This window comes from Octopus sinensis, linkage group LG1 (assembly GCF_006345805.1).
Source record: "Octopus sinensis linkage group LG1, ASM634580v1, whole genome shotgun sequence".
Lineage (NCBI taxonomy): Eukaryota > Metazoa > Mollusca > Cephalopoda > Octopoda > Octopodidae > Octopus > Octopus sinensis.
The window spans coordinates 194,511,110-194,583,198 of NC_042997.1; the positions used below are offsets into that span (position 1 = coordinate 194,511,110).

At 39.8% G+C, this 72,089-nt stretch overlaps 2 protein-coding genes and 1 non-coding gene across 3 annotated transcripts; 1 reads left to right on the plus strand and 2 right to left on the minus strand.

The window, feature by feature from the left end:
• The first annotated feature begins 1,108 nt into the window (after positions 1 to 1,108).
• Positions 1,109 to 56,616, plus strand: LOC115217658 (coiled-coil domain-containing protein 85C-A-like). The gene is given in 9 exon segments (XM_029787411.2): positions 1,109 to 1,273; positions 32,413 to 32,660; positions 32,663 to 32,853; positions 34,099 to 34,291; positions 37,431 to 37,516; positions 40,044 to 40,124; positions 43,867 to 44,130; positions 46,115 to 46,216; positions 56,024 to 56,616. Coding segments are annotated over 8 exon segments (1,500 nt in total). The 5' UTR covers positions 1,109 to 1,273; positions 32,413 to 32,482; the 3' UTR covers positions 56,429 to 56,616.
• LOC115231390 lies at positions 5,683 to 6,411 on the minus strand. The gene has a single exon (XM_029801450.1). It carries the CDS (start codon positions 6,409 to 6,411, stop codon positions 5,683 to 5,685), a length of 729 nt encoding a protein of 242 aa, XP_029657310.1.
• A 14,435-nt stretch (positions 56,617 to 71,051) lies between the features above and the next one.
• Positions 71,052 to 71,156, minus strand: LOC115220436. Its single transcript, XR_003882532.1, has one exon. It is a non-coding gene; the product is annotated as a U6 spliceosomal RNA (small nuclear RNA).
• Between the last annotated feature and the right edge of the window lie 933 nt (positions 71,157 to 72,089).

Below are 72,089 nucleotides of genomic sequence, written 5' to 3' on the forward strand. Positions count from 1 at the left end.
CTCCCCCTCTCTCTCATACACATACTCCCACACACACACACACACACATACATACACACACATACACACGCATACCTGTGTGAATTCAGAATCAAGCTGAAAGAAAACTAAGGTCCTGTATGTTTGTTTCCAGTGACAAATGTACACAATGTAGTTATAAATATTATATTTGTAATATCCGACGACATAGTAGGAAAAAAAATCCAGCTATCAATCAGACAGTAAAGATTTTATTCTCATTCCCAGTATTATAAAGAAACAAAAGCTCTGTCCCTCCTCCTGCCACTACACCCACTCACCGTCCATTCTATTATCTTTCTAGCTTTCCTCCCCTTCGTCAACCCCCCTTCTAGCCATTCTATCATTTCAGGTCCACGCCCTCTCTTACCTCTCTTCTTCTTTTCCCTCTTTCTTTCTCTTTTATTCTGAGTGCTCTCCCTTCCCCTACCTTTTCCTTCCTTTCCTCATTTCTTTCTCTAGTTTCCTTATCTTTCTCTCCTCCCCTCTGCACCCTCTCTCACTTTGTCTATATCTTTCTTACCCTCCCCCACTTCCTCTATTTGTCTCCTCCTTTTCTCACCTCTCTCCTACTCCCTCATCTTCTCTAGTCTTTCTTCTCCATTCTTTTCTCTCTCCCTTCTTTTCCCCTCACTCTCTCTCTCTCTCTTATCTTAACTTTCTCTTACTCTCTATATTTCACTCTTGTACTCTTTTCTCCCCCTCCTGTCCCTTCCCTTCATCTTATCTCTCTCTATCTCTGCCTTACTTTTTTCATACTCCCTCCTACTTTGTGTTATACTCTAGCTCTCTTCCTCTTTCTTTCTCCTCCCTGTCTTTTCTCTCACTTTCTCTCCTTATTTCTCTTATACTTTCGCTGTCTTTCTCCTCCTCCTCCTCCTATGTTAACTCCACGCTTTCTCTCTTTCCCTAGCTGTCTCTCTGTCTTCTTTCGTTCTCCCTCACACACAACTCTCTCTTTATCTTACCTTTCTCCAACTCACTTTCACTCTCTCTCTCTTTCCATTTCATTCTCCCCCCCCCGTTGTTTTCCCCTCCTTCTCTTACTTTCCTCCCACTCCGTCTAACTTTCCATCTCCCCCCTATCCCCCTCTATATAATCATATATGAAGTCACTTGTTGACTGTGGCAAGCCTCTCTGCTCTTTTGTCACCACTGATTGTATTTCCTCATTTTCTGTCCTTCTCGTAAACATACCTGGAGAGAAATGGTGTACAAACTTAAGTTGGGATAGAGGAAACCTTTCTCACCGAAGGTAAGATGGTATATTTTGTTTCTATGGTATCTCTGGACATAAAAAAACTGGTGATTTTACAATCCAAACCTACAACTATCGGACATAAAAGAGAATATTGGAGACAGAAACTCTCTCGTAAATCTTGTTATCTTGTTGCTAAGATATAACTATTACTTCCTTGATAGAATATACGGGTTTTTAAATTGTTTTAGTTATACGGACTTGGTAGTTTCAAGTACTTGATAAATGTTGTATAGAGTTTATTCTTTCGAAGTTGGTGATTCATTCTGTCTCAGTCTAAAGTTTTTTTTTTTGCTGTGTGATATCAACCTTTCCTCTGCTCGAAGGATCGCATGTAAATGAGAGATATTGTGTGTATCAACAGGATGAAACCACCTGCTTCGAACGACATACATACATGTATACATATATCCGTCGTATATACACATATCTGTCGTATATTGTCCAGGTGCACTTCGGCTTTAATTCTAATTCACTCTCATAGACTCCGCATATTTTTACACACATACACAACAACACTATATTCACGTACAAACACCTCAGTCTATAGTTTACTTTTGGTTAAGCCTAAGTTATTAAGCTAATTGCAATTGTACATATCTATCTATCTGTCTGTCTGTCTGTCTATCTGTCTGTCTCTCTATCTATCTATTTGTCTGTCTCTCTATCTATTTATCTATCTGTCTATCTATCTATCTATCTATCTATATATCTATCTATCTATCTGTCTGTCTGTCTCTCTGTATGTCTATCTGTCTGTCTGTCTCTCTGTATGTCTATCTGTCTGTCTGTCTCTCTGTATGTCTATCTATCTGTCTGTCTGTCTCTCTGTATGTCTATCTATCTGTCTGTCTGTCTCTCTGTATGTCTATCTATCTGTCTCTCTGTATGTCTATCTATCTATCTATTTATCTATCTATCTATCTATCTGTCTGTCTCTCTATCTGTCTCTCTATCTGTCTCTCTATCTATCTATCTGTCTCTCTCTCTCTCTCTCTCTCTGTATATATATATATATATATATATATATATAATATATATATATGTGTGTGTGTGTGTGTGTGTGTGTGTGTGTGTGTGCGCTTTTATGTATAGATATAATAATTTTACATTAATCTCAGGGGTTGCTCTATATTTCTGTAGAGTACAAGTTTGTTTTTGAACAATATTGTTGACAATTACTTGGAAGTTTCGATCAGTTAAGCCATCGTCGGAATAAAAATATATAGTGGCTTCCAGTTACGCTAGTTTCGAGATTTCTGAATAATATGTGTGTTATAGCATATCAAAAATCGACACCACTTACTCTATATATTTTTGCCCTGGGCTGAATGGACTTTTCACAACCGTCTCAGAGTTCTCTATCAGATAATCCTTGCACTATATACATTACAATAATAAATATATGTGTGTATGGCAGGGGTTTTGGTAAATTTTCTGAAAATTTACCAGGTTTTTCACATCAAAAATATCCTGCAGAATTGAATACACTATAATATAGAAGTGTGTATGTGTTTGTTTGTTATTATCAGCCCCAAGTCAGACCTGATCCAGCATTCATGATCAAAAGCCTTACAGCCGTGGCCAGCTTATCCTTTTCCTTGTATACAAGAATCCCATGACAACATTTTTCTAGTGTCCCTGTTTAAGCTAGTGTGAGTGTCATTTTGAGGGAGGGAGGAGATTTGGCTGTTGTTTCTAACAGCTCGAACGACCACGTAGAAGCACTCTGATACTGTTCTACATTAAGATGGTAATTTTCGGGACTGTCTCTATATTTTGTATATTATATAATGTATATATTGTGTAATATATTATATAGTGTATATATTAACCTAATTGTTGATATGTAGATATAAAAATATTGTAATTATAGAATAAGTATTATGGTTGAGAAAATTCATAGATCGTAAAAATACTCACTACCGACTAGATGTTTAACTGCTATGATAGATTATTGTTAATAATATATATTAATCATTAGTTAATTAATGATTAACTCTTAGTCCCACATGTTAGTTTTAATTGGGTATACCTACACAATTGGGTAAATTTACCCACAATTGTGCCCCTATATCCCGTAACTTAAAGAAAAATGGGTAAATGAATATTTTTTTAAATGAAATTTTCTACAAATAGGCACAAGTATGTGTAGTTGAGAGGCTTGTTTCCTAACCATGTGGTGTTGGATTCGGTCCCTCTGGGTGGCACATTGGGCAAGTGTCTTTTACTATAAACCTTGTGAGTGGATTTGGTGGTTGGAAACTGAAAGAAGCCCGTCGCGTGTGTCTGTGTGTGTGTTACGTTCGTCTATTGATGTTTGTTTGTTTATGTCCCCATGATTTAGCAAGTTCGACAAAAGAAACCTGTAGAATAAGTATGTTTTTTTTTTAAAATAATTACTGGGGTCGACCTGTTGGACTAAACCCGTCACGGTGGTGCCCCAGCATGGACGCAATCCAGTGGTTGAAACCAGTAAGAGAAACGATAAAGATAAGTACATTTCTGGGAAAGACTATTCTCTCTCTCTCTCTCTCTCTCTCTCGCTCACTCACTCACTCACTCGCTCGCTCACTCACTCACTCACTCACACACACACACACACACACAAAATGCATAAGCATAAGCGATTCGGTAGTTTTGATAGACTTTCTCCGAAAGATCGCCCTAGTCCCCTTCTCGAAATTGTTTACCTTGTGCCAAAATTTGAAACCAATAATTATTGATACCTTACAAAGCTCAGGTGAAGCCCACAAAATGAGGTTCTCTCACATTTAGGACGGTGCTGCTGCATACGCGAACCTTCCCCCAATTTCTTAATTTTTCACCTTTTTTCCATAACCCTAACGTTGGTGTAGATTTGGATTATATTGGAATTTGTAGTGAACATTTTCTCCCGCTGTGAGTTTCAGATGATTCCCACACTTGGAAAGTTTCTTTTGAGGACTATTCCATTCTTTCTCCTCCAGAATTAGTTAAATGAATGTATTTTGATAAAATGAAATATTCTAAAGGTAATGGCATAATTTGAAGAAAATAATTAGAGGTTGACTAATTGGAGTGACTATTTTGGTCCGCTAGAGGTCTTGGAATTTATATTCATATAATAAATCCTTAAAGGGAAAGGATGAAATAATCCTCAAAAGTGATTTCTTTTTCAACATAATTCTTTCTATTAAAGGCACAATTATTATTGCATCTTTTGTCTTGGGTGGGTCATTACGCCAAAGTAAACACAAAAACTAAGTATTGTTGCATTTGTTATTCAGTATAAACAAACACTTGTTTAATCCTTAGTAATCTCTGATCTAGCCGTATTGTCAAAGGTCTTCCAGCCAAAACCATCTTGTCTTCCTTTTTTATATATATCGCGATATATTGTCCCTTATATAAAGCCACCCATATGTGTGCTGTGTCATTTCTTTACTTCTTCTGCTGCTACAATAAACAGTCTTTGCTCTTCAGAATAGACATTCCCGTCTCACTACTGCTTTCACCTTTCATCACTCTTGTAGTCCGCACCACTCGTTTTCCAGGTCGATTCTGTGGAAACCCGCCTCTGTTCCTGTAGGCGATGGCTTGCTAAGATCCAGGTGAAACCGTTAGTAGCCATAAATTCCACCGGTTTAGGTGAGCCTGCAAGTAGAAAATAAACCCTCCATAACTGGGGTTTCATTTGAAGAAGATTTAGCTACTGTTTCTAACATATCGAACGACCAGATAGGTCCCCCCCATTGGCTAAACCTCGATCGAGCTTAACCTATGATCAAAAGCGTTCCGGCTGTGTACATTCATTATTACTCATCTATATCTACAATATCTGGTTCTATTGTTAAAGATAAAAGGTAAAAATTATGCAAGTGTTGAGTAATTGCGTGGGGCAGAGACATAAGGCCAGCAGTTTTGAGGGAAGGGGGTTTTCATCGATTGAATCGACCGCAATACTTAAGACTGGTTGTTTATTTTGTCAACCGGGAGGGATAACCGGAAATACATATTGAACAGTGACAGTGGTGAGTAATATTGTTGTATTGCTTCACTTATTGAAAACTAGCAGGCGTACCCGGCGTTAGTTCGAAAAGGCTTTGAAACTAATAAAGCAATTAACACCTACTTCCTCCTTTAAACACCTTTCACGCTTTATGGCGAGACCAACACCTGAGTAATTCATAAAAGGAACCGCATGTGTAATATATGACGACAACAATCAAGTGAAAAAATAAAGCAACAAAGATTATAACAGCAATAACGTAGGACTGAAATATGGCGCCAGTTCGGCAAATTTACAAAGCTTCCTTATGAACAATATTTTTAGTTTTCCCCTGGGGGATGAAGGCATGTAGACTTCCTACAACCTACTCTTAAGCAGCCAGCGTCCAGTTGACCGTGTGAAAAGCATGGTTTGGCTAAGTAAAGTCCAGCGACTGCCCCTGGGACTTATTAATGGACATGGTGTAACTGAGTCTAATCGGAAACTGCACTCTGCGGAATGTGAATGGTAAGTCAGCAGCCGAAGGCACAAGGGGAATTCGCGGTGGGAAGACGTCTTGACCACAGACGGTCATAATCGTTGCTTCAATGACATTGGGAAGTAATTTTGTAATAAGGCGTGTACCGTTGCTCGACATCGGTGGATTTAGATTCCTTATCAGCATAACAGGGCTACCTACTTTAGGAGTAAGAATATGTGGAGGTACATCTGAAGGCTCCAAGGAATTCAAAAATTCAGTGAGGTAATCAACTACCTCATCCTGATTGGGAATGGTGTCTACTGACTTATAGACTGTCACGTCCCCAGGCAAACGCAGTAAGAGGCTGTTGTTGATTGCACTGACTGCAACGTTCTTAGGAGCCAAAATGGCTCTTTGGCAAAGCCAATTTAGATCTCCGTTGTGGACCTCTAGGCCTGGGAAGACCTGGTCCTGAAGACTATGGATAGTACTGGCTATTGTGCAAATGTTACTTATGTCAACGTCTTCATTTCCGTCTTCTGGGACTTCACCATTGCCAAGAAGCAGAATGTCCCTTGCGAAATCTTCTGATAATGGATCCTCATGGAGGCGCGCTCTCATGTTGGTTTCTAACTTTAAAGTAACAACATGACCCCATAGAGATGAAGACTTAAAACTCGCCATTACTTCATCCGCCCTTGTGCCTTTCGGAATCACTGGCAAGGTTTATCTAAAGTCCCCAGATAGCAAGACAGTGACACCCTACCAATCGGTTTGTGGATTTCATTTTTGTCTCACAAAGTTCTATCTAATGCCTCAAGGGGACCCTTGTGAGCCATTGTGCATTCATCCCAAACAATCAGGTGGAATTGTGCGAGTAATTGCCCGTTGTCCGACATCTTTGAAATGTTGCAAACAGGCGTCGATGAACTTGCGATGTTATGGGGAAGCTGAAACGTAGAGTCCTACCACCAGGGAGCAGAGTAGCAGCTATGCCCGAAGTTTCCACGGCTATTGTGATGCACTTTTGTAGCCTTACTTTTGCAAGAATGAGTCAGTTATGAACGTTTTGCCTGTCCCTCCAGGAGCGTTAAGGAAGAAAACACCACTTTAACGACCCTGGACTTGCTGAACGATAGTGTCGTATACGTGCTTCTGGTCAGGTAGCAGGAGTGCCTCATTGATCTGTACATACGCGGATAGTTCAGTAATGTCGTAAGATGTTTCCCGAACAATCTCGGAAGGAAGATTATTTAAGGTAGGCCTTGCAGCGGGGCGAAGCCCGTTAGTGGTCATTACGTCACCATCTAAAGCTAAAATCTTGTTTTTTATCTCAATCAGCGCTAGGTTGTATATTGTATCGGTGAAACCTATGTTTAAAGTAGGGAATCGAAGCTGAGCGGCTCGTCTAAAGTCCTCGGACAGTTCATTCCTAAACTGAAGCCACAAAGAATACTGTGTGCTGCACAATTGTGCAGTATAACAGCAAAAAGTGTTCTAAGACTTCCAGGCGATTTGGATACACAAGCTTCTGATAAGCAAGCGTGCCACTGACTGTCATCTTCAAGAAGCCTGCGCTGTTGACATGCCTCCTTGTATGTGGCAAAAACGTTTTCATCCACAGTTCTTAAAACCTGAAAGCAAGTTGGGCCTGTTACTTCGTGTAGAAGACGGAGCACTGTCTGATTTGGGTGCACTGTATATATTTCTTTATTGCCCACAAGGGGCTAAACATAGAGGGGACAAACAAGGACAAAAGGATTAAGTCGATTACATCGACCCCAGTAACTGGTACTTTATTTATCGACCCCGAAAGGATGAAAGGCAAAGTCGACCTCGGAAAAATTTGAACTCAGAACGTAACGGCAGACGAAATACCGCTAAGCATTTCGCCCGGCGTGTTAACGTTTCTGCTATCTCGCCGCCCTTGGGTGCACTATATAAACGCGCCCAAGGCAATCATCGAACTTAAAGTCTTCCTGCTCTTCAACAGTTTTACCTGTCTTCCTTCTCCTCCACGTCTTGTTCCAGGTGTAGTAGGATGGAACTTGTGGGTAAAGGAGTGTCCGTGCAAAAGGATCAACCTGACAAAGTTTAAAAAACACAGTAAGCATAGTATCTGATGGAGCCTGTGCTACCTGGGCAGCAGTGGCTTCATTGAAATACACTCTTTGGCCGTTTTCCAGATGGACAGGAAGCTGAACAACGGCAGGATACCTTTCGTGTATTGAAAAACCGGAAATGTGCCAAAACGCTTCATTGCTGCTTATGTACCGTGCAGTCTGGTATTGCGTTACTTCATCTTGTTGGTTGAAGCCTTGGAGGCCAAACATGGTGGCACCGGATCCTTTGTTAACGTATTTGCAGACATATTTGATTGACTTGATGGAATTGCGAAATTCAACGTTGACATGCGCTTTAAATGTCTTTCAAAGAAGCGGACAGTAAGGTACTATCCATCTACTGTCAACTTCGAATTTCTCTCTGGTTAAGGTTAAACCTCCGTCGCATGGCTTCCTACGCCTATACAGTGGGTACCCGTCTTGAGCAGTTTGAGTCTGGGGCACGAATTTTTGGAGATAATTCTTAGAGCATACACCATTTATCAAGCAATCTTACCTTGTGTAGGCAGGCCCACAAGGGCCATGGACCTACGCTTATACAGTGGGTACCCGTCTTGAGCACTTCGAGTCTAGACACGAATTTTGGGGGATAATTCTTAGAGCATACACCATTTATCAAGCAATCTTTCCTTGTGTAGACAGGCCCACAAGAGCCATGGACCATATTAGAGTTCACTATCAGCGCCTGGGTCAGGTATTTCAGCGAAAATTAGCCTGTATATATCATTTGCATTTATTTTCTGATTTGACCATAGAAGTGTGTGTACGTGAGGCATGCACCTCTTTTGTCACTCAACTGTGAACATGAAGCTTTTAACATGGCCAAATATTTGGTCATTGGTGAGGAGGTCCTTGAATTCAAGTAGTATAAGTCTAAAAACTCTCGCAATGACATCAGGCCTATCATGGTCTTGTTAACCGGACAGAAGACTCACTTCTTGTATTTCATTCCACCTGGCATTACAAGTGAAGGTAATGAAAAGGTCGGACCCACCGTAGTGCCGAACGTAAATCCTGGCGTCTTGCGTACGTTCGTGCATATATCGAGGACTACCTGTAAAGGAAGACGGAAGTATGCACAATTGGCCTATCCTTCCAGGAGCAACATCGTTATTGATGCTATCTCTGAGATGGATGTACTTTTCAGCCCGTGGCTTAGCCTGATTGAACCATATGTATTGTAAGCGGTGAGACTCAATCTTAATGCATGGGAGTCATAGTTACTCCCGCCGTTCACCCGCGCCCAAATGTTATTCCTCCCGCCGTTTACCCGAACATTTTTTTCGAAATCAATTTATACTTAAAACCTCTCCAGACACATAAGCAATGTGCGTGTGAAGTTTAAGAAAAATCGGTTGAGCCGTTTTGGCACAAAACGAGGACATACCGATACACACATACATTTTCAGTTTTAATATGTAAGATATGAAAAATCTGTTGTTTCGCTTCCTTTTAAGGAAGAAAATGTAATTTCAAATAAAATGACTTATATGCCACTTGAACTGAAAACCTCGAGAAAACGTTCATAGACATATATCTTGGAAAATCTCGAAAGAGTTTCTTTAAAATTTGAAAAGTTTCTTTTCTTTGAAGAATGAAGACAACACACGTTTGTACTTTTATACTTTTACTGGCGAAGATAATTTAATTTGAAAACAATTGTTAGACAGTAAAAAGTTTGGTACCACATTATTTTCATTATTTTGAGTATCCTGCAAAGAGCTTATTATCCGATACGTGCTCCCTGTGAGACGGTAGTTGTGTGCTTGAGGAAGATTTGAGTGCTATTTCTTATTTCTTTACTGCCCACAAGTTGCTACACACAGAGGGGACAAAAAAGGACAGACAAACGGATTAAGTCGATTATATCGACCCCAGTGCGTAACTGGTACTTATTTAATCGACCCCGAAAGGATGAAAGGCAAAGTCGACCTCGGCGGAATTTGAACTCAGAACGTAGCAACAGACGAAATAGCGCTAAGCATTTCGCCGGCGTGCTAACGATTCTGCCAGCTCACCGCCTTTCTTTCTCTCTTTCTCCTTTTCTTTTTTCTTTTTCTTTTTTTTGTGCTATTTCTAAAAGCCGAATGACTCTTATGGAGACTTTTTTTCTTCACTTTTTGAGTGGTTGGGGGCGGTGAGTTATTATTGTTAGAAGTAAAGCGGCAGGAACAGTAAAATAGCCGTACCAAACCGTTTTTATTTTGTTTTGTCTATTAACGTTTTGAGCTTTGTCCCTTCCCCCCCGGGACTATTTCTAACTTTCATTCACTCATTGAGATTTTATCAAGTAGTTTCCATTAAAACAAAAAAAAAATTTAATTTCGTCGGTATTTTCTGATGCCACAGCGAAATTAGTTTGAAGTCTTTGGAAATAAAATATAAAGTAGAAAATACGGATTGTTGTGACGCGTGGTTATTGGAAAAGAAAATAATTCGGCAAGACTTCCTCTTGTACTCCTCCCCCCAAACACCCCTTTTTTTATTTAATTTTTTTTCTACACAAACCCCGATTTTCGGCTACGGAGAATATGAATCTGCAAAAAAAAAAAAAACAATTGGCAAAAATCGGCATTTTGAAATTACCTCTCTCCTCCCCCCTAAATTCTTCATTTTAAACATTTTTCAGAATTTTATTTCTTTTTCAAAATATGCGGAAAAATATGGAGATTATGATTCTGGAAAAAATTTCCAAAAATTTTTCTGGTTAGGGTTTTAGGGCTAGGCGCGAAACACTTTTTGCGCACTAGAAGGCATTAAATATTATCAGGAATATGTTTTATATCCGATGGATGGGCTTCATATGTGAGCCTCGACAATTTCTATTGCTCAGGAAGTTACCAACCATTAACCCAATTTTGTTAATCCAAACAGCATCCATAGACAGATTATTATAGAAGGTTGATTGATGTTCGCCAAGGAAACTTAGGCATGAAATAAATTCACAAATCGTGTAAAATTATTCACGAATCTCATTTCGATGCATCAATGACTAATTTTCCCAGAAATGTGATTGTTTTATACAAAATATAGATGTTTTCGATCTAGTTTGGATTCTTTGCCATCAAATTTGAACTTTTTGCCATCAAATTTGAACTTTTTGCCATCAAATTTGAATTTTTTGCCATCAAACTTGAATGCCTTGCCGTCAAGTTTGAATTCTTTGCCATCAAATTTGATTGCAAAGAATTCAAACTAGATCGAAAACATTTATATAAGTACGGTTTTCAAGTTACATTCGTTAAGTCAGTGTCATCATTTCCGGTTCGTATCGCAATTTACTTTTTTACGACGGTTAACTACATATTAACCAAGAATTCGCCCCCTCCCCATCATTGGCCTGATAATCCCGAAAGGATGTAAAAGCAAAGTTGAAATCAGTAAGCGTTTGATTCTGTCAATTCGCCGTAAATTTTCAAAATCTTAATCTAGCTCTGACACCAAATTTATATACTCGAGTGGATTCATTCAGTTTCCCTCCAATACATATTTGTGTCTTCTCACCATTATATGACATTTATTAAACGCTGTGTAAACAATCGATATGCGATATTTGCCGCTACTTCTCAACACGACTTACCTCGATTGATGAAATGGAAAGATATTATTATTTAGCCCTCGGTTAACCCTGATCCAGCAGACCTATGAATGGAGGCGTTCTGGCTATGACCATCTGTCTTTTTGTGTATATCTCGAGCTACATTGTTCAATGTCTCCTTTTAAAGACAAAAGAAAGTGATTTGAGAGAAGTCCAGCTACTATTTCTAGCAGATCGATCGACCACATATCTACCTCCCTCTTTCACTTCTAGATGGGTGATGAGGGTGATGCTGTATGAGACAACCGGTGCGTGACTGCTCGATCTGCTAAAAATAGCAACCATGTCTCCTTCAAATTGTACCTTGCCGTGTAGACAGTGAAAGGAACACTGGATTAGGTTGTCCGAGGTACACTTAAGTCTAAAGAAAAAATGACGGATTGGTCACGGCCAAGATATCCTTAATCATAAGTCTGTTCCATCAAGGTCATTTAGAATCTAAAACACTAACAGCAATAACTGATTTCTGTATCAGTTTCTGGTTCAGATGTTTGTACTCCAAACTTATGACCAAAAGTACTTAAGATCAGTCATAACGATTTCAATTTAGGATAGCAGTACACTGTATATGATTCAGGCAGGAACTGCACTGATAAACCTTTCTACAAGGCCTGAAATTATGGGGGAGCGGGGCCTAGTCGATTAGATCACCCTCAATGCTCGACTGGTACTTATTTTATCGAGCCTGAAAGGATGAAAGGTGAATTCGTCATCGGCGGCATTTCAACTCGGACGTAAAGCCGTCTTTGGCGGCTAACGTCCAGCGTGCTAACGATTCCACCCGCTCACCGCTTTAATAACTAGATTAATAATAATAATTCGTTTCTTAATTTTGGAAGAATACCAGAAATTTTTGAAGGGAAGGGAATAGTCGATATCATTTACCCCAGTACTTGATTCTTGAGATGAAAGGTCAAGTTTATCAGGTTGAAATTCGAACTCCGAACACAAAAGCATGTACTTATCTTGTCTGAGACTAACGATTCTGTCAGTCTTCTGAATAATTGTCTCTGACTTTAGCAAAGGGCCAACAATTTTGAGAGAACGGGTTTAATCGATACCTCGACCACATAGTCTGGTACTTCATTTTATCGACCCCCAAAGGGATGAAAGGCAAAGCTGATCTCGGGTGGATTTGAACCTGGAACTGATACATGACATTTGAGCCAGAACTGATGCATGACATTTTCAACTCGCCGCTCTGGTGGAATCCCTAATAACAATACTGTTTATTCGTGTTTAGAGACTGCTGTTTATTCCCTCCTAAGTTCGCATTTTGATTAAAGACTTTCTAGTCTGGGCTTACAATATCTCGTATAATCTCTGTTGTTAAAAAGAAGGTAAATATGGGTTACTGAATATTTGACTGCTGTTTCTAGTAGATTGATAATGGATCGCATGTTTACGTTGTCATCTTGGTATTTCTTTCTTTCTTTTTTTTGTAAAAAAAATGATGTTAAATTATTCACAACCGAATTCCATTGGACGTAACTTCTAACTTGTCAAGTGTGACGATGTTTATCTCTACTAAATGTGTGTTCAGTATTTCAATGAACATTGAAATATAATACTTGTAGTTAGTTGATGTGTGAAGGCGCGTGGCTCAGTGGTTAGAGCGTCGAGCTTACGATCGTGAGGTTGTGAGCTCGAATCCCGGACCGGGCTGCGTGTTGTGTTCTTAAGCAAGACACTTTATTTCACGTTGCTCCAGTTCACTCAGCTGTAGAAATGAGTTGCGACGTCACAGGTGCCAAACTGTATCGGCCTTTGCCTTTCCCTTGGACAACATGGGCGACTGCTGGTCTTCCATAAAAAACAACCTTGCCCAGACTTGTGCCTTAGAGGGTAACTCTCTAGGTGCAAACCCATGGTCAGTGCCTGACCGAAGGAGGTCACCAGTTAGTTGATGTACTAATACCTTTCAAAAGGCGTTGCTTGCTTCTATCGTGCGATTTTCCTTTGATACATTGTAAAATAACTTTCTAACGGATAGGCATTATAAAATAATATTTTATGTAATTATATTTTCATTAACCAAAATGATTTCACGTCAAGCATTGTTTTCCTACGCTTAAATACAATATTTGAACAATTAAGCAGAAAATGTTAATATTTTTTCGTAAAATATCGAATAAGAAGCATAAGAAGACAATCGTTCAGTAAAAGTCTATGGTGTCATGAGTGTGTGACTTTCTTTCATCTGCTAGACAAAGCTGTACGGTCGCACCCGCACTCAATCATGTATGATGTCGTGTACTAATACCGAAATATTACCCATGGGGATTTTCTTTTTAGAATAATTTTAAAGGGGTTTTGTTTTGGCCTATAGTTGTTCAAAGTGGTGAATTTTAATTGAAAAGCAAAAAAAACTTATTAAAATACTTCTATACCTTGGGCAAGTGTCTTCTACTATAGACTCGGGCCGACCAAATCCTTGTGAGTGGATTTGGTAGACGGAAACTGAAAGAAGCCCGTCGTATATATATATATATATATGTGTGTGTGTGTGTGTGTGTGTGTATGTTTGTGTGTCTGTGTTTGCTCCCCAAAATCGCTTGACAACCGATGCGGGTGTGTTTACGTCCACGTAACTTAGCGGCTCGACAAGAGAAACCGATAGAATAAGTACTAGGCTTACAAAGAATAAGTCCTGGGGTCGATTTGCTCGACTAAAGGCGGTGCTCCAGCATTTCCGCAGTCAAATGACTGAAACAAATAAAAGCATAAAAAAAAGAATAAAAAAGCAAAAAGTGCTTCAAATGTTGAAAATTGTATTTTTAAAAAAATACAAATTTAATTACCTAAAAAATGTTCCAGATATGTCTGTTATTTTATTGCGCTTAACTAGGGCGGCGTATTAAAAAGTTAGGATACAATAAGTTGTTTAACCCCAGTTCCTTCCTCATAAAGCAACTAGCGTTTAAAGCCAACTCAACTATAGCTATCCCGTCTTTGTGTATCTAGAAACACATTGTTTAACGTGTCCTTCACTTACATATTAAGACAGAGGTGTATAATTTTGAGGAAGATTTTGATTGAAGCATTTTAGAGCAACCACACACAATGTCACGATTGTAATAGGAGTGGTGTTGAATACAACTGGTGTTGCTTCAGTAAGGAGTGGTCTAGCTTTCTTTTGAATATGAATAGCTGTGTGCCTACACAATGTAAAAAAGAAGTTTATATAGCGAGTTGATACTGCAACGAAGGTTCAGTTCTCAGGTGAAGCATTTTTTCACTTGATCATTGTACAAGATATTTCCGAATGTTTTATTTCGTGTTTGAAATCATTATTTTGACTAATAGGGGAGGCACGTGGTTAGGGTTGGTGGACAGAGGTTGGACAGAACGTGAGATTGTGGTTTCGGTTCCTGGACTGGGCGACACGTCGTGTTCTTCTGCAAACATTTCATTCCACGTTGCTCCAGTCCACTCAGCTGGCAAAAATGAGTAAAGGAAAGACTTCTGCCCGTTTCCCGGTGGTTTTTTTGGTGGGGACGGGTGGAAGTCTTGCCTGAGTAAATCCTGCGATGGACCGGCGTCCCGTCCGAGGCGGGGGTGCAATATATACGCCATGGAAACCAGGAAATTGGCCCTTATGAGTCTATAATATCCAAGAGTGAACTTTACTCTCTACTCAGGGAAGATCGGGTGCTTCAGACTCGATCATAAACCAATTTCCAGCGATAAGGAGACAACGAAACTGGAAGTAAATAAAAGCGGTGCTCCAGCATGGCAGAAGTCCTACAACTGAAACCACTAAAAGAATAAAAGAAATAATTGCAAGTGAGAGGTATCAGATGTTAAATACCCGAGTTTGCAAAACGGGGCTTGAGATCTTTGTGGTTTTCGTCACTGCTTGTCGAAATCTTTAAAAAAAATAAAGGTCTTAATGTGTCTTGATTGACGCTGAATCCGAATTTGTTATTAATTTATTCCAGTAAAATTTTGCGAAAATGTTACAGGTATTCAGAGTTTTTTCAGAAAACGGCGCGTTCGCTGCCTCTTTCGTCATCGGTGGGGTGGGGCTAGGGGGCATCGACATGTCATCACATGTAACTAGCTACGGTTAACAGTGAAAAACATTAAAACATTCGCGACCTTCCAACCAAGTCTCTATTCGGAGGGACACAGACACATAGCAAGCAGCTTCTCCAATAATATTTCCCTCGCATTTTTTCATCGTCACTGTTCTAAAAATCTTTATATCGTTCTAGAATCGAATTCCTTCTTGCTATGAACACAATTATATAACACGTGGTGGTTACACTCCTTGTGCGCATGTGCAGCATCTTTGGTTACTATGGAAACGGAGTTCTTAGCAATCAGCTATGGAACGCGTGGTGATTCTTTGCTTTGGTTATTATGGAAACAGTTCTTCGCCACGGTGATGTGTAAAATACTCGCTTCTGATTGGCTAAAATACTCGGATTTTAAAGGCTAATAACTTTTTGATTAGGGATTTATAGGGAGAAGGAACTTCGTTTTCATAATTAGTATACAAAACTTAATCCATATACCAAATTTTAAAACAATTGGAACAAAATTCTAGGCAGTGACGAAAACCACAAAGATCCTAGGGCTTGCTCACGAGTTGTTCCTAAATAGTCTGTGATCGAGATTACTGTTAGAAAAGTTTTACAAAGTATTGGATCTTTTCTGTTTTGCACATCAAATCCTATTGTTTTTAAAAATTTCTTTTCCAGATTCAATTAATTTTCATGTTAATTACGAAAATCTTAATCATTTTTCAGGGAGGTATAAAAAACTAACGAAGTTACAAACTTGAAAGACAGGAATTTAAGGGGGAAAGATATTGGTTGGTTGTTCTCGTGCTCGTACAATAAATACACCTAAAATCAATATTCGGTAACTTAATATTAAGTATTCTCGCCAAATCTTTAAGAAATATATTACGTCATATTACGACATGAGGGTTCTGAAATTGTTGCTCAACAATCTTGTGCAGGTGGTTTGTTTAGGCGCAGGAGTGGCTGTGTGGTAAGTAGCTCGCTTACCAACCACATGGTTCCGGGTTCAGTCCCACCGCGTGGCACCTTGAGCAAGTGTCTTCTACTATAGCCTCGGGCCGACCAAAGCCTTGTAAGCGGATTTGGTAGACGGAAACTGAAAGAAGCCCGTCGTATACATGTGTGTATATATATATATATATATGCAAGTGTGTGTATATGTTTGTGTGTCTGAGCTTGCCCCCCCCCCCCACATCGCTTAACAACCGATGCTGGTGTGTTTACGTCTCCTTAACTTAGCGGTTCGGCAAAAGAGACCGATAGAATAAGTACTAGGTTTACAAAGAATAAGTTCTGGGATCGATTTTCTCAACTAAAGGCGGTGCTCCAGCATGGCCGCAGTCAAATGACTGAACCGAGTAAAAGAGTGATAAAATGTTTGTTTGCTTTGTATATGATGAGCTCACTTCCTCTATCAAATCGGGATCACCTGTGTAGGGCGAACGGTATGCCACGTGTCGGATGTTGAATGTCGAAGCGACCAGATCGATAGTGCTTTGTGAGGGGATTAGGTTAAACAGAAATTGTGGAAACTTGTTTAGAGAACAGGTTGAATTCTTGGGTGTATCAACGCCACATTCTGACCATTGTGTGCATTTACTTGAATACAGTTTTGCAATCATCATTCAGATCCTGTCTGAGAATATATTTCTTTACTGCCTACAAGGGGCTAAACATAGAGGGGACAAACAAGGACAGACAAAGGGATTAAGTCCGATTACATCGACCCCAGTGCGAAACTGGTACTTTATTTATCGACCCCGAAATTTGAACTCGGAACGTAACGACAGACGAAATACCGCTAAGCATTTCGCCCGGCGCGCTAACGTTTCTGCCAGCCCGCCGTTTTGTCCTGTCTAAGAATAATTTAACCCTTTTCATTCTTAGAAACACCAAAAAGAAGTTATAAGCATTGTCTTTTCTCCTCTTTACTAAGTCGTGTAAAAAGAAAATTAATGTAGCTATAAGCGCAGGCATGGCTGTGTGGTAAGAAGTAAGCTTCCCAACCACGTTATTTCAGGTGGTTCAGTCCCACCGCGCGGTACCTTGGGCAAATGTCTTCTACTATAGCTTCGGGCCGACTAAAACCTTGTGAGTGGATTTGATAGACGGAAACTGAAAGAAACCCATGTGGGCGCGTGTTTATCCCCCCCAACCCCTCCTAACCCCCCCCCCCCCCAATTTTTGTATATTCGGAATCTACATGATATAACACATATTTGTATACAATTTCATTTTAAAAAGATCCATTTTTCTGAGTTATGATCATCCAAAGTCGGGGGTGAGGTAGAAATCTGTAGTTATTCCTTTGAATCAAACACGAAAGAGACTTCACTTCAAGCAAATTTTTTCAACAATTTCTTCAAAAAAAGTTTCAGTATAAGCTTTCGGAAAGTATGCTCAAAAAGAAGCAAAAAATATTCTGTGAATCTTCTCACCTGCAAATTTTTACTTGCCTTTTTGCTGAATTCACAAACTGGCTGGTGGGAATAAAATGACCTGTTAATTTTCATTTTTGTTCATATATATATACGTGTGTGTGTGTATGTGCACGTTACAAGTACCATAAATCTATCTGTCTCCTCCTCTCTCTCTTCCTTCACTGACGCTACTCCATTTCAACCTATTTCACACCATTCAATACTCTTAGACACACCCACACACATAAGTTTGTCTCCAGTTTATTTCTTCATAGGGAATTAAGATGGCATTGTTTTCAGTACTGACCAGTTCTATACTACATACACGCACACCACACACACACACGCGTTTGCAATTACCTACATGTTTTCACATACAACTAAATCGAAGAAAATAATCTATTCCCTCCTTAGTGACATCAGATCTTATGAACAAGATCCAAAATTTCATGAAATTGTCCACAGAAGAGATGTAAAGATTTTTTTTTAATATCTCATTCTCGAATCGCCCCCTTTCTCTATTGGCATACTAAACATTGTGTACAATAGGTATAAAAATTCAGCATAACCCTACGCATGCCTCGCCAAAATATTACCATGCCCCACGTTGGAAATAACGGGTACACACCATACGTTAGAAACAGCAAATAAAACTTCCCAATTCACATCCTACTTTTCTTTTAAAAATATAATGTAATCCTCTCGAGAAAGATTAAAGAAAACAATTGCTTCGGCTGGGATCCTTTGATCTCGGCTCTCTCTTATCAGAGCTGACCTTGTGCTCGCTCCATCGTCATACATTTTCAGCTCTTCTTGATTTTCAAAGAGGCGATTTGGTTGAGTCGTTATAGTCGTTAAATGAAATGCCATGGCGATATTTGTTACACCGTTCTGCTTCCTGAGTTCAAATCCTGCTGACTTAAGCTTATCTATATATTTATTTATTGTCGCTCATCTTTTCATGCCCGAAGGCAATGACTTAATTGATAGAATTGTTAGTGTTGCCGTACTGCGTGTTTTGCAGTACTTATTCCGAATGTTTTAAGCTCTGAGTTCAAATTCTACATCAATTTGTTGCTTAGGTCATCTGGAAAATTCGTCCATATTGCTATTTTACCTGCAGCTCACCTTAAATAGATCTGGTTCCTCCATTCAATACAGCATCTCGAAAGAGTCCAGAAGCTGGCTACCCGCATGGTTCATGGTCTCAAAAATTTGTCCTATGAAGAAAGGCTGAGGACGCTCGACCTTTATTCTCTTGAAAAACGCCGCCGCCGTGGTGATCTCATTCTCGCCCACAACATCATAAGCGGAAAGTGTAACCTCTCGAAAGAGCTGTTCTTCACTCCTGCTCCAGAGCGTCGGCTGCGGGGTCATTCCGAAAAGCTCTACCTGCGACGATTTCATCTCAATCGAAGGAGAGGAGCTTTCTCCGTCCGGTTTGCGGATCCGTGGAACAAGCTGCCAGACGAGATGGTGAAGATGCCGACGACCGCTTTGTTCAAAGCCTCCCTGGACCTCAAGTGGCCTGAACTCTTTACATGAACACCACCCTGTACTTAACTCCATGTCCCCCTACATGGCCTTGCTATTTGCTTTTGAGCCAAATTAACTAACTAACTAACTATATCTGACTGAGAAATCAATTGACTCTAACAATCATACCAGTTTGTCTGATTGATAAATACACATTATTTTCTTTGTGCCTACGTATTGATTCATATATATATATATATATGCATTTCTGAACCTGTTTAGTAACAAATGACCAACATTTGTATATGTGTGGATGAACGAAATTATTTGTGTCTTTTATTAAATATGTTCAAACCTCACCTACTTACATTTTTATACAAGCTCCAATGTTTTCACTTTTACAACTACTACTTTGCTTTTTGACTAACAAACAGGAAATTGTTTGTGTTGTATACATTTGTGCTTTCTTTATTTCTTAAGAACTGAACATGTTGGCGTGTATAACATGTTTATATATATAGATGAATGAATGTGTGTGTGTATATATATAGATGAATGAAAGTGCATATATATGTGTATATATATATATATATAGATGAATGAAAGTGCATATATATGTGTATATATATATATATAGATGAATGAAAGTGCATGCATATGTGTATATATATATATAGATGAATGAAAGTGCATGTATATGTATATATATATATAGATGAATGAAAGTGCATGTATATGTATATATATATATATAGATGAATGAATGAAAGTGTATGTATATGTGCATATATACATGTATACACACATATATTCATTCATAAGCTGTTTGTAGTAATTGCACGAGTTTAACCTCTCTCTCTTCTTGCAAATTAACATTTAACCTTACACATAAGGATGCAATACTTCTAATTCTAAAGTCGACCTCGTTCTGAGATCAAATTCCGCCGAGGTCGACTTTGCCTTTCATTCTTTCGGGGTCGATGAATTAAGTAGCAGTTGTGTACGGGGGTCGATATAATCGACTGACCTCCATCCCCCAAAATTTCGGGCCTTTTGCCTAGAGTAGAAAAGAAAAGAATACTTCTAATTCATTCCCTCTCCAATTTTTTGTCTCTCTATCACACACACATATACGTACAACAGTAGTATATACACACACTTATACGTACGTCAATAGTACACGTACACACATGTACGTACATCAATAGTATACACACACGTATACGTACAACAGTAGTACACACATACACACGTATACGTACAACAGTAGTACACACATACACACGTATACGTACATCAATAGTACACACATATACGTACGTCTATAGTATACATACACACACGTATACATACAACAATAGTATACACACACACGTATACGTACAACAATAGTATACACACACACACGTATATGTACGACAGTAGTATACACACACACGTATACGTACGACAGTAGTATATACACACACACACACACGTATACGTACGACAGTAGTATACACACACTTATACGTACGTCAATAGTATACACATACACACATCCGTACATCAATAGTACGTACTTACACACACATACACACAACGTACGTACACACACATACACACAACGTACGTACGCCCAATGGTACACGCTCGCAATATCAACAACGACAGTAACCACATCCTGTTTTAAGATTATTTTCTCTTGAAGGATTTCCAAACTTAAGACATGGCTTTTAACTTCAGATTAGGGTCAGCTGGATGTTAGTAGAGCGGCGGAAAGACAACAGGTATTTATTTGTCTTGTGTCAGGTTACTCTGGTACATTGGCTCCTGTCGTTAGGGCGATGTTTATCAAATTGACACCTCTTGTATTTACTTTGCTAGAAATAGCAACCTAATCTCCTTCAAACCCATTCCCATTATCTTAAACTAAGGACGATATTAATGATAGTCGATGTAAATGTTGATCAATTGGTTGATTTTCTCCATTGATGCTTTACATGGTAAAAAATATGGGAAGCGTAAGAGAGATATTTAGTTAACGTAAGAGGTGCCACATGAATGCACACACTAGCCCTCCTGTGTGGCCCTTCTGTCCGGCATTCGCCATTATAGATCGGTAGCCACTACACACATTTTCTTCTCTCTCCTTGTTTCTTTCTGTAGAAGAGCGTAGGCTCGAAACGTAAAAGACTTTTTCAATCCCCGAGCGTTTAATACATCTGTTTGTTTTCTACACCACATGTCTTCGTCTTTTTTCTTTTGTGAATTCTCTCCCTGTATGTCTTCCTTTCTCCTATGTTTCCGACGAAGAGCTCCGCTCGAAACGTTAAACCCTCCTTCTTTCCTGAGCGTCCAATAATACTATATTTGTTCCACGTCCTCGTGTTGTTGTGTTTTTTGTGCTTTCTTGTTTGGATTAACTAATATATATATATAGTTCAGATTTGTACAAAAAAACAGTTGAGGGAATAAACAAGGTACCTGTATTCATTTGACGCTTCGGAAAAATGGAAGTGTCTTTGACGTTTCGGGCCTAAGCTTTTCTACAGAAAGACATGAGAGAAAAAACGTGTCTGGATTCACGGTTGCTCGTGTGTGATATATATATATCCTCTATATATCACGACCAGTAAAACACTAAGTATAGCAGTGACGAAACCACTGTACTAGAAGCAGATTGTCAATAATGGAACATTATAATTTTGGTTGGAATGTATTTGATCAAAGGTTTCCTCTGTTAAAGTTGATTTGGGTTAAACTACCATTCCCCAACCGGTTTTTTCCCCCACGTACCTGGTGGTGGTTGCGCGCATAACAAAGCACAATAAAGTGCATAATATATAATTGAATTATTACATATGTAATTATATCAGCATTATGTACATATACGAGTGGGTGCTGGCTTTGGGTAAAAGAAAATACAGGGGAACAAGTTAATTATAATTTGGATCTTTTCACTTTGACCGGCAGATTTTAAAAAATAATTTTTTGTAATTAATCACTTTTAAACTTCGTATACTGGTAGAATGTGTCACATAAAACATTTTTTACTCTTGGCGTTCTTGAGAAAATTCTGTAGTTTGTAAGCTATTTGTTGTTAAATTTCTCGTATTTCGGCAATTTCAACAAATCAATGACGTCTATTGAGGTGAATACAATTACTGCTGTTGTTTGGCTACATGTTTTACTTTCATATTTAATTGCTTGAAAACGTGATCAAATTATCATAGGACTGGCGGGGAAATTATCTTTATGAAAGAAATTTCATTTGAAGTATTTTCGCTTTATAATTTTAATGCAAATATCCAATATTAAATTCATTTAAGTTTTACAATAATTACAGCGAACAACATCGCCGGACATTTGCAACTAGCCATTTAAAATAAGTTTTTCTTTTACGTCGAATTTTTCTCGAAATCCAAAGATAATCCAATAAACCAGCCTCAACACTACGATATACACACACAATTATTTGTCGATTTTGTTAAGTTATGAAATAACTGAATATTTTTGATAACATTCTATGACCAAGCAGGGTGGGGTGGTAGAAAACTTTTATTTCTATAATTACTCCTTTACTTGTTTCAGTCATTTGACTGCGGCCATGCTGGAGCACCGCCTTTAGTCGAGCAAATCGACCCCAGGACTTATTCTTTGTAAGCCTAGTACTTATTCCATCGGTCGCTTTTGCCGAACCTCTAAGTTACGGGGACGTAAACACACCAGCTATGTTGGGAGAACAAACACAGACACGCAAACACACAGACACACACACACATATATATATATATATTAATAAATGAAATAAAATATATGCATATATATAAACATATATGTACGTACCTACCTCTACATGTACATATACACGCATATATGAGTACAGGACACCAAAGGGACGTCGAACAGAAAGAGAAACGAAAACATAGACACAAACCAAAGGAACAGGACATTTTTTTTAAAAACAACAAAAAATGGAGTACAGGACAATTAACACAACGAAAAAAACCCTTCTTCAGTCGCTAAGGTTTCATCTACGTTTCGAAGGATAAAAGCGAGACGTATCTTCGACAAGAAACTTTCCTTCCTGCGAAAAGCAAACCAATTAAAATTATATATATATATATTATATATATATATATATATATATATTATATATATATATAATGTGTGTGTGTGGAGGCCCAGTGGTTAGGGCAGCGGACTCGCGGTCGCAGGATCGCGGTTTCGATCCCAGACCGGGCGTTGTGAGTGTTTATTGCTGTACTCTTTCACACCACTCTTTCTTCTGTTGGCCTGCTCGCTTAGCCAGCGGGGTGGCGTCGTTCGATGTGTGTAACAACATCTGATAACGTGATATATATATACAACGGGCTTCTTTCAGTTTCCGTCTACCAAATTCACTCACAGGAACCATGTGGTTAAGCAAGCTGCTTACCACACAGCCACACCTGCACCTAATCCATAACTAAATTTAAACATTTTTTCGTTGTAATTTTAAATTTTAAATATTAATTTCGTTAAAAGGTACAATCCCCCCCCCCTCATAACTCAAGTTTTCCACCATGTAATGAAAGTGCAAAAAACATTTTATTTTAGTAGTTTTAAAGAAAATATTACGCTATTTCAACCTGTACAGTTGAACATTGGTTTCTATGTACCTCGAGTACGTACAGTGTGTTGAGTTTCGTTTTATTATTGCCCTAGTGCGTCAGTTTCGTTTTATATTGCCTTGGTGTATTTTAATAGATCTATGGTTGAGAGATTGAGCGTTAAACGACAGGTGTGACCCAATGATTCATGCTTGCAGAATGCACACGCCTTCGCCCGACAACTACGTCTTATTTGACATGCAACTGTGGCTAATTGTATGTGGTGCAGTGTTTGCAGTCCAGGCACATTGTATTGTCTTCATTCTTCACTCTTTCGGTAAACACCTCGTTTCGATGCAGATCGTCCCAGAGCGGTTCCGGTGTGCGTACTCGCGCATCCGCGCTAGCTAGTCGTGACTAGTCGATTCTACAACGACTACCTAGCAAAGTAGATAAAACACAAAATAAATAATTTTTTTATACAAAGTAAATAATTTTTTTTAAAACAAAGTAAATAAAACACAAAGTAAATAATTTTTTAGGCGTAGGAGTGGCTGTGTGGTAAGTAGCTTGTTAACCAACCACATGGTTCCGGGTTCAGTCCCACTGCCGTGACACCTTGGGCAAGTGTCTTCTACTATAGCCTCGGGCCGACCAAAGCCTTGTGAGTGGATTTGGTAGACGGAAACTGGAAGAAGCCCGTCGTATATATGTGTGTATATGTTTGTGTGTCTGTGTTTGTCCCCCCACCATTGCTAGACAACCGATGCTGGTGTGTTTACGTCCCCGTAACTTAGCGGTTCAGCAAAAGACACCGATAGAATAAGTACTAGGCTTACAAAGAATAAGTCTTGGGGTCGATTTACTCGACTAGAAGGCGGTGCTCCAGCATGGCCGCAGTCAAATGACAGAAACAAATAAAAGAGTAAAGTAAATAAAATACAAAAACACAAAATAAGGATCGACTAGTCACGACTAGCTAGCGCGGATGCGCCAGTACGCGAACCGGGACCACTCTTCTTAAGTAGTACCGGTTTATTTGTTATCAAAGACGTTCCAGTTAAAACTTTTCTTGTCTTTTTAACAATGAAGAGAGTACTCCGTGTCTGGAATGCAAATACTGCACGTCATGCAATTAACCATTGCATTCAGTTAAAATATCTGAAAGAAAAAAAAACAAGTCTAGTTGGCTTCGCGTGTCGTTGATCTCTCAATACACTGGAACAACACAAAACCAAAACACTATATGTATGTGTGGTACATACACGCTTATGCTCGGCTGAATTAAGCCGTGTAACGAAGTAACACAATACATATAGGAGGAAAAAAGCAAACATTGAAAAAATATTTAATAAACCTTTTCTACCATGTGAGTTTTACATTGAACGAAAACCTGATAAGCTGGCAGAATCGTTAGCACGCCGGGCGAAAACCGTAGGCGTATTTCGTCTGCCTTTACGTTCTGAGTTCAAATTCCGCCGAGGTCGACTTTGCCTTTCATCCTTTCGGGGTCGATAAATTAAGTACCAGTTACGCACTGGGTCGATATAATCGACTTAATCCGTTTGTCTGTCGTTGTTTGTCCTCTCTCTGTTTAGCCCCTTGTGGGTAGTAAAGAAATACATATATATTCTTACAACAAATTTTAACAATGCTATTTTAAATTAAAGAGAGAGCTAATTTGAGGCGCAAAATCACAATTATCAGTTAAAGTCAGTTATTTCACATTTATGAAAATAAAAGAAAAGATTGTTTTCCTACTCCATGATAGAGTAACGTTGTTTAAGTTTTCGAAAATGTTCAGTTAGTGTATAATTTGCATAACAATCAAATTAATATTGATCTGTAGATCACACCTGTCGTTTAACGGTCTACTTTCGCGCCAAACTATGTATCGATAAATACACTAGAACAATACAAAACTATAAACCAAAGACTGTACACCTCCGATATACAATAGAGAGAGCTTTATGCAACGAAATAATGTAAGAAAAAAGAAAACACTTTTCATAAGCTTTTTCCGTAATTAATTTTCATTATATTTTCAGGCAATCTTTCGTTGACAAGTTTACTGCTTCTAATGAAAGAATGCCTATTTTCAGAAGTTGAAAATCTAATAATAACATTTTTATAGCAGATTTTAATAAAACTAATGCTAGACAAAAAAAATACTGCCAACTTGAAATGAGATAAATTTGGTATTTTTCTAATATGAAGCAATTGTCCTTTTAAGTTAGTTTACCGTATTTGGTAGGACATAAATAAGGACACACTGTTTACAAAACAATATCTCGAAAAATCGCCCTGGGACCTATAAGCAAAGTTGTCAGATCTTTTCGGTTTGAACAGCAGTTTTTTCTAGCGGTGTCATGTGAAATTGTCACCCATGATTATGACCCTAGTATCGATCTATTGCATTTCAATCTGTTTTAGGGTTAGGGGTGAGGGGAAGGGCATCTTTTTTTTCTTCAGAAATGTAAATAAACCCAATCTGTTTCTTAAACGAGGGACATATTCATATGGCACAGAATGTTTTCACCTCAATAGACGTCATTGATTGGTTGAAATTGCAGAAATTGAAGAAAAAACAACAACAAATATCTTACAAACCATAGAATTTTTTCAATAAAGCCAAGAGAAAAAGATGTTTTATAAACACATTCTACCAGTATACGAAGTTTAAAAGTGTTTAGTTACGTGGAAATTATGTTAAAAACTGCCGTTCAAACCGAAAAGATCCATTATATTTTCAGGCAATCTTTCGTTGACAAGTTTACTGCTTCTAATGAAAGAATGCCTATTTTCAGAAGTTGAAAATCTAATAATAACATTTTTATAGCAGATTTTAATAAAACTAATGCTAGACAAAAAAATATTGCCAACTTGAAATGAGATAAATTTCCGTATTTTTCTAATATGAAGCAATTGTCCTTTTAAGTTTGTTTACCGTATTTGGTAGGACATAAGGACGCTCTGTTTACAAAACAATATTTCGAAAAATCACTCTGGGACCTATATGCGAAGTTGTCCCTTCCATAAGATTTAATGCACCGAAATCTTTTCCTTTTGACTATGCACTGCTGAAATAGGGAAGCGCCTGTGCATATTTTGTCATCATTTCACAATTACGGAAATAAAAATTTGATTCCCGCAACGAGTAATAATGACGTTTTAAATTTTTGAAAACATTCAGATGTTTAATGTTTTGTTATATAAAACATAAACAGAAGTGCAGTTTATTGGATTATCTTTGAGTTACGGTTCAGTTCAGTCCGTTATCACTGACAATTTGTGTATGAGACGCATGTCTGCCAAGCTTGTGTCAAAAGCAAACTTCTTAACTGCTCATCATCATCATCATCATCATCATCGTTTAACGTCCGCTTTCCATGCTAGCATGGGTTGGACGGTTCAACTGGGGTCTGGGAAGCCCGAAGGCTGCACCAGACCCAGCTCAAAATTCGTTTACTCCATAAATGAACAGCAAAAGATATGTGAGGTGTGAAAGATGAAACAAGAGGAGATTAAGTCCAACCAAGTAAGCTATGGTAGGATTTGAACAAGGCGTAGGTGTGGTGATGTAGTTACAGGTTCAGTCCCACTGCATAGTACCTTCATGAATATTCTATGAAATTGTCTCAAAAGAAAAAGGGTCTTAATTTTGTAGTCACTTTTTAATGCTAGCCATGAACATAATATAAAATGGTTGGTTATGTTAGCTATATTTGCAAAACAAAAAAAATTTTGATTTTAAGGTTTTCACAATATCATGAAAACAATCACACATTTATCTAATTTCACCAAACTAAGTTATGTAAAAATAACTTCGGTACTAGTATCGTAGATTGGTCCCGGTTTACGCACACGCGCAAGCGACTTCGGTACTTCCGTGTTTTACTAAAATATGTTACTACTACCCCAAGCATTTTCACAGCATTCATTTTACTATCTTTATTATATTTTTCATTTACCTAAGCGATCACTATTTCATTTTCCCACAATAACAGCTCTTAAACCTAACAAGGCTTTCTATGAGCCTAGCAATTTCGTTGAATTTAGGCTTAACATATTGAAACTAATCCTGCTTTGATAGGACAGGCACTAATAAGTTTTCTGATTTCATATGTGTTATAATTGAATCACAGACTTCATCTTTATTAATCACACTTGCAAAATTTGCAGTGAGCCAAACTAGTATTTCTTTCAGCAGCAACTAAACCAGTTATAGTAAATTATTTTAAACAAGAACCATGTGGTTGGGAAGCAAACTTCTTAACCGCTCACCTTCTCAAAATTCGTTTACTCCATAAATGAACAACAAAAGATATGTGAGGTGTGGAAGATGAAACAAGAGGAGATTAAGTCCAACCAAGTAGGTGAGCTGGCAGAAACGTTAGCATCTGTCATTACGTTGTGAGTTCAAATTCCGCCGATGTCGACTTTGCCTTTCATCCTTTCGGGGTCGATTAAATAAGTACCAGTTACGCACTGGGGTCGATATAATTGACTTAATCTGTTTGTCCCATCTGTGTTTAGCCCCTTGTGGGTAGTAAAGAAATAGGTATTTCGTCTGCCCCTACATTCTGAGTTCAAATTCCGCCAGGGTCGACTTTGCCTTTCATCCTTTCGGGGTCAATAAATTAAGTACCAGTTACGCACTGGGGTCGATGTAATCGACTTAATCCGTTTGTCTGTCCCCTCTGTTTAGCCCCTTGTGGGCAATAAAGAAATAAGTTGGCTATGGCAGGATTTGAACCCAGAATGCAAAGGATTAGAACAAGGCGTATGTGTGATGCTGTTCCAGGTTCAGGTATAGGTGTGGTGATGTGGTTACAGGTTCAGTCCCACTGCATGGTACCTTGGGTGTTTCTCGCTATAGCCCTAAGCTGACCAAAGCATTGTGAGTGGATTTGGTTGACTAAAACTGTAAGAAGCCTCGTCTATGTATGTACATGGTCTGATCAAGAAGTATCTGGAATGTTGCCATAGTAATGACGCTAAAGCATGCAGAGTGAAGTTGCTTGGCAAAGTTTGACATATTGTGCATGCACAGCAGAGTTCAAAGTTTTAACGTTTTAGCTCACTTCTGCTGTTTACAGCAGTGCTTGGAAGGAAGGTGTGTAGTGTGTGATAATTGCATTGACCATGACAGAGAAAGTTATGACAATACCTGCTCAGAGGCCTACGCAAAGTTGCAGAAAGTGTATGGAGAGGAGTATATGAGCCACAGACAAGTGTACGAGTGGTTCAGACTTTTCTAAGATGGCTGAAAAATGTCGATATTGACAAACGTTCTGGGAGACCTGCAACCAGCAGAACTGAGAAAAACATCGCAGATGTGCATGCAGCTGTGAGAGAAAATCGTCGAATTACCATCCATGAGTTATCAGAGATTTGTGCAGATTAGTTACAGTTCAGTTTAGTCCATTATCACTGAAGATTTGGGTATAAGATGCATGTCTGCCAAAACTTTTCAGCTGACCAAAAAGACACTCAAACTTCAGTTGCACAAAATCTTGATTGTGTCGAGAATGATGAAAACTTTGCTTAGGCCTCTGAGCAGGTATTGCCAAGCTTTTGGCAAAATTTGATGCAGATTCTCTGCTCAACTTCCTCTGTCTTGGTCAATGCAACAATCACACGCTACACACCTTCCTTCCAAGCACTGCTGTAAACAGCAGAAGTGAGCTACAACATTGAAATTTACTGCACATGCACAGCAGAGTTCAAGGTCAATCTGTGCTAAGCGGCATCACTTTGCGTGCTTTAGCTTCGTTACTATGACAACGGTCCGGATACTTATTGATCAGACCATATATGTGTTTATCCCTCACCCCCACTTGACCACCAATGTTGCTTTATGTCTCCATAACTTAATGGTTCATCAAAAGAGACCAATATAATCAGTACCAGGTTTTAAAAAGAAAATAAGTCCTGGGGTTGATCCATTCAACCAAAGCAATGCCCCAGCATGGCTGCAGTCAAATGACTGAAAAAATATAAAAACAAGTAAATACTGCTAGGCATTCAGTTTGGTGTTCTTCCAAGCAATCTACCACCCTGTCATGGTTCCTTTTTAAACTGTGCCTTTAGAATGAAAGGTACACTTGACCCTACTGGAAATTAGCTAAATTGGCAACCCCGAGGCTACAATTACTTGAAGCAGGAATTTAACTTAAAAATGCTCAAGTCAATCAATGTTCATATACTTAGTATTGTGAATCAAGAATTTTTAATTAAAAGTACACCAATGGAAAGAAGAAATAAGTCATTAGCCTGTATTGTCTTCCCTGTTCTTTTCACTAGAATTAAGCTAATGATTTTTCCTCTCTCTTTTAATGAAAGTATGTTGACACTTCTACTTAATCTGTCATTTTCTGATTTTACAAGACTAATAATTCCTTTATTACCTCCACCTTAGCAGAGGCAGAGGTATTGTTTTCAGTCATGTTTGTTTGTTTGACTGTGGACAAGATATCTCAAGAACTGCTGGATGGATTCAGATGAAACTTTCAGGGATGTTTGGCCTCATGACTGGCACAAACTGATTAGATTTTGGGATCGATCTGGTACTGGACAAGGATTCTGGATTATTTTTCCTGTTTTTTTTTTCACTTAATTTTTGACAGCGGTCGGGTTAATTTTTAGCATTCTTGTTTGTGAGAGCAGTCGAGTTAATTTCAGATATTCTCATTATAAAAATCATCTCTGGCTAATCGTTGAGGATGTTGGTGTATCCTTGGCGGAGGTTTGTGCTCTCTGAGTGCTCATTTATCTTTGTTGTTATTTGTCAAACATTTCTCCTGTGTTCCCTAAATGTGAGCCGCATTGACCCCTAAACCATCATGTTAATTATGTGAATTTATTATAGAACTATGTGAATTTATTATAGAACTATGAAAGCACATGACTCAATGGCGAGCTGGCAGAATCGTTAGCACGCCGGGCGAAATGCTTAGCAGCATTTCATCTGCCTTTATGTTCTGAGTTCAAATTCCACCGAGGTCGACTTTACCTTTCATCCTTTCGGGGTCGATTAAATAAGTACCAGTTACACACTAGGGTTGTTGTAATCGACTTAATCCATTTGTCTGTCCTTGTTTGTCCCCTCTGTGTTTAGCCCCCTGTAGGTAAAGAAATAGGTTAAGTGTCGGGCTCACAATCATGAGGTGGCAAGTTTGATTCCCAGACTGGGCTGTGTCATGTTCTCGAGCAAGACACTTTATTTCACGTTGCTCCAGTTCACTCAGTTATAGAAATGAGTTGCGACATCACTGATACCAAGCTGTGTTGGTCTTTGCCTTTCCCTCGGATAACATCAGTGGCATGAAAGGGGATGCTGGTCATCCATAAACAGCCTTGCCTGGACTTGTGCCTCAGAGGGGAACTTTCAAGGTGCATCCAGTAGTCATTCATGACCAAAGGGGTCTTCTTCATTCATTATAGAATTAGCTTTGACTGGGACATAAACCTCATGGTTTATTTAACCAGTAGTAATAGTTTACTTCTGTAAGGTTTTATAAAGTAGAATGAAAAGCTTTATTTTAAGGGTATTTAGGTGGTTAATTCAGAGAATTCTATAAGAAAGAAAATGTTTTATATTTTGGAACAAAAGAATATAAATTTGAGAAAAGTTAAGTGAAAGGAAAGTTGTGGGGGTAAAAATAAAAAGTAGGAATGGTCAATTGAATTAAGGAATCACCTAAAGCAGTTTTGCTGTTGACATTTTTGAGATGATACTGAAGGATATTAAAGTGAAATTAATTTGGGTCTTTATTACTATTAGCATTAAATTATCCAATCAATAAATGTTCTGCTGTTATCCTTACAATCTCTTTTACTTGTTTGTCATTTTGACTGTGGCCATGCTGGAGCACCGCCTTTAGTCAAGCAAATCGATCCCAGGACTTATTCTCTGTAAGCCTAGTACTTATTCTATCGGCCTCTTTTGCCGAACTGCTAAATTACGGGGACATAAACACACCACCATTGGTTGTCAAGCGATGTTGGGACACACACACACGGCAGGCTTCTTTCAGTTTCTGTTTACCAAATTCACTCACAAGGCTTTGGTCGGTCCGAGGCTATAGTAGAAGACACTTGCTCAAGGTGCCATGCAGTGGGACTGAACCCGGAACCATGTGGTTGGTAAGCAAGCTACTTACCACACAGCCACTCCTGCACCTATCCTTTATAATTTTGGTACAAGGCCAGCAATTTTAAGGAGAGAAGTTTTTCACATTGACTCCAGTGCTTAACTATTACTTTATTTTATTAATCCTAAAAGATAAAAAGGCAAATTTAACTTCAGAATATAAAAACAGAAGTCATTTGGACTGACATTTAAATAATTCTACCAACTTGCTGCCTTTTTAAAATTCTTTTAAATGACAACATAAAAATTAACAATTAAATCTTTGATTAATTCTTGTTTTCATCTGTTTCTAATATCTCTTTATTTAGGAATATATATATATATGGCTATGTCTAGCTGTTCCATACTGACCAATGAAATGAATTTGACCCACCAACGATGACCTCAAACCTAATACCGAAAAGTAGGATTGCCGAAGGAGATCCTCGTCACAAGAGCCATGAAGAAGTATTACACATGGTACAGCAGCTGCAATCAGAGAACAAAAACTTGATGTTCAACCATGATACCATGGTAAAGGACATCAACCGACGACTACAGGTGCACTTGATGGAGATCCAGGTCTGAGGAATGTCAACCAAAAACTGCAGGATGACAATCAAGAGCTGCGAGACCTGTGCTGCTTCTTGGACGATGAGCGCCAAAGTGGCAAGAAGTTGGCTAAAGACTGGCAGAAGTTTGGTCGGTATACGGCCAGTGTGATGCAGACGGAGGTGACGAACTACCATGAAAAATTACGAGAACTCGAGGTAGGTTTGAGCCTTGAATTTCCTTGTGTTTAACCCTAGGTCATTTCTAATAAGTTGATCTTTGGAAAGAAAGTATTCATCAACATCATCGTTGTCATCATTTAATGTGTTTTCCATACTGGCATGAGTTGGATGGTTTGATGGGCAGCTGGTAAGCTGAATGACTCCACCAGGCCCCAGTCAACTGTTTCGGCATGGTTTCTGCTACTGGATGCCCTTGCATGGTGCTGGCACAAATGCTTTTTACATGATGCCGACACAGGTGCTTATATACTCTTTTACTTGTTTCAGTCATTTGACTGCAGCCATGCTGGAGCACCGCCTTTAATCGAGCATCTCAACACAGGGACTTATTCTTTTGTAAGCCCAGTACTTATTCTATCGGTCTCTTTTGCCGAACCGCTAAGTAACGGGGACATAAACACACCAGCATCGGTCGTCAAGCAATGCTAGGGGGACAAACACAAACACATACATATATATACATACATATATATGACAGGCTTCTTTCAGTTTCCGTCTATCAAATCCACTCACAAGGCATTGGTCGGCCCGGGGCTATAGTAGAAGACACTTGCCCAAGATGCCACGCAGTGGGACTGAACCCGGAACCATGTTGTTGGTTAGCAAGCTACTTACCACACAGCCACTCCTGCGCCTATATAATGTAATCTTTTTCTTTCTCTTTTACTTGTTTGTCATTTGACTGTGGCCGTGCTGGAGCACCGCCTTTAGTCGAGCAAATCAACCCCAGGACTTATTCTTTGTAAGCCTAGTACTTAATCTATCGGTCTCTTTTGCCGAACTGCTAAGTTACAGGGACGTAGACACACCAGCATCAGTTGTCAAGCGATGTTGGGGGGACAAACACAGACACAAACATACACACATATATAAATGACAGGCTTCTTTCAGTTTCCGTCTACCAAATCCACTCACAAGGCTTTGGTCAGCCCAGGGCTATAGTAGAAGACACTTGCCCAAGGTGCCATGCAGTGGGACTGAACCCGGAATCATGTGGCTGATGAAGGCTGGAGGGTGTATCAACCAAAACGTTGTGTTAACAACAAACAAGATGAGGACAAATATTCGTCGAATGTAAATGATGTAACTAAATCAAATCCCATTTCTTCTATTTTTTAAGTCTCAAATGTAAAGCTTGAGTATTCAGTCCTCGATTTTTCTTCTTTTTTTTTTATAATTTTGATTTCTGTTCTTTTTTTATTATTTGTGTTATCTTTCAAGGTGAAACAAGAAGAACTGATTAAAGATAACTTGGAAATGCAAGAATTGTGTCTTTACATGGGCCGAGAACATTTGTTTGACAACGACAGAGATGACGGAGATGGCAGCAGTAATGGGACAACAGGAGGCAATGAGAAAATTGAAGAAGTCAACCAAACTCAGACTCCATCCGGTGACCAGTCAGGACAAAACTGTAAGTTTACATCAATGGAATTTTATAGAAATATATAAAATTCGTGAATGAAAATCTTTGTCCAAAACATCATATTTCTTTATGTAAAAGCAATATTACGTAACTTTGGTATTTTCAAGCAAGCAAAGGAGCATCTTTGCAGTTTCCTGGTCTTTTACTTGTTTCAGTCATTTGACTGTGGCCATGCTGGAGCACCCCACCTTTAGTCGAGCAAATCAACCCCAGGACTTACTCTTTGTAAGCCTAGTACTTATTCTATCTGTGTCTTTTGCCGAACCGCTAAGTTACGGGGACGTAAACACACCAGCATCGGTTGTCAAGCGATGTTGGGAGGAGGACACATACACACACATATATATATATTATATACTTATATATATTATACATACATATATACGACGGGCTTCTTTCAGTTTCCGTCTACCAAATCCACTCACAAGGCTTTGGTCGGCCCTAGGCTATAGTAGAAGACACTTGCCCAAGGTGCCATGCAGTGGGACTGAACCCAGAATCATGTTTCCTAGTCTTCTATCTTTTACTTGTTTCAGTCATTAGAATGTGGCCATGCTGGGGCACTGCCTTGAAGAATCTTAGTCCAGCAAATTGACCCCAGAATTTTTTTTTCAAGCCAGGTACTTATCCTATCAGTCTCTTTTGCTGAACCCCTAAGCTACAGGGATGTAAAAAACACACCAACACCAGTTGTCAAGTAGTGGTGAGACACTCATTTATATACATGACAGGCTTCTTTCAGTTTCCATCTACCAAATCCACTCACAAAGCTTTGGCCGACCCAAGGCTATTGTGGAAGACACTTGCCCAAAGTGTCAAACAGTGTGACTGAACCCAGAACCATGTGGTTGGGAAGCAAGTTTCTTCCCACATAGCCATGCCTGCACCTATTAGAAATAACAACCAAATCCTCCTCAAGTTACACCCTGTCATCATAAAAAATTCAATGATATGAACAATGTAATCATAGATGTAGAAACAACAAATAGAGTGGTCATGGCTGGAAACTTTTGATCATGGGTCAACTCAATCTGGGTTGATCTAGAGCTAAATACTTGACCTTGCTCATCTCCTTGAATTCTGGAGGCTGGATTTTATTAATGTTAGACACCCAGCCATAGAAACCATACCAAAGCAGGCATTGGAGCTCAGTTCAGTCTTTGGACCTATCTGATCTTGTCAAACCACCCAACCCATGCCGGCATGCCATTGAACATTTTGGCATGGTTTTTGAATAGTTTGACCAGGGCTGGTAAGCTGAGGGACTGCACCAGCCTCCAGTCTGATTTGGCATGGTTTCTGCAGCTGGATGCCCAGACACATATTCGTAAGTAAGGATTTAGTGTCACACAAAGCTGTTTATGTTACAAAGAGATATTTTAATAGATTCTCTTTACTCTCTCTCTTTTATTTGTTCCAGTCATTTGACTGTGGCCATGCTGGAGTAGCGCCCTTAGTCAAGCAAATCAACCCCAGGACTTATTCTTTGGAAGCCCAGTACTTATGCTATCAGTCTCTTTTGCCGAACCGCTAAGTTACGGGGACGTAAACACACCAGCATCGGTTGTCAAGCAATGTTGGGGGGACAAACACAGACATAGAAACATATACATACATACACACACACACACACATATATATATATATATATATATATATATATACGACGGGCTTCTTTCAGTTTCCGTATACCAAATTCACTCAAGGCTTTGGTCAGCCTGAGGCTATAGTAGAAGACACTTGCCCAAGGTGCCACGCAGTGAGACTGAACCCGGAACCATGTGGTTGGTAAGCAAGCTACTTACTACATGCCACTACAAGGCACCTAGGAGCATTTTTCTTTTTTTTTTTGTATGGTTTTGTAGACCCACCTCCCTTCTTAGTCTTGATGAAATAACTTACATTCAAAGGCATTCCAGCTGTGACCATCCTATCTTTTTTAAAAACTTTTTCTAGACAGATAAATAGGATTATATAATTCAGCATACCTGTGAAAAACAAATATAGATTCAAGCCATGATAAACAGACAAAATGCAAAGTAAATAGAAACCGGTTGTTTTATTCTCTAGAAAACATAAAATACAAATATATTTTCAAGTTGCCACTTGTAAATGATTTGCGACAAATGAGAGTGGAAGAAAATTTAAATAAATATAAAAAGATTTTCATTTCATCATTCAGAAAAGGTAAGCTGTGTTCACCAAAATCTCTGCACAAGATCAAGTACAGTTAAGTGTTTTTCTACTAGGAGTATTTATCATGTATACTAGCTGATCACATGCCATCAATAACAACAGCAAATTGTAGTATTTTATATATAAATAAGGTACATAATAATCACACATATAGCCTGGGCTTCAGAGGTCCACAGCTCTTCAATATCCTCCTGAAGGACCTGAGAGACCTGCATGGGGTGGATGTAGGTGTCTTCAAAATAAAGCTGGACCTCTTCCTGTCATGTGTCCCAGATGAACCAACTTCGCAGCAGGAGGTGCAGATGAAGGCAGCTGCATCAAACTCTCTCCTGCACCAAACGTCAATTGCTAAAAAGCATTCGTGAAGTAAAATCATGTAGCAACACCAAATGGCGGTGCCCCAGCATGGCCACAGCTCGTGAGCTGGAACTAGATAAAATAAAACAAAAAAAAAATACAAACATTCACATACTTCCCTTGTACATGCACACACTGATTTTTTTTTCACCCCTTCCTTCCTTATTCGTTTATCACCCCCTTCCTTTCTCTCATTGCCATTACTTTCTCTCACTCTCAGTCAGAGCAATTACTCTCACTACTATTCCTTCACTGAATTACTATTTTCTCTCCTCCTCCGCATCTGGCTTGATTCTGGACAAATATATAAAAGCACTACACTCTCATTATTATATTAAGAGATATCTGAGTGAATGCACTCTCGCTCACGCTTACTATAAAACTCAGAAATTCACACAGAGAAAAAGATGGTCTCTTTCTCCTTTTTTATCTTTTACTTATTTCGGTGGCCATGCTGATTTCCGAAGAGATTTTTAAAAAAATTTATTCAAAACAATGTAATACAGACATAATGTTTCATAAATATTCACTTAAATATTGCATTAGAAATAATCTTTTGTTTTTATTTCTTCAGCCATTCCTGATCAGACATTAAATTATATAAAACATTTAGAGGAACTTGTTCGGAAACTCAAAGAAGAAAGAAATAATTTGTCTCTGGTAAGTTTTATCATTGGAGAATCTTGACGGTTTGTTTCCTTGCTTTGTTTTGAAACTTTCCCTGGTTATTTTGTTATACTACATCTGGACTGCTTTTTCCGTCGAGAATCCTAAACAGTGGTTCAGAGTGGATTAGGCATCCTGTGTTCATTTGTAATAATGAGTACTTTAAGAATCAATCACAGTTTTAAATTAAAGATGAAATCTAAATTACAAATTCAGATTTTATTTTGATTTTTTTAAAATTAAGATTCTTTTACATTATTTATAATGCACGGATAGATGTCCTCATCTTGTTTCTTGTTATCACAGAGGTTCAGCGCCAAAGCGTGATAACAACAAACAAGATGAAGACACCTACCCATCAATTATAAATAATGTACATAATTCTTCATCTCAAAAATATAGAATAGTTAAATTCTTTTTATCAACTCAAATCTGATTTGCATTTTCAGATATTTTTCAGTTCATAAAAGCATTGGAGTTTCAACTACAAAAAAAAACAAAAAAACAACAAAAAAAAAAAACAGTTGAATCTAATTCCTAACCATCAAAATTCATTATTTCTCCAATCAGATGCATATATCAATTATATATTCTTTCTTAATTAACTTAATGACCATACTTGATGGCATAACAGATGCATGGGTATATTAAACACATCCTAATTTCAGCAATGCATATTCAGGAAAAGTATTTAGTGCTTATGGGCAGCCCAACTTTGCATATAAGGCCCAAGGTTTTTATTTCCTTAAACTTGTTTCTTTACAAAAAAAAAATGCCTCTTATATGCCATCAAAATGGTACCATTTCCATAAATCAATTACAAGAAAAGCACTTCGAACATCTTCATGACACAATTGTAATACTTTCTTTTGTTATTTCTTCATTTCAAGATGTAAGTTCAGATATACCACTGCCATTTCTTGTTGCCTCCTGTAGACATCAGCTCAACTATTCACACTAAGCCACAATTACACACTGCTCTAGCTTTCTTAACTCTTTCGATACCAACCCGGCTGAAACCTCCTCTGGCTCTGTTGTACAAATGTCTTGCTTTCATAAGTTTTGAATTAAAATCTTCCACCAAACCTCAGTCGCAACTGATGTTCCTAACACCAGCTTAAGGATAACTAAGTTATTTTACTAAATTCTTTGCTATATTTAAAAATTAATTGAAAGAAACACAGAGCATCTCAAAATGAATATGGTAACAGAAGGGTTAAGGCACTTTCCTGTGGTTAAATGCCCTTGTTGACTTGTTTTCCATGTCTTCACACATCTAATTTATGAGTTGCCAAACTTATTTATGCAAGGCATAAACAAACACTACTGCTACCCAAATGGTGTCAATAAGAAGTGTAGACATACACACGTGTTGGTGTATATGATAATGTATACATCTCTCTCTCTTTGGCCAGGTAACCATGCACCTCCTCTAGAGCAAAAGACCTGTTTCTGTCTCTCTTATTTCTTTATTGCCCACAAGGTGCTAAACATAGAGGGGACAAACAAGGACAAAGGGATTAAGTCAATTAGATTGACCCCAGTGCGTAAGTGGTACTTAATTTATCAAACAAGGACAGACAAAGGGATTAAGTCGATTAGATTGACCCCAGTGTGTAACTAGTACTTCATTTATCAACCCCAAAAGGATGAAAGGCAAAGTCGACCTCGGTGGAATTTTAACTCAGAATGTAACGGCAGACAAAATACCGCTAAGCATTTCGCCCAGCGTGCTAACATTTCTGCCAGCTCGCAGCCTTTCCTGTTTCTGTCTCTCTGTCACACTCTAAACCTTTCATCATCTGATATAAGATCACCTCCTCCAATGACCCTCTCCCCTCTCAAAAGTTCTTTGTCTTGCAAGCCACTTGGTGACCCTGCAAATGCTGGTGCCATATAAAAAGTACTGTTCCCTCTGCGGGGTGGCTGGTGTTAGGAAAAGCATCCAGCTGTAAAAATCCTGCCAAAACAGATACAAAAGTCTGGTGCAGTCTTCTGCCTGGCCAGCTCCTGACAAACCGTCCAACCCATGCCAGCATGAAAAGCAGACATTAAACGATGATGATGAGGGTGTGTGTGCGCTTGCTATTGGTAACACATAATCCAATAACCCTGTCACACATGGTTGGGTTGTCAGTGATTAAACTGGAAACGACACCAGGTTTGCTTGGTAAGAGAGTGATATTTGGGCCCCCTGCAAGATGAAAAACAAAAGGTAAAGGAACTCATGAGACTGATCAGTCATCCTAGTGAGGTCTGCTGTCCATCAGTCAAAAGGTGCGGTGGCATTTGGAAGAGCATCCTGCTTAGAAAATATGCTAAAGCAGACATTGGTGTACGGTGCAGTCCTGTGGCTCGCCAACCCGTCGAATCATCCTACCCCTGCCAGAATAAAAGGCAGGCATTAAATGATAAGGATAGTCATAATTCATAATGTAAAATTTTATTTTTGAGTCCAGAATTATGTTAAATGATTTTTGTGAAATTATGTAATATGTTTGTTTTTGTATCTCATTTCCAGCAACTTGAACAACAAACAAATGATGCCAACAGTAATTATCCCAACACCTTCAGGCCACCTGGACCAGTTCGGGCTCAGATGGTAGGATAACTTTTTAACATAATTTGTTAGCCCTAATTTCAGATCAACACTTAGCAATAAGCAGTTACTACTGGTTTGTCTTCTCTTCCTTGAGCAAGGTACATAACTCTATTTGGTACAGTTATGCTGTAGTAAATATTTAAAGTAGAGCATAAAAATTTGATTAGAAATACTAAAAATACAGTGAAGGCAGGCAAAATATGGGAGACAAGCACATACGTTTCAGAAAACTATGGTTTGCGAAAATTAAATTCAAGCACTTGAATTTCAGTTTATGCTATTTTGCAAATATATTTAATACCTGGGGTCGCGAAAAATCTTGTGATGAATGAAAAGGGTTTAACCTTTTTGAATTAAAATCTACCACCAAACCTTAATTACAATTTATGTTCCTAACATAATGATAACTAAGTTACTAAATTCTTTGTTATATTTAAAGTAATTGAAAGAAACATAGAGCATCTCAAAATAAATACAGTAAGGAAAGGGTTAAAGAGTGCTGCTGTCATCATCATCATCGTTTAGCGTCCACTGTCCATGCTGGCATGGGTTGGATGGTGCAACTGGGGTCTGGGAAGCCAGAAGGCTGCACCAGGCCCAGTCTGATCTGGCAATGTTTCTACAGCTGGATGCCCTTCCTAACGCCAACCACTCCGTGAGTGTAGTGGGTGCTTTTTACGTGCCACCCACACAGGTGCCAGACGGAGCTGGCAAACGGCCACGGACGGATGGTGCTTTTTACGTGCCACGCAAGGCTGGCAACGGCCACGATCGGATGGCGCTTTTTATGTGCCACCGGCACGGGGGCCAGGCGAGGCTGGCAACAGCCACGAACAGATGGTGCTTTTTACGTGCCACGATCGGATGGTTCGCTTACTTGTCACCGGCTGTATACAAATCAATTGTGCAAGTTGGTTCAGCAAGAGATTGCAGTGCCCTCCTCTGTTGTTTTTAGTAGGAGAGTCTACTACCATAGATGCAGCATGCCAAATGGTTGAGTTCACTTCACAATCTTGTAGTCTTGGGATCAAACCCAGTGTGTGGTGACTTGGGGGAGTCAACTTGAGACTTGTGAGTGAAATTGAGGAGATTGCACCTGTATGAAAGCCTGTCATGTGAAATGCATCTGTAACTTTCAAAGGTTCGACCTTGCACATACTGTGCATTGCTGATTCTGATTAAAGATTTCATAAAGAGTACAAGTGTCTGTGGAATACTCAGCCACTTGAAAGCTAATTCAGTGAGCTTGTTGTTCAGTTGACTGAACTAGTGAGTTCGTGTGGCACAGTGGTTAGACTATTTGGCTCAGAATCATAAGGTCATGAGTTCAATATCCAATGGTACATTGTGTCCATGAGCAAGGCACTTCATTTCATGTTACTCGAATCCACTCAGCTGACAAAAACGAGTTGTGCCTGTCATTCAAAGGGCCATTCTTATTTCTTTGTTGCCCACAAAGGACTTTTTACCGCTAAGCATTTCACCCAGCATGCTAACATTCTTATCACATTCTGTGTCACGTTGAATCTCCCTGAGAACTACATTAACCCTTTCGTTACCAAACCGCCCAAAGCCGCCCGAAAAAAATTTTGGTTAATGTGACCAAAGCCACCCGAATTTACCTATTCATATTTAAATGAGAATATCAGAGCAAATCTCTTTAGTACATTCATGAAAACACGTATTATACTTCGTAAACAGTTCAACTACAGTTTTGTACAATAATCGAAGTGTAATTTTAATTCCGTGAATTTTGGGAGATTTTTTCCGAAATTTGTTCCTATTGTGTTTTCAAAATTTGTAATTCTGACAAAAAATGGATACGAATTTCATTATATCAAGCAGCGAGTCAGAATTCGAAGGATTTTCTACTGAAGACCTTCATAAATCTAACTCTATGACTGAAAAAAAAAAGCATGTGGTATTTGATAATGAATCTGATGTTTCATTTTCCGAAAGTGAAAACTGAATCCGAGATCTCCGACAGCGATAAAGAAAATGAATTGGCACCTGAATGGAGTGAAAATTTAAAAACTGTTTCTTTCGGTGATTTTTCTGAAGAAACTGGACCAAGCCACAGACTTTCCCAGGAGAGTAAAGCCTTAGACTATTTCTTTTTACTTTTTCGAATGAGCCTATTTGAAATCATTACAGCGGAAACGAACCGTTACGCTAAACGTAAACAAAGCGAAAAAAACGATAGTTTGTGGTTTCCCACAACCTTAAATGAAATTAAGACTATTTTGCCATAAATATTATTATGGGTATCAGAAAGTTACCCAGAATAACAAATTCTATCGTAAAATTTTGTTGTATACCCAATTGAATATTAGCTAATAACCCATTTTCTATAGCGATGTTTGAACAAAATTTTAATAATTTTATTTTGTTGAATTTACCTGTATCTACCTGCAATTAGAGTCACTTTGTGACAAAAATTATAGTATAGAATTGGTTGAGAATATTTCATTAAATTATCTTCCAAAAATCAGATTAATATATCGATAAATAAAAAAGTTATAGTTGTTTAATGAAACCAGACTAAATTTATGATTACGTTAGAAATTAATTGAAACACATAAGGGGTGTAATTTGGTCAGAAATATAGTAACGAAAGGGTTAAGGGTACACATGTTCTGTGGAGCATTCAGCCACTTACATGCTTAATTTCACAAGAAGTCTGTTTCCATTGATCGGATCAACTGGAGCACTTGTCATCTTAACCAATGGAGTGTCGGTTATTTTGTTGGAGTGAAGGGACTTGTATTTTTATTGTACTACTAAATATTCATCAAAATTATCACATCTATCATCATCATCATTGTTTAACATCTGCTTTCCATGCTAGCATGGTTTGATGATTTGACTGAGGTCTGGCGAACCAGATAGCTGCTCCAGACTCCAATCTGATCTGATCTGGCAGAGTTTCTACAGCTGGATGCCCTTAATGATAACACAACTGCAGCTTTGTCCAGCTTGATGGGTCTTCTTCTCAAGCATGACATAATACCAAAGGTCTCAATCATTGCCTCTGTGAGGCCCAATACTCAAAAGGTACTCAGCCACTTTGCCTCCATGAGGCCCAATGCTCAAAAAGTGTTCTTTACATGCCACTGACATTATATATATATATATATATATATATATATATATATATATATATATAAATAAAAAGCTGAAGTTGTCTGTGTATGGCAGGTTTGGCAGCCTTCAACTAACACTATCTCCTCTGAAACCTGAGGCGCAAGTTGACCAAAATTGAGAGTATGATAGAAGAAAGCTTGCTCTTCCTTCCGTAGAAGAAAAAATTCAAATCGGACCATGTTAACACCAAAACTTATTTACATCAAAAAGGTGCTTTTTTTTTCTATGAAAATCCTTATTTTTTACGATTTTTTTACTGCTGTGTCGTCATTTTTCTGTGTATTTCAACCAGAAAAATGTTCACTTAAAGAGAATAACAAGCTACATAATGCAAAATTTTTACTTTTCAAAAATTCTAATTCTAAAGGGTCGAAACAAACCCGAGCAACGCCGGACGATACCGCTAGTAAATATGTGTTTCTGACAAATCCACTGCTTGAGGCTGTATAGAAGGCACTTGCCCTAAGTTCTACATAGTGGGGCTGAACTCAAAACCATGCGGTTTGGGAAGTAAGCTCTTACCACACAGCCACATGCGTAATACTACTGTTATATTACTTTTTTTTACCACTATCTTTTCTTTCAACCCCCAATACAGGTGACCAGCTGGAGCAAACCTGCAAACACTATTGGTAGTACTACCAACCCACCCAGAACTATGCAGTACCCTCAACAACAGCAACAACAACAACAACAATACTACCACCAACAGCAAGAGAAATACCATCAGCAGCAACAACAATCCCAACAGTATCAGCAAAATCTCCGACAACAACCAGAACAGAAACAACAGAACGCGCCACCTCGTCCACATCCACCGAATTCTTCATCTCAACCTGATGCTGTTACACATGCTATGAAGGTAATCCAACAATATACTCCTTATCAGTCAAGAGTGGTGGTGGTCGTGGTGATGGTAGTTATTGTTACATAGTGTGGAGGCGCAATGGCCCAGTGGTTAGGGCAGCGGACTTGCGGTCATAGGATCGTGGTTTCGATTCCCAGACCGGGCGTTGTGAGTGTTTATTGAGCGAAAACACCTAAAAGCTCCACAATGCTCCGGCAGGGGATGGTGGTGATCCCTGCTGTACTCTTTCACCACAACTTTCTCTCACTCTTACTTCCTGTTTCTGTTGTACCTGTATTTCAAAGGGCCGGCCTTGTCACTCTCTGTGTCACGCTGAATATCCCCGAGAACTACGTTAAGGGTGCACGTGTCTGTGGAGTGCTCAGCCACTTACACGTTAATTTCACGAGCAGGCTGTTCCGTTGATTTGGATCAACCAGAACCCTTGTCGTCGTAACCAACGGAGTGCTTCCATCCATCCATGTTACATAGTATACTACAGGCGCAGGAGTGGCTGTGTGGTAAGTAGCTTGCTTACCAACCACATGGTTCCGGGTTCAATCCCACTGCGTGGCACCTTGGGCAAGTGTCTTCTTCTGCTATAGCCCCGGGCCGACCAATGCCTTGTGAGTGGATTTGGTAGACAGAAACTGAAAGAAGCCTGTCGTATATATATATATATGTGTCTGTGTTTGTCCCCCTAGCATTGCTTGACAACCGATGCTGGTGTGTTTACGTCCCCGTCACTTAGCGGTTCGGCGAAAGAGACCGATGGAATAAGTACTGGGCTGACAAAAGAATAAGTCCCGGGGTCGAGTTGCTCGACTAAAGGCAGTGCTCCAGCATGGCCGCAGTCAAATGACTGAAACAAGTAAAAGAGAGTACAGTTCTGAAACTATTACTTTGACATTGAATAGGAACATACAAACTGGTTTCTTAACGATATACAGTGGGGGTGCAAAAGTAGGTATACAGTTATGGAAAACAGAAAACCCTGTACAATACTCATTTCATCATCATCATCGTTTAACGTCCACTTTCCATGCTATCATGGGTTGGACAGTTTGACTGTGGGCTGGCGAACCAGATGGCTGCACCAGGCTTCAATCTTGATCTGGCAAAGTTTCTACAGCTGGATGCCCTTCCTAATGCCGACCACTCCGAGAGTGTAGTGGGTGCTTTTACATGTCACCAGCACGAGGGCCAGTCAGGCGGTACTGGCAACAGCCACGCTCAAATGGTGTTTTTATGTGCCACCTGCACAGGAGTTAGTCATGACCAAAGGGATCTCAGCATATCTATATATATATATAAAGTGTCCATTAATTACAGATATCACTAAATATATCCCCAATGGTTGTTTTAATAACATAGTAATTTAGATAGGATGATGTCTATATTACAATAACCAATAATATGTTATGCATGTATGGTAATATTACGATCATGAAATTAGCGTTAGCTTATCTAACTCTTTCCCATGGAACGCTGGTTTAGGGTGTTACACTCATGGTTGTAAGATTGTAGTTTTGATTCCAGGACCAGATGATGTGTTGTATTCTTGAGCAAAACACTCCATTTCCTGTTACTCCGGTTCATTGACCTTGTAAAAACAAGTCATCTTTTGACAGACTGGCATCATATCCAGAGGGATAATTTCTGCACCACAGACCAGGTTCTTCAACTAAACAAGTCATTTTATGTTGCCCCAGTCCACTCAGCTGGCAAAAATTAGTAATCCTGTGACAGACTAAGCATCCCATCCAGGGGAATAATTTTCACACCTACAGAATCAGAGGAAACCAGCCTTATGAGCCTATGACTCAGGAAAGGACCTTTGACTTTGCTCCCTTTTTGAATAGTTATCTTTGTAAGACAAACTCCTCCCTCAACACTTTATCCTAGTAATGAAGATAAAATCTCTGGTGCCGTTCCAGCAGTCTTATCCTGTTGATATATCCATTCATATATATTCATCTGTCTGTTTATTTGATGTTAGGTGTTGGAAGTTCATCAGCAACTGGAATCTCCCATGAATAACATTGACAGCAACAATGATCTTGGTGATAATGAGAAGGCCATCGTTCGAGAAATGTGCAATGTAAGGTCTTCCATATTTTTTATCTTTCATGTTTTTATTATTTGTTTCAGTCATTGAGCTGTGGTCATGCTGGAGCACTGCTTTGAAAGGTTTTAGTCAAATAGATTGACCCTAGTACATATTTGGGGCAATAATGGGATAGCAATTTATGTAAAAAGTAGGGTGATAATGGGGTAGTGATTTATGTAAAAAGTGGGGCTAAAATGGGGTAGCGATTTATGTAAAAAGTGGGGTGATAATGGGGTAGTGATTTATGTAAAAAGTGGGGCTATAATTGAGTAGTAATTTATGTAAAAACAACAAAATAATGGGTTTGTTAGGTTAGTTTTATTTTTAAAAGACTGTTGCTTTGAATTTGCTTCAGAAAGAGGTCTACGTTTGCGATGGTTTGAGGGTACTAGGAATGTAGCCTGGGTGTCAAGGGGGCAGCAGCCCGAAAAAGTTTGGGAACCACTGCTCTACAACTACTAGAGCCTACCATACACTCTACAACTACTATCCAACTCTATATTTATTACTTACTGTCCTAAAACAATTTATATTTAACTGTGTTCTATAATTTGTGTGGTAGGCTAAATTCGTTGGCTGGTTGAACACCACCATCCTGTGTGGCTATTAGATGCCATTAACCCTTTCGTTACTGTATTTATTTTGAGAGGCTCTATATTTTCCAATTACTTTAAGTATAATGAAGAATTTAGTGAAATAACTTAATTATCATTAAGCAAATGTTAGGAACATAAATTGTGACTAAGGTTTGGTGGAACATTTTAATTCAAAACTTATGAAAACAAAACATTTGTACTACAGAGCCAGAAGTACTTTCAGCCCAGTTGATATTGAAAGGGTTAAGAGACCACATTGTTGCCAACAATAGAGCCAAGATTCTGGTTTAGGATAACAGCCTCTCACCAGTCTTGGAGTTTCTGGAAAAATTATGGATGCTGCCCTTTCTCTTCTGTTTAACCCTTTAACATTTAAACTGGACATATCTGGCCCAAACATTCTATTTGTTTTATGTTTAAACCAGCTAGATATGGCTTCTCACAATTCATTCTATATATCATCATCATCATCATCATCATCGTTTAACGTCCGCTTTCCATGCTAGCATGGGTTGGACGGTTCAACTGGGGTCTGGGAAGCCCGAAGGCTGCACCAGGCCAGTCAGATGTGGCAGTGTTTCTACAGCTGGATGCCCTTCCTAACGCCAACCACTCCGAGAGTGTAGTGGGTGATTTTATGTGCCACCGACACAGGTGCCAGACGAGGCTGGCAGACGGCCACGCTCGGATGGTGTTTTTTATGTGCCACCGACACAGGTGCCAGACGAGGCTGGCAGACGGCCACGCTCGGATGGTGTTTTTTATGTGCCACCGACACAGGTGCCAGACGAGGCTGGCAGACGGCCACGCTCGGATGGTGTTTTTTATGTGCCACCGACACAGGTGCTAGACGAGGCTGGCGGACGGCCACGCTCGGATGGTGTTTGTTACGTGCCCTCAGCACGGAGGCCAGTCATTGCGGTACTGGCTACGGTCACGTTCGGATGGTTTTCTTATGTGCCACCGGCACTGGTACCACAAGGATACAAATTCCATTGATGTTCATCTATTTTGATTTGGTTCGATTTGATTTGATACGATTCGATTCGATTCTCACTTGCCTCAACAGGTCTTCACAAGTGTCACAAGAAGGAAGGTATGCACAGGTGGACTGACTACGTCCCAGGTAGGGGCCACGGATTATGGCTTCACTAGTCTTGCCGGGTCTTCTCACGCACAGCATACTTCCATAGGTCTCGGTCTCTAGTCATTTCCATGGTGAGACCTAACGTCCGAAGGTCGTGCTTCACCACCTCGTCCCAGGTTTTCCTGGGTCTACCTCTTCCACGGGTTCCCTCAACTGCTAGGGATTGGCACTTTCTCACACACCTCTCTTCATCCATTCTCGCCACATGACCATACCAGCGCAATCGTCTCTCTTGCACACAACAACTGATGCTTCTTAGGTACAACATTTCTCTCAAGGTACTAACGCTCTGTCGAGTAAGTACACTGACATTACACATCCATCGGAGCATACTGGCTTCGTTCCTCACGAGCTTACGCATGTCCTCAGCAGTCACGGCCCATGTTTCACTGCCATGTAGCATAGCTGTTCGTACACATGCATCATACAGTCTGCCTTTTACTCTGAGCGAGAGGCCTTTAGTCACCAGCAGAGGTAAGAGCTCCCTAAACTTTGCCCAGGCTATTCTTATTCTAGCAGTTACACTTTCAGCGCACCCACCCCCACTACTGACTTGGTCACCTAGATAGCGGAAACTATCAACTACTTCTAGTTTTTCCCCCCGGAAAGTGACAGAAGTTGTTTTCTGCAGATTTTCGGAGGTCAGTGCTCCAGAGCACCTGCCACATACAAAAACTATCTTCCCAGTTAGCCTACCTTTGACATTGCTGCACCTCTTATGTGTCCATAGCTTACACTGGGTACATCTTATAGAGTTTCTACCTACACCTTTTCTACAGATCGAACAGGGCCATCTTCCTGATGATATTTGTGGGTTTTCTACCTTTCTACTTATTAGTACTTTGGTTTTAGCTAGGTTGACTCTAAGGCCCCTCGATTCTAAACCCTCCTTCCACACCTGGAACTTCTCCTCCAGTTCTGATAGTGACTCAGCGATTAGAGCGAGGTCGTCAGCATAGAGGAGCTCCCAGGGGCAACCGGTCTTGAATTCCTCCGTTATTGCCTGGAGGACTATGATAAATAGGAGGGGGCTGAGTACTGAACCCTGGTGGACCCCAACCTCTACTTTGAATTCTTCTGTGTACATGTTGCCAACTCTAACCTTACTTACGGCATCTCTGTACATGGCTTGCACAGCCCTCACCAGCCATTCATCTATCCCTAGTTTCCTCATTGACCACCAGATGAGGGATCGGGGGACCCTATCAAAGGCTTTCTCCATGTCAACAAAAGCCAGGTACAGGGGCTTATCCTTGGCTAGGTATTTCTCCTGCAGCTGCCTTACCAGGAATATAGCATCAGTGGTGCTTTTCCCTGGGACAACCCAAACTGCATCTCATCTAAACTAACTCTCTCTCTAATTAGTTGGGCTAAGACCCTCTCCGTAACCTTCATTACCTGATCCAACAGCTTGATACCTCTGTAATTATTTGTATCCAGGGCATCACCTTTACCTTTGTAGCAGTTGACTAGTATGCTGCTACACCAGTCATTGGGTATGACTCCTTCGTGTATCACCTGGTTGACTATACGGGTGACTAGGTTATAGCCGACACTGCCAGATATTTTGAGCATCTCTGCAGTAATTCCTGATGGGCCTGGGGCTTTCCCTGTCTTCATGCTCCTAACTGCCTTAGCTACTACGGAACTATCAACTCGGATAGCTGGTCCCTCTGTTGGGTCAACATTTGGCAGACTCTCTTTATCCCATTCATTTTCTTTATTCAGCAAACTTTCATAGTGGCATCTCCAAACCTCTCTCTTTGCATCCTCATTTAGCGCAAGTGAACCATCATCCATGCGAACACACTTCTCTCCTACCACATCACGATTCTCTCTCACACACTGTCTTGCAACACGAAATACCTCAAGTCTTTCATCCTCACGGCTCAGAACATTGGCAATTTTTTCTTATCCGCTTCCCCTCTGGCTATATAAACCTGTCTCCTAGCTTCCCTTTTGGCTGTCTGATACAATTCCCTGCTACCACCGTTCTTCCAGTCCTTCCAAGCCTGTCTCTTTTGTCTAATAGCCCCGTCAACCACCGTGTTCCACCACCATGTTACTCTAGGTCGAGATGGTACTTTGCTCCATCCACAGATCTGGTCAGTGGCTGTCAGCAGATTGTCCCGTAGGAATCTCCAGTTGTCTTCCACATTAAGTGAAGCTATATCCCCTTCTATTTCGTCAGAGGCTTCGAGTAGTATGTCTCTAAATCTCTGTGCATTTGCAGGATCTTTAAGCTTCCAGACCCTTCTCCTCCAAGCTGGTCTTCTTCTGGGCGACCATTTAGCTCTGATCCTGAAGTCGCTAACTACTAATCTATGTTGGGGAGTACATTCTTCGCCTGGGAAGGTTTTGGCATTTATAATCAGCCCTCTTTCCCTTTTTCTGGCAAGGATGTAGTCAATCTGGCTGGTGTGTCTGCCAGAACGGTAGGTGACTAGGTGAGAGGTGGGTTTCCTGAAGTGGGTATTGCAGACCATAAGGTCATTTGCATCGCAGAACTCCAGCAGCCTGGTTCCCTCCTCATTTCGAGAGCCAAAACCGTGGCCTCCATGGATGCCATGGAAGCCCCTGACATGTCGTCCAACATGTCCATTGAAATCACCTGCCACGAAGAGAAGGTCACTGTCATTTGTCAATGAGGTAGTCCGCAATAGGGTGTCATAGAATTGGTCTTTTTGTCCTTCCGGTAGCCCTGGTTGAGGGGCATATGCCGAGATGATGGTAGCTGTCCTATGGTGAAGAACTAATCTAATTTTAATTACTCTGTCACTTATTCTGACTACCTCGATTACCTTACCTATCCATTTCTCCGCGAGAAGTATACCCACGCCCCCGACACCGTCAATGTTCCCTGCCCAGAAAATCTTGTACCTGTGTTCCTTGCCCGTGAGGAGCCTAGCAGAACCTCCTCTCCACCTTACTTCCTGGATACAGCATACATCCACACGTCTCCGTTCAAGCAGCTCTACAATCTCTCCAGACCTACCTTTCAATGTGCCAACGTTGAGCGTGCCAACTCTGAGGGTTTGGGAGGTGTGGGCATCAGAGACCCTGGGACGAGGGACAGCAGAGTCATGTACCTGAAAAGAAAGCTTGCATTTGGCAGATTTCATATGGAAACTCTAGACTACAACCTGCATACTTTTCACAATTTTTGCGCTATATGTTCAGATAAACCCTACATAGGTGCTAGTGGGGGAGGGGGTAGTTTCCGGTATTAGGGTAGAAACTTCCGGTATTGGTGGTGGGGGTGGGAGGGCGGGCGACAAAATCGAAGCAACTAGTTTGAATACTATATTTGAGGGGGAAAAATAATTAATTAGATAAATGACTGAATGAAAGCCAGAGAGAGAATGAAAATAGATAAATAATAAAAAATACGGTAGAGAATGGAAATAGATAAATAATGAAAAAATACGGTAGAGTAGAGAATGAGAATAGATAAATAATGAAAAAAATACGGTAAGAGACGAGGGGGCATATTTCGGAGGAGAATGGATAAACATCGAAGATGGCCCTGAAGGAAAATAAACTTTAAAAATGCAATGCGTGAAGTCGCCATGTTTAGAGAATAGGGGAACGAAGGGAGAACAGATCAAGCTATCCAAACAAAACGCTTAAAAATATGAAAAGAGCAGGATGAAATTGACTTAGCTGGCCATTTTTGGAAGTCTGTGTTTTCTCTGAAGGTGTAGCGAGTGAATAGGGATCAGATACGATCGCACGCTGGCTTTTATAAGGGAATTAGGGAAGGGGACGGAAACACGAGAGAGAGAGAGAGAGAGAGAGAGAGAATCGAAGCAACTAGTTTGAATACTATATTTGAGGGGGAAAAATAATTAATTAGATAAATGACTGAATGAAAGCCAGAGAGAGAATGAAAATAGATAAATAATAAAAAATACGGTAGAGAATGGAAATAGATAAATAATGAAAAAATACGGTAGAGAATGAGAATAGATAAATAATGAAAAAAATACGGTAAGAGACGAGGGGGCATATTTCGGAGGAGAATGGATAAACATCGAAGATGGCCCTGAAGGAAAATAAACTTTAAAAATGCAATGCGTGAAGTCGCCATGTTTAGAGAATAGGGGAACGAAGGGAGAACAGATCAAGCTATCCAAACAAAACGCTTAAAAATATGAAAAGAGCAGGATGAAATTGACTTAGCTGGCCATTTTTGGAAGTCTGTGTTTTCTCTGAAGGTGTGTAGCGAGTGAATAGGGATCAGATACGATCGCACGCTGGCTTTTATAAGGGAATTAGGGAAGGGGACGGAAACACGAGAGAGAGAGAGAGAGAGAGAGAGATCGAATCGAAGCAACTAGTTTGAATACTATATTTGAGGGGGAAAAATAATTAATTAGATAAATGACTGAATGAAAGCCAGAGAGAGAATGAAAATAGATAAATAATAAAAAATACGGTAGAGAATGGAAATAGATAAATAATGAAAAAATACGGTAGAGAATGAGAATAGATAAATAATGAAAAAAATACGGTAAGAGACGAGGGGGCATATTTCGGAGGAGAATGGATAAACATCGAAGATGGCCCTGAAGGAAAATAAACTTTAAAAATGCAATGCGTGAAGTCGCCATGTTTAGAGAATAGGGGAACGAAGGGAGAACAGATCAAGCTATCCAAACAAAACGCTTAAAAATATGAAAAGAGCAGGATGAAATTGACTTAGCTGGCCATTTTTGGAAGTCTGTGTTTTCTCTGAAGGTGTAGCGAGTGAATAGGGATCAGATACGATCGCACGCTGGCTTTTATAAGGGAATTAGGGAAGGGGACGGAAACACGAGAGAGAGAGAGAGAGAGAGAATCGAAGCAACTAGTTTGAATACTATATTTGAGGGGGAAAAATAATTAATTAGATAAATGACTGAATGAAAGCCAGAGAGAGAATGAAAATAGATAAATAATAAAAAATACGGTAGAGAATGGAAATAGATAAATAATGAAAAAATACGGTAGAGAATGAGAATGGATAAATAATGAAAAAAATACGGTAAGAGACGAGGGGGCATATTTCGGAGGAGAATGGATAAACATCGAAGATGGCCCTGAAGGAAAATAAACTTTAAAAATGCAATGCGTGAAGTCGCCATGTTTAGAGAATAGGGGAACGAAGGGAGAACAGATCAAGCTATCCAAACAAAACGCTTAAAAATATGAAAAGAGCAGGATGAAATTGACTTAGCTGGCCATTTTTGGAAGTCTGTGTTTTCTCTGAAGGTGTAGCGAGTGAATAGGGATCAGATACGATCGCACGCTGGCTTTTATAAGGGAATTAGGGAAGGGGACGGAAACACGAGAGAGAGAGAGAGAGAGAGAGAGAGAATCGAAGCAACTAGTTTGAATACTATATATATATATATATACTACTAATATAGGATGAAGTTTTTTGGTTTTTTTTCATCAAAAAATATGGCAGCATATTAACATACCTTTACGGTTAAAATTATAAACAACTTATAAACAAGGGCAAAAGAAAATTATTTCAATGCCAATGTGCTGATAGCAGACTTTTAAATCGTCAATTTCCACATATTATTTATTCGCTACAGAAAAAACACTAAGAACTGAAATCGGGGAAGCCGGCCGATAGAATTTTTTAAAAAAGTTCGTTATTTCTATATTGAATCAATTTCGGAATTAATCTCATATGTATATATATATATATATATACACACAATAACTTCATTGAAATCTCAAAGCTACAAGATAAAACAGGATTAATTCAAAACAATTTGAGTGAATAAGCATTACATTTGACAAAGAGATCTGAATACTGAAGGGTTAAAATATAAAGTAAAATTACAAACCTGTTTTTCTACTTGATGACTCAATCCTGAATGCTTCGATACATGGTACATTCTTTTCTGTTTATAATGATGTTGTTCATTCATAGGCTCGCTCTGATCAAAGGCAGTCCGTCCATGATCATCCTGTCCTTTCAGCAAGTGTACACAGGAACATGTTCTCCAATGTATCTTCTTCTAAGTAGGTAGAGTGGGATTTTTATAAGGCGGAGAGCTGGCAGAATCGTTAGCACGCCGGGCAAAATGCTTTGTGGTATTTCTTCCACCGTTTGCGTTCTGAGTTCAAATTCCGCTGAGGTCAACTTTGCCTTTCATCCTTTCGGGGTCAATTAAATAAGTACCAGTTTTGCACTGGGATCGATATATTCAACTTAATCCGTTTGTCTGTCCTTGTTTGTCCCCTCTGTGTTTAGCCCCTTCTGGGTTGTAAAGAAATAGGTAGAGTGGGATTTGAAGGAAATCTGGCTGTTATTTCATATGAGCACAAACATGGCCATGTGGTTTAACCCTTTTGCATTCAGATCATGGCACAGGAGTGGCTGTGTGGTAAGTAGCTAGCTTAACAACCACATGGTTCCAGGTTCAGTCCCACTGCATGGTGCCTTGGGCAAGTGTCTTCTACCATAGCCTCTGGCTGACCAAAGCCTTGTGAGTGGATTTGGTAGACGGAAACTGGAAGAAGCCCGTCGTATATATATATATATATGTGTGTGTGTGTATATGTTTGTGTATCTGTGTTTATCCCCCTAGCATTGCTTGACAACCGATAGTGGTGTGTTTATGTCTCCGTAACTTAGCAGTTCAGCAAAAGAGACTAATAGAATAAGTACTAGGCTTACAAAGAATAAGTTCTGGGGTCGATTTACTCGACTAAAAGGCGGTGCTCCAGCATGGCCACAGTCAAGTGACTGAAACAAGTAAAAGAGTAAAGAGTATCTCATAGTTTGAAGATTTCAATGAAGTGATTTTTATATTTTTAGAATGACACTGTAGGGCAAGTTTCAACATAAAACAAGTAGAAATCTGGGCCTGATGTGGCTGGTTTAACCCTATACTGTTTGCATTATTCTGCCAAAGCGATGAGATTTTGATGAGGTAGCTGTTAATATTTAAAATGATATCGTAGGGTTGGTGTGAGAGACCAGATCTGGCCAGTTTGACTATAAAGCAGGGAGAATACTTTTGGCCGGATATGGCCGGTTTAAATGCTTTTCATGTATGTGGTTTCAAATTCATCCCTACAGTGTGGCATTTAATACTGGGGTAGAAAGGGCTCCTTAGCTGTAGTGAAGGCAATCTATCTAGGGAGATAACCTTACAATAAATCACTCGGTCCGTAGCTTAGAAATACTGGGTTGACGTCCAGCGGGAACAGCTTTGTTACATGGAGGAGGAAAGATCTTCTTTAGTGCTTGGTTGTACAATGCTTTCCAATGTGTGTAGTAGTGTCGCGTGCACACATTATTAGCCATTTGAAAAGACTATGAAAGTCTCGACCACGGTCAAACAATGATGATGATGAAGTATCTTCTACTTTAATCTTGGGTCAACCAAAGCCATCGAGTGCTCTTTCTGATCGAAGCTGTTAAAAAAAAAAAAGTGAGTCATGGAATTACATAGGGGAGGCTCTCATCATTATCATCATTTAACGTCCGCTTTCCATGCTAGCATGGGTTGGACGAATGACTGAGGGCTGGCAAACCAGATGGCTGCACCAGGCTCCAATCTTGATCTGGCCAGAGTTTCTACAGCTGAATGCCCTTCCTAGCGCTAACCACTCCGAGAGTGTAGTGGGTGCTTTTACGTGCCACCGGAACGGGGGTCAGTCAGGTGATACTGGCAGCGACCTCGCTCGAATCTTTTACACATGCCACCTGCACAGGTGCCAGTAAGGCAATGCTGGTAACGATCACACTCGAATGGTGTCTTTTACGTGCTACTGGCACGGAGTACAGATAGCCACTCTGGCAACGATCATGCTCAGATGGTGCTCTTTAAGGCAACGCTGATAACGATCACGATTGAATGGCGCCTTTTAAGTGCCACTGGCACGGAAGCTGGTTAGCTGCTCTGTCAATGGTCACACTCGTATGGTGCTCTTTGCACCCTGCTAGCATGGACGCCAGTCATCGAATTTGATTATTGATTTCACTTGCCTCAACAGGCTCTCTTGTCTATTTAATGATTTCTCAGTGTTTGTGTTTGTATATTTTAGGTTGTATGGCGGAAACTGGAAAGTACATCTCCTAGAAGACAATATCCTCCCAAACAGCCAAATTCTTCATTGGAGCACGAGCCAGCAAGGACTTCACAACAGGCTCACCAGCCTAGAAACAGTCTCTCCAGACCGCCACCACCAACACAGCAGAAACAATCATCACAGCCATATACTGAGAAGCATCCAAGTGTCACATCGTATCCACAGCAGTTCTATCCTCATCACTCACCTCAGTCCCCGCCTCCCTCTCAGAAACTGGCCAATTCTAACTCCAGATACAGCAACAGTTCATACATGACCCGTTCTCGGCCGTCTTCTTCATCGACTCTTTCACCAACTTCAAAAGTTAAACCCATGCCATACTCTGCCACAGAAAACAGAATTGATCAACGTCATTATTAAAGTTTGCCATTTTTAGAGGGCTGTTCCTCACCACCGACTCTTTCGTGTACTTTAGCTTGCTTGAGTACAGAATTGTGTGTGTGTGTGTGTATGCATATATATATCTGGCTTCCCAGACTCCAGTTGAACCGTCCAACCCATGCCAGCATGGAAAGCGGATGCTAAACGATGATGATGATATATATTTCTTTACTACCCACAAGGGGCTAAACACAGAGGGGACAAAGAAGGACAGACAAATGGATTAAGTCGATTACATCAACCCCAGTGCGTAACTGGTACTTAATTTATCGACCCCGAAAGGATGAAAGGCAAAGTCGACCTCGGTTGAATTTGAACTCAGAACGTAACGGCAGACGAAATACGGCTACGCATTTCGCCCAGTGTGCTAATGTTTCTGCCAGCTCGCCGCCTTATGTATGCATATATATATATATATATAGTGCATGCATGTGTGTGTGTATAAATATATTTGAGCATGTATGTGTATGTATGGGTGTGTGTGCTTGAGAGAGAGAGATTATATTAAAAATGATAAGCAGATAATCTAATATCCCACCAATTAACAACATTGTAATTATCTGCAGAACATAACTAATTTTGAAGAAATTTCTTTTTTTTTTCCCCCAAATTGTTTTTAACGTCTTATATATATTATATATCATAGAATATTTCTCAGGAATTCTTCAAATTGAAATAGCAATTCATTCGATAACAGGTTGTCATTGTTTTACAAAAATTCTATTTTACCGAACGAATTTGTATTTTTACAGAAATAATACCAACTGCTTAATCTTGTAAATATATCACTTTTTGCACTCCATAATTCATACTTATATATTTACAGAAATCTTACACATACATCCACCTACATACACAGCAAACGGAGAAATTATGATGACCACAAGTTTATATTATTTGTTCCCTTTGTACATTTCCCCATTGTAGTTTTTAAGCTTCCAGTTGCACTTGGAATATTTCAGTGCTGAGGTCCCAACACCACAGCAGTGAAACATCTTTAAGGATTGACCTATTGAGTCAAGTACATCAACATCAAAAAATCAAATGGAAATTGTAGTTGTGATACCTGTGCTGGTAGCATGTAAAAAGCACCATCCAAATGTGGCTAATATTGGCTTCCGTGCCGGTGGCACGTAAAAAGCACCAACCGATTGTGGCACGTAAAAAGCACCCACTGCACTCACGGAGTGGTTGGCGTTAGGAAGGGCATCCAGCTGTAGAAGCACTGCCAAATCAGACTGGAGCCTGGTGCAGCCTCCTGGTTTCCCAGACCCCGGTCGAACTGTCCAACTCGTGCTCGCATGGAGAACAGACGTTAAATGATGTGTTTATGATTTGGGATGCGCTTCGGGAAAAAAAACAAAGAGGACCATGTTCACTAAAGTATTCTATAGATTATATTATACAGGGTTTACATATATTGAAATTTGTTCTATAGCTGTATCCATGTTGACCTTGTCAGATCCACATGGGTGATATAAGCCTTAGTGCAAATATTCAAATAAAGAACCTTTATATGTGGATTTGGGAGACGAAAACTGAAAGTGAAAGAAGCCCTTTGTGCATATGTAGGTCTGTCTGCATGTTTGTGTGTTAAGGTCTCCTTGCCTTGAGACATTGCAAGATATTTGGAAGACTGGAAAGGAATGACACCTCTTGTATAACAATGACACATGCTTACATGAGGGGATATGACCTTGCTTGGAAACGGGTTCAGGTTGGTGACAAAAAAAGGGCATCTAGCAGTAGAAAATCTGCCTCAACTAATTTCATCCGACCCATGCCAACATGGAAAGTGGATGTTAAATATCCTCTCTGAGCATTTTTGGAAAGATCTCCATTCCTGCTCCTCTGTGCTGCCTACATACTGATGGTGACCAAAATAAAATCTCAAAAACCATTTGGTCCCCATCTCTGTAGTGAATGGCAAGCAAAGCATAATCTCTGCCAAATAGTAGCTGACAGCCATGGCAGGCCTTCATATAGCTCTTTGTTGATTATATGATCTTTCCGGTTGGTGTTAAAAATTCTTCTCAATAGCTTATATAATCTATTTTTATTTTTAGGCTTTGAGTTATGGTCCAAGTTTCTGAGTTATAATAATAATGAAATTATTGTATACAGTGCTCAGGTGCACCACAACTTGTCAAAAAGTGCGTATAAATTATATGCAGTAATGTACAAATGTCTGGAAAGTGAACAGTGTGAGTCAGATACATGCTTTTGGAGGGGAGAAAATCAGGTGTAGTGTTGGCGAATCTCAGGAAGCATGATACATGCCCTGAAAAATTTAAATTTCATTTTTCTGTCCATGTTAGGCTTCCATATTTTCTCTTATTTATTGCAACCCATGCCAGTTCTTTCCTCACATTAAATCATCCTTACTTTTTGGGACATTACTGCCTCATTGTCATCATCATTTACCTTCCTTGTTTTCCATACTGGAATATGTTGGACAATCTGACAGGAGCTGGCAAGCCAGAGAGTTGCACCAGGCTCCAGTTGTCTCTTTTGGCATGCTGTCTATGGCTACTTCCCACAAGGGGCTAAACACAGAGAGGACAAACAAGGACAGACAAACAGATTAAGTCGATTACATCGACCCCAGTATGTAACTGGTACTTAATTTATCGACCCAGAAAGGATGAAAGGCAAAGTCGACCTTGGCGGAATTTGAACTCAGAACGTAGCGGCAGTCAAAATATGGCTATTCATTTAGCCCGGCGTGCTAATGTTTCTGCCAGCTCGCCGCCCCACTTTACAGAGTGGACTTGGCACTTTTTATGTGGTACCAGCATAAAATTGCACCACCTGATTAATGATTGGACAGTTAAGGATTTTTAGTTGATAATCATCATAGATTCCATCTGTTAACAATTTCTGTTTTGCTAGCATTAAGATGTAAACCAACTAGCTTTGCTGCATGTTCAACACAATGTAATTCATTTTCAGCAGCTAATTGCCATCATTTCATTGATCAGTGCATTGTCATCAGCATAAGCCAAATCCTTTAGCGGTATGTGTGTGTGTGTGTTTAAAGCTGAAGGGTTTTTTTTTATAGATACATACAACTATTGAATCATGACTGAATGAAGAACTCGATACAAATGTAAATTCTAATAACTATAAATTCATTGCCAACGAATACCAAACTCTCACTGGGTATGTAGTTTATTCATAGGATTGAACAAAACAGACAAGCCGAGCAAAACTTCAAAATTACAGTCAGTGAAGTTATAATTATCTATCCGCAGAGGTTGACACACATGCATCTTTTATACGTCCCAAATATATGTCGTTCACCAATATTCTATTCTTTTGCATGGCAATCATTCAGATTTTATGAATAAATATTTTGTCAATATGGATCCCTCCCACTAGTTTCTGACTTAAAATTCAGTTTGTGGAGATGATACGAGATTATGTGATGTGTATGCTTCTTTAAAGTATATTTATAATGAAAGCAATAATAAATCTCCGAACGTTTTTCGAAATCAGTGACGGAAGTTACTGGAAAAACAATAAATAAGTATTTGCAAACAGGTCTCCCTTCATCGAAAACCAGTGATTGCCGTATGCCGAAGACAGGCAAACACCTAGAAACTGCAGTCCGTGCGTATCACTTAGGTTGACGAGAGAGGTATGACCTCCCTTTGCAAATACCATAAGGGCACAGAAAGTGTGCCTAAAGCCAGCTGGAGACGATGATCTCCAGGGGCTAAAAGCTACAGTAACACCCACCCTTAGTGGTTAGCCATATTTAGGTGGCTAGTATACCTTATAATGAAAGTAATATAGCTAAGGCTACACAATGAAATGATGGTTACAAGGACACCCTGGGAGTTCATCACATACCCTCTATGTTAGTATAACACAATGTATGAGCTAGGTAGACACACTGACACTAATATATGACTGAAATTGTTACTACTATAGGCGTAGGAGTGGCTGTGTGGTAAGTAGCTTGCTTACCAACCACATGGTACTGGGTTCAGTCCCGCTGCGTGGCACCTTGGGCAAGTGTCTTCTACTATAGCCTCGGGCCGACTAAAGCCTTGTAAGTAAATTTGAAAGAAGCCCGTCATATATATGTATATATATGTCTGTGTATATGTTTGTGTGTCTGTGTTTGTCCCCACCCAACATCACTTAACAACTGATGCTGGTGTGTTTACGTTCCCGTTACTTAGCGGTTCGGCAAAAGAGACCAATAGAATAAGTACTAGGCTTCCAAAGAATAAGTCCTGGGGTCGATTTGCTCGACTAAAGGCGGTGCTCCAGCATGGCCACAGTCAAATGACTGAAACAAGTGAAAGAGAGTTACGTAAACCCCAGAGTGGGATTAAGAGTGAAGTTGACTGCAATAGTAAGGATAAAACAGAAACAGTTTCTATCTACCGATACAATAAACACAGAAAATAGACTCCATCAACTGCCAAAAGCTAGAAGTAGTTGATAGCTTTCGTTATCTAGGTGACCAAGTTAGTAGTGGAGGTGGATACTCTGAGAGCATAGCTGTGAGAATAAGATTAGGCTGGGCAAAGTTCAGAAAGCTCCTACCTTTGCTTAGAACAAGGGGCATCTCCCCCAGAGTGAAAGGCAGATTGTATGATGCCTGCGTGTGAACTGCTGTGCTACATGGCAGTGAAACATGGGCTATGACGGCTTAGGACATGTGTAAGCTTGAAAGAAATGAAGCCAGTATGCTTTCCCAGATGTGCAATATCAGTCTTGTAAATGGATTTGGCAGATGGAAACTGAAGGAAGCTTGTTGTATATATATATCTGTTTGTCGTCCTCCACCAGTTGACAACTGGTGTCAGTGTATTTACATCCCTGCAACTCAGTGGTTTGACAAACAACCAGTAGAATAAATTCCAAGCTTAAAAAAAAATACGGGGGGGTCGATTCATTTGATTGAAAATTCAAAACGGTGCCCCCAGCCTGACCAGAGTCTAATGGCTGAAACGAGTAAAAGATAAGTGTTAAAAAAAAAAAAACCCCCAACAGAAATCTTGGTTTTTCTAAAAGTAAAAAGTCACTAATAAATCAAAAACTCAGCTCAGAAGGCAAAAGATCAAGGGATGAGACTGGTTTCAAATTGATTTAACAAAAAACTAACAACAGAAATCATACCAAAATGAAAAATGTGCTAAACTGTCTTTCAAAATAAGAAATTAGTAAAATTTATATATTTACTAGCAGAGATACCCGGTGTTGCTAAGGGTTAAAATGGTATAGTTTATATTCTTTTATAGGTTTCAGTCATTTTGACCACGACCATGCTGGAGCACCGCCTTTGGTTGAACAAATCAATGCCAGGACTTATTCTTTGCAAGCCTAGTACTTATTCTATTGGTCTCTTTTGCTGAACTGCTAAGTTACAGGAGCATAAACACACCAACATAGGTTATCAGGTGATGGGGGGGGGGGGGTCAAACATATATATATAATAGGCTTTTTTCAGTTTCCATCTACTATGTGGTTAAGAAGCAAGCTTGTTACCACGCAGCCATGCCTGCACCTATATGTTACAGTTAAGTTGAAATGTGCTATGGGGAAGTGCACCATCGACAAAACATCTGTGGAGTAAATGATGGGATAATTCGACTAAGGCGCAGGAGTGGCTGTGAGGTAAGTAGCTTGCTTACCAATCACATGGTTCCGGGTTCAGTCCCACTGCGTGGCACTCTGGGCAAGTGTCTTCTACTATAGTCTCGGGCCGACCAAAGCCTTGTGAGTGGATTTGGTAGACGGAAACTGAAAGAAGCCCATTGTATATATGTATACAGTGTGTCGGTGTTTGTACCCCCAACATCGCTTGACAACCGATGCTGGCGTGTTTATGTCCCCCGTAACTTAACGGTTCGGCAAAAGATACTGATAGAATAAGTACTAGGCTTACAAAGAATAAGTTCTGGGGTCAATTTGCTTGACTAAAAGGCAGTAATCAAGCATGGCCGCAGTCAAATGACTGAAATAAGTAAAAGAGTAAGTGACATGTCATGCGTCTATTTGGAGGATTCCAGGCCATAACCCCTCATGAAAAAGTGGGGGGGGGGGGTGGATATGTGATTTTTGAACAGACCAAAAAGCTCTCGGTAGCTTTTAAGGCTGTCAGACACTGATTTAGAACTTAAAGCAATGTAAAAAAATCTGGTACTCCATCAGTTATGATGAAGGGTTCCAATTGATCTGATTAACGGCACAGCCTGTTGGTGAAATTAACAAACAGATGGCTGAGTGCTCCACAGACACATACCTTTCATGTTCTTAGAGAGATTCCGCATGGCACAGAATGTGGCAAAGGCGGTCATTTCAAATTACAGGTACTTCTCATTTTTGCCAGCTGAGTGGACTGGAGCAACGTAAAATAAAGGGTCTTGCTCAAGGACACAACACACCCCAGGGAATTGAACCCACGACCTTAGAATCATGAGCCAAATACCTCGACCACTAAGCCATGCACCTTCACCAAAGTAAGGTAAATGAATGCTGCAAAGTATTTCGTTCACTGCTCTTATCTTTGGCTCTTTGTTGAGTTCTGAGAACTGGTCTTTCAGCATAAAGAATGTCTAAGCACAACTTTTGAAAGTATTGTTATTACTTCAAGAACTGTAATGTAGGTGGAAATTAGAAGCCTGTTTGGTGTATTTATGGTCATTAAATTCCCGACTATATTGACTTCCCACCAAAATAATTTTATACTCCATCTGTGGAGTAAATGATGGGATAATTCGACTAAGGCACAGGAGTGTCTGTGAGGTAAGTAACTTGCTTACCAACCACATGGTTCCGGGTTTAGTCCCACTGCATGGCACTCTAGGCAAGTGTCTTCTGCTATAGCTTCGGGCCGACCAAAGCCTTGTGAGTGGATTTGGTAGACGGAAACTAAAAGAAGCCCGTCGTATGTATGTATGTATATATACATATATATATATATGTGATCAACGTCATTTTTAAAGTTTAAAGTTTGGCATTCTTACAGGGCTGTTCCTCACCACCGACTCTTTCGTGTACTTTAGCTTGCTTGAGTACAGAATTGTGTGTGTGTGTGTGTATGCATATATATATCTGGCTTCCCAGACCCCAGTTGAACCGTACAGCCCATGCCAGCATGGAAAGCGGATGCTAAACGATGATGATGTGTGTGTGTATATGTTTGTGTGTCTGTGTTTGTCCCCCTAGCATTGCTTGACAACCACTGCTGGTGTGTTTACGTCCCCGTCACTTAGCGGTTTGGCAAAAAGAGGCCGATAGAATAAGTACTGGGCTTACAAAGAATAATTCCTGGGGTCGATTTGCTCAACTAAAGGCGGTGCTCCAGCATGGCTGCAGTCAAATGACTGAAACAAGTAAAAGAGAGATATCAGAACTTTTTGTTGTGTTCCAGGCACAAAATTAGTATTGGTTTCAAATTTTAGTGTAAATCCAGCAATTCTGGAGGAATCAAATTCGCTGATGTGGCCGATGACAGCACCACCTGACTGGCACCTGTGCCAGTGGAACATTAAAAGTACCATCCGAGTGTGATCGTTACCAGGGCCGCTGACTGGCTCCCGTGCCAGTGGCACATAAAAAACAACATTCGAGTGAGGTTGTTGCCAGTACAGCCTGACTGGTCCCTGCGCTGGTGGCACATGAAAAGCACCATTTAAGCACTATCATTACCAGTGTCACCTTACTGGCACATGAAAAACAACATTCGAGTGAAGTTGTTGCCAGTACCGCTGGACTGGCTCCCTGTGCAGGTGGCACATAAAAAAAACCCCATTTGAGCGTGGCTGTCACCATTACCGCCTTATTGGCCCTTGTGCCAGTGGCATGTAAAAGCACCCACTATACACTCTCGGAGTGGTTGGCATTAGGAAGGGCATCCAGCTATAGAAACTCTGCCAGATCAGATTGGAGTCTGGTGCAGTCACTTAGTTCACCAGTCCCCAGTCAAATCATCCAACCCATGCTAGCATGGAAAGCAGACGTTAAACGATGAGGATGATGATGACATCGGCCCTAATGCTCAATTAGCACTTAATTTATTGATTCCAAAAGTATGAAAGCATGTAAATTAGCATGTTGAAACAAATTTTGGCATAATGACACAAAATATACAAACGTAAGGGGGACAATCAATTTCTGCAAAGAGTTACCACCCTTCCCCATAGTAGTTGTATCTACCCCAAGAAAGTGAGTTTTCTGCTCCCAGTGGTGCAGTTGTTCATTATGTGAAAAATTTTAGGTCTAAAACCTAAGTAATGTATGTTCCTGTTTGGACAAAAATCAGTTGCAAACTTCAGAAGTTCTGCAGGTTTACACACACACACGTTCTCAGTTCTATAAATATACAGATAGAGAGTTGGGTATGTGATTTGCCACGTTTTCTGGTATATTAGTTGCACTTTTCCTTCCCCAAACTTTCCCTTGAAAGTCATCCTATGTCTTCCTGATGGACAGTGATGGTGGTGGTATTTCGTAGTGTTAAAGTAAGTATTGAAAACTTAGCCTATAATAATCTTTTCTACTCTAAGCACAATGCCTGAAATTTTTGGGGAGGAGGCCAGACGATTAGAGCGACGCCAGTACACAACTGAAAGAATGAAATGCAAAGTTAGACAGACGAAATACCACTAAGCATTTAGCCCAGCATGCCAATGTTTCTGATTTCTTTACTGCCCACAAGGGGCTACACACAGAGGAGACAAACTGATTAAGTCGATTATATCGACCCCAGTGCGTAACTGGTACTTATTTAAATCGACCCCGAAAAGTTGAAAGGCAAAGTCGACCTTGGCGGAATTTGAACTGAAAACATAGTAGTAGACGAAATACCGCTAAGCATTTCACCCGGCAAGCTGACGTTTCTGCCAACTGTTATTTATTCAGACGAAATACCACTAAGCATTTCGCCTGGCATGCCAATGTGCCTGCCAGCTCGCCACCTTCAATAATAGCTCATCAAGCCTCAGTCACAATTTATGTTCCTAACACAAGCTTAATGAAAACTAAGTTATTTTACTAAATTCTTTGTTATATCTTTATATATAAAAGTGAAGTTGTGTGCTGTCTGTCTCCTATGATTTAGATTCCTAACTACTCCCACATTTTGCAGTGCAGTTTAACCAAAACTGGATATCTTATAGTCGTGATTCATATCGATGAGTCTATGATTTAAAAAAAAATTTACCATCAATTTTCCCCATTTTTATGCATTTTTTTGCTATTATATAAGGGAAGTAACTCTCTAAAAATGTATTATTAAATCTCAGAACGTAAAAAGCTACAGTAACACCCCCCCCTTTGTGGTTAGCCATATTGAGATGGCTATTATACTTTACATCTCTAAAAATGCTTATATAGTTATTTCCCTTACAAACCAAGCAACGCCGGGCGATACTGCTAGTTTATATTAATTGAAAGAAACAGATTATCTCAACAGAAATACAGTAATGAAAGGGTTAAACAATGATGTACATTAGTTGTTGCTTGCTCCTGTGCTGGTGGCACATGAAAAGCATCCACTACACTCTCAGTGTGGTTGGCATTAGGAAGGGCATCCAGCTGTCGAAACATTGCCAGATCAGATTGGAGCAACCTTCTAGCTCTCCAGACCTCAGTCAAACCGTGCAATCCATGCCAGCATGGAAAACGGACATTAAACGATGATGATGATGATGCCAAATAATTGTATGTGGTTGGAAGAAATAGAAGTCTGGTGATGGAAGTATCTGGTGGGGCTGAAGAGAGAAGGTCCAGCAGTTGGGATGTGATCTTGAGGCACTTCCAAATCAAACATGGGACTGCAAATCTTGATCCACAACCACTTTTGAAAGACTAGAATGCAATCTCAGTGGCATATTTGTGCTGTTACAAATGGAAAAGCTGACTATTTAAACCAGTGGTTTTCCACCATTTTTTTGCTTGCGGACCCTTTTATTCCTTATTTTACTTTACTGGACCCTCATAGCCATTCAATGTTTTTTTTTTTTAAATCTATTATATTTTTATAATTAAATATTATTAAAAATTGTATTTAAAAAAAAATTGTAAGATTTTGTTTTTAAAATTTATATGCAATAAATTACTTTTATTTCTACAATGCACAAAATATTTTATAGACCCAAGTTGGGAAATAAAGGATCAATCTTATTCCAATGATGACAAAACAGTTGATTGGTCTAGTCTCCCAGGTGCAACTTCCATTAATAGCTGCAGATTCAAATTAACTGAAAAGACAAGTAACATGGATTTTAAGGGCTTGAACTTAGAGATAGGGTATAGTTGATTAAATCAACACTAGAACTTGACTAACACATTGGTTCTTCAAACAGAATTATTGTATTTTCAGGCGCAGGAGTGGCTGTGTGGTAAGTAGCTTGCTAACCAACCACATGGTTCCGGGTTCAGTCCCACTGCGTGGCATCTTGGGCAAGTGTCTTCTGCTATAGCTCCGGGCTGACCAATGCCTTGTGAGTGGATTTGGTAGACGGAAACTGAAAAGAAGCCTGTCGTATATATGTATATATATATATATATATATATATGTGTGTGTGTGTGTTTCTCCCCCAGCATTGCTTGACAACCGATGCTGGTGTGTTTACGTCCCCGTCACTTAGCGGTTCGGCAAAAAAGACCGATAGAATAAGTACTGGGCTTACAAAGAATAAGTCTCGGGGTCGATTTGCTCGACTAAAGGCGGTGCTCCAGCATGGTCGCACTCAAATGACTGAAACAAGTAAAAGAGAAAGAGAATAGAAGTTGAATTTTTCAGACTAAAATTTATAGAGAGGAGAAAAAAGGTAGGTCAACTTAAACACCAGTTTGGAGGACCCAAAGAGTCCATGTGAAATACAGCAGGATTTAGAAAGATAGTGACAATGTTTGAATGTTTACACTATATAGTGTATTTTAATGTGTATAAGGAACCCTCTTTTGTCAAAAATTAGGTTAAAAAAATGGGAGTTTCTGATACATAGTATTATTATAATCCCTTACAAAACCTTTTGTCCAAATTTTAAGCCCCCCAAAATTAGGGGGTTCCTTATACACGTTGAAATACGGTACTACATCAATTTGTATGCTGGAAAATACAGTAAAAGTAATGTATTCTTTAATAGAAAATGAAGATGTTTTGACATTCATTCCTTTCTGAAAGGCACCAGCAAGTATCACTGAAGCCGAATGGATTCAGAGTAAATCTGAAACTACATGATTTTATTTTGAATTTGCTTCTGGCTCCAAGGAATACAGCACATTACTTAATATACTGATATTCTACATAACCAAAGAACTCAACCATATATAGTAAATAAGGCACTAATACACTCAAGAGTAGTACAAAATCATCACCATCATCATCGTTATTTGACGTCTGCTTTCCATGCAAGCATGAGTTGGATGGTTTGACTGTGGGCTGGTGAACCAGATGGCTGCACCAGGCTCCAATCTGATCTGGCAGAGTTTCTAAAGCTGGATGCCCTTCCTAACGCTAACCACTCCGAGAGCGTAGTGGGTGCTCTTACGTGCCACCAGCACGGGAGCCAGTCAGTCAGTACTGGCAACAACCTCGCTCGAATTTCTTACACATGCCAACGGCACCGGTGCCAGTAAGGCAATGCTGGTAACGATCCCGCTCGAATGGTGCCTCCTACATGCCACTGGCACGGAAGCCAGTTAGCCACTCTAAGCAATAACCATGGAACTTCCACAGGTTATTTTGAAAACTATGAGATTGTTTGAAATTTATTGAGAACAATGAAATACATAATTTGTGTTGAAATTGTACTTTTTTTTTTTTGTAAAATGTTTGACACTTGATATTGAATAAAGACTACTTATATAGAAGTGAAGGCACAATCTTAGGAGAGAAAATTCTTTGAAAACTATACTGCTTGCATTAGCTAGCTAACTGACAACAGATGTGGAAGCTTTCGTCTGCTTCTTAGGACCGACTGACCCGTGTGCTTGAGCGCCGTTGGCACGGAACCCTTCTCCACTTTGGTTTTTGAAGGTCTCGTTTCTTATACACATTGCTATCTCCTCTACCTTCAATCTCTCCATAATATATTCTGCTTTAGTACAAATATGTCACTAAAGCTTAACAAGTCTTAATGTGTAAAACTACAGTATAAACTGCATATAGCTGGATTTTAACCTACAGGTCCAGTAAACAATGTACGGTAGTTTCCCCCATTGTCCATTGCGCTGTGGATTCAAAAATTATTATAATCCATATCATACTTATTTTTAAATATTTATCAGGAGTGGCTGTGTTGTAAGTAGCTTGTTTACCAACCACATGGTTCCGGGTTCAGTCCCACTGCATGGCACCTTGGGCAAAGTATCTTCTACTATATAGCCTTGTGAGTGGATTTGGTAGACGGAAACTGAAAGAAGCCCATTATATATGTGTGTATATATATATATATATATATATATGTGTGTGTGTATGTGTGTGTGTACATGTTTGTGTGTCTGTCTTTGTCCACCAAAAATCGCTTGACAACCGATGCTGGTGTGTTAATGTTCCCGTAGCTTAGCGGTTCGGCAAAAGAACCGATAGAATAAGTACTAGGCTTACAAAGAATAAGTCCCGGAGTCGATTTGCTCAACTAAAGGCGGTGCTCCAGCATGGCCACAGTCAAGTGCCTGAAACAAGTAAAAGAGTAAAGAGTCTGTTATTCTATGAATAATATGTTATACAATCTTATAAAAGATTATGGTTTTGATTTCATTCCAGAGAGTAAACAGTCAGTGGTTTTACAAATAATATACATTAAACATCATCATTTAATGTCTGTTTTTCATGCTGTCATGGGTTGGCCAGTTTGACAAGATCCAGCAAGTTGCAGGGCTGTGCTCAGTCACAGTTGGCAGCTTTGCAATGGTCTCTATGGCTGGATGCCCTTCCCAATGCCAACTACCTTACAGTGTGTGTTGAGTAGTTTTTTCAGGCCACCAGCACTAGTGAGGTTGCCAAGCCACTTGCAAGACAGAAAAAAAAAAAAAAGCTCCTGCTACTAAAAGGAGTTGGGGTAGTAATTGAGACTGAAAAGTGGTTTCATGGCAGGGGGTTGAAAGGTTATGATAGAGGGACAAGCACAGGTGCCTTGGGTGAGAACCACTGAAAAGGAGATAAAAGAAGGTTGTGATAAAGGGCCAGAGCAAATTTTCAAGATATAAGGTGAGTATAATGGAGGACATGGACAGTGAGTTGGTGGAGTGGATACTATCATAAGAGTGTGAGGGTAGAGGTGAATGTAGTTAGTGATGAACAGGGATGGGGGTGCAGTTGATGGGAAATGTCAATATGGAGAGGGATAAGGCGGGAGGGAGACAAGTTGCTCAAAGAGGACAGATAAGAAGTTAAGGGAATGATTGTTTATAATGAATTGTGTCTGTTTTTGCTTCAAATGTGAAGTGTTACATACGCAGAAAGTAGCAGATGAATAAATATAGATTAATCAATCCCTGGGACTCAACAGGGCTTAAATTCTTTAAAAATGGATTGATGCATTAGAACAATGATTTTCAACCATCTTTTACTGAGATGGACCCTCGTATCCTTCCAATGTTTTTATTAGGAATTGTATAAAAACATTGTTACAATTTTGTATATTGTACAAGTGTGACCAATTTACTAAATTCAGAAAAATACTTGCTTGAAAGAAATGAAGCTAGCATGATCCGCTGGATGTGTAATGTCAGTGTGCATACATGACAGTGTAATCGCCCTGAGAGAAAAGTTGGACATAAAGAGGCATCAGATGTGGTGTGCAAGAGAGATGACTGTGTTGGTATGGTCATTGCGTCACACACTAACAGTGGAAGGAACCTGTGGAAGAGGTAGACCCAGGAAGACTTGGGATGGGGCAATGACAAGGGACTGTAATGACGCCATTTTGGAAGTCTTCAGCACACATGCGCAGAGTTGGATTTCTTCTGGTAGGCCGCCAGAAGTTCCCTCATGCGCATGTGCAGAGAACTACCAGCAACAAAACTTCCCGTGTATCAATCTCTCTCTCGAAGCCGATAGCGAATCGAACGGACGCGTCCTCACAGCTCCATCAAACTGCCACCACGTGGCGAAGCTACACTACGCTGGAACGAAACAGGATTTTGGTTCACACCATTTAACCACAGCGACTAGCTCCATGGCTACCAATTTGCCCTGAAGGAAATATATATATTATTGCGAATCCAGGAAATAAAAATATTTAAGTTCTTTTACTCTTTTACTTGTTTCAGTCATTTGACTGTGGCCATGCTGGAGCACAACCTTTAGTCGAGCAAATCGACCCCAAGACTTATTCTTTGTAAGCCTAGTACTTATTCAATCAGTCTCTTTTGCCGAACCACTAATTTACAGGAACGTAAACACACCAGCATCGGTTGTCAAGCGATGTTGTGGGGTACAAACACACATATATACATATATACGAAGGGCTTCTTTCAGTTTCCGTCTACCAAATCCACTCACAAGGCTTTGGATGGCCCGAGGCTATAGTAGAAGACACTTGCCCAAGGTGCCACGCAGTGGGACTGAACCCAGAACCATGTGGTTGGTAAGCAAGCTACTTACCACACAGCCACTCCTATGCCTATAAAAAATATGGAACGCTTCACGAATTTGCGTGTCATCCTTGCACAGGGGACATGCTAATCTTCTCAGTATCATTCCAATTTTAGAATATGTACTACCGTTGTTGAAGATATTTGAAGTCTTGGCTTTTCCTTTGACAAATAATTTAATGTAAAGGATGAGACCTGCACCCCTCAAGTGTTACAGACCTTTCATCCTTGTTACAAGACAGACCTTTGGAGGTATGCTGTGATTGAGAAGACCTGGCAAGTAAAATGAGATCGCAGCTGTGGCCAATACCAGTGTCACATAACCAGCCTGTTTAAAAGTATCCTTGAATCACCAGGTGAAACGCTGTGCTTGAGAAGACCTGTTGAGTTAAGTGAAATCGTAGTTGCAGCTGATGCCAGTGCTGCTTGAATGACTCTGCATGCAAGTGGCACTTAAAAAGCACCATCCGAACGTGGTTGATGCCAGTGCCGCCTGATGGGTTCCAATGTTGATGGCACATAAAAAGCACCCACTATATACCCTTAGAGAGGTTGGCGTTAGGAACAACATCCAGCTGTAGAAACTTTGCCAGATCAGATTGGAGCCTGGTGCAGCCTCCTGACTTGCCAGTCCTGATTCAAACCCATTTCTTTACTACCCGCAAGGGGCTAAACACAGAGAGGACATATAAGGACAGGCAAACGGATTAAGTCGATTATATTGACCCCAGTGCGTAACTGGTACTTAATTTAATCGACCCCCGAAAAGATGAAAGGTAAAGTCGACCTCGGCGGAATTTGAACTCAGAATGTAACAGCAGATGAAATACCGCTTAGCATTTCGCCCGGCGTGCTAACGATTCTGCCAGCTCGCTGCCTTATTCAAACCATCTCACCCATGCCAGCATGGAAAACGGACATTAATCAATGATGATGATCGATGGACCTCCAAGGGCTACATGGACCCAGATTGAAAACCACTGCATTAGAGTGACAGTAATTCATAACAGATAATGCAACAGTAGAAGTTTTATGGCAGGGGTGAGATTGTGTGATGTTCATGCCATTCCAA

What these genes read in the sequence shown, in the direction of transcription:
- LOC115231390 (XM_029801450.1), bottom strand. Translation starts at nt 6,411, where the DNA reads ATGGCGAGTTTTAAGTCTTCATCTCTATGGGGTCATGTTGTTACTTTA.